This window comes from Nannobrachium achirus, assembly GCF_963921795.1.
Source record: "Nannobrachium achirus genome assembly, chromosome: 7".
In the NCBI taxonomy this organism is placed as follows: domain Eukaryota; kingdom Metazoa; phylum Chordata; class Actinopteri; order Myctophiformes; family Myctophidae; genus Nannobrachium; species Nannobrachium achirus.
In genome coordinates, this window is record NC_137816.1 from 57,251,656 (window position 1) to 57,312,603 (window position 60,948).

Genomic DNA, 60,948 nt, shown 5'->3' on the forward strand with positions numbered 1-60,948 from the left:
CTAACTAGACTGCACTTGCGCCTTTTGTTCTCTGGCCCATGTTTGCTGTAATTGTGCATCAGCACAGTTTCCTTTGAAAGTACTGTATGTGTGTGGGCAAGTTGGTACTTAATTGATCTGACAAAGTAGTTCATTGTGCAGTTGAGGCGAGCAGACTTTTCCGAGGTGCCAACTTGCCACAGATGAATCTTCGGTGGTGCCAATTTGCCACAGAGGACACGACGACAAAACTATGACATCAGATGACTCTTCTGAGGTGCCAATTTGCCGCAGAGGACCGACGACAAAACTATGACAAAACTATGACATCAGATGACTCTTCTGAGGTGCCAATTTGCCGCAGAGGACGCGACGATAAAACTATGACAAAACTATGACATCAGATGACTCTTCCGAGGTGCCAACCTGCCGCAGAGGACGCGACGACAAAACTGAAAACAGTACTTGCGCCTTACTTCACTGGCTGGCGCAAGTAATGAATGATAGAAAATGTAGGGACACAAAGCAAGAGATCACCGAGCAAGAAATTATCCCTTGCATGCATGCCACCACCGCGGAGGGTCGTGGGTTCAAATCCAACGTGCATCCAGCTTTGTGGAGTGTCTACTGCACCAGTGGTTCTCAACCTTTTCAGGCCGTGTCCCCCTAATGAGCACTACGAGTTGAGGCATTACATTTTGTATAACACGGTTCTATTGTGAAAACAGCTGATTGCGAGGCATTGTGAGCATGTAACTCCCCTACGTATAACATCGTGCTTCCGATTAAACTTTTTAGGATAGCTTCATAGTCTTGTTTGACAGCACTATCATGTTGGATTCATGTTAATGTGTTTTGTCAATTCTTAGTAAATTTGACTTTTCACTCATGTACTTATAGTCTACTCTTTTTTCCCTCACAACCAAACCTCTCAGCCGAACACACGGATTAACAACTCATTGATTGCGAGCTTGCAGATCTGCTATGCAAGGAGGTATGAGTAGCTGCCTTGTTTATTGATGTGTTGCAAGCATGTTTAATTTAGAGATTTCACATCTATGGGATATGTCTCTGGTATATTGAAATCTTCACCTCAATGTCTAATTGTTGTGGGCTTGCTGAAAGCGAGCACATGTATGTTATCTTCATTATTTATCTATCAAGTTCTCCTCAAAATGACATACAGTAAGATCTATCAGTCAAGTTCTCCTCAAAATTACGTAAGACACTGCCTTTGTACCGACAGTACAAAGGCAGGGCAATTAGCCAATGAGGTGCTGCCAAAGGGTAGATCTTTGTGCCCATACGATTACATGCGAGCCCACACTGTTTCGTAGGAACAATATTTCTAGTATTAATATAATACTCTGCCAGCTTCATGGATGACTATTCTGAACTACCGTGCATTATTTATTGTTTAAAACAATGAAATAATTGTTCATTAAAACAATAATGTATTTGCATAGTACTGTATTGTTGCGACCGTCAGGTCGCAGTTTAGTATCAAAACCTCCACCGGCCGTCCGTCGGTCGGTCGGTCGGTCACACGTCACACGTCACACCTTTGCCCTGCTCATATCTCCGCATCAGTATGACATCACACTGCTTGGTGTGTGCCGTCAGGGTCATTTGTGTACGGTGTGATGTCATACTGATGTCAGCAGTGTGATGTCATACTGATGTCAGCAGCTATGTCTCTATATATGGAGTTATATGTTGTTCGTGTCCAAATATGGGGCTTGTGAGGTCAGACTTAGTGAGATTTGTCGGTTATCTCCATATATGGAGGGAGAACCAGCTTATGAGCCGATGAGTTGTGTCAGAGTCGAGATCCTGCTTGCATCTAATCTGTCGGTAGATAATGCCGGTCTTATATAAGGGTCATTTGTGTACGGTGTGATGTCATACTGATGTCAGCAGTGTGATGTCATACTGATGTCAGCAGCTATGTCTCTATATATGGAGTTGTATGTTGTTCGTGTCCAAATATGGGGCTTGTGAGGTCAGACTTAGTGAGATTTGTCGGTTATCTCCATATATGGAGGGATGTGTTGGTTATCTCCATATCTGGAGATTCAACCTTCAACGATTTTCACATCTTGTTACTAATCTGTCGGTAGATAATGCCGGTCTTATATAAGGGTAATTTGTGTACGGTGTGATGTCATACTGATGTCAGCAGTGTGACAGGAGATAAGCGATCCCGATTAGGGAGTCTTACTGGTATGTTATTGTCTGCCATTAAATGTTTAGATGAAACAAGCCATAGTCTAGAGCTTTCTTGGGTTTAATCTTTTAGCATCCTTTAGTATAGAACTGAACTTTCTGTGCATTTGTTTTGCACACTGTTAATAAAGTATTCATTCAATCAATCAATCAATCAATCAATCAATCAATCTCCACTGACTTCCACCCTCTAGTGTTAACCGGTGACTTTAATATTCATATTAATTCCAATGACAATCATCAAGAAGTAGACAAATGAGAACTATGGGATGTACCTGCAGGCCCTGATTCAAAACCTCAGACAATAAAGTTGTACAACTGCAGTTCCCTGGCGTCTAGGTGTTACTTTCTCCTGAACATTGTGATCTATATCAGTGGTTCTCAAACGTTTTCATTTCTAGGAGCCCCAAGTTGACAATTACTGGCTCGTGGAACCCCATTTGAAAAGATATGCCAGGGACCCCCATAAGGGACAATTTTTATGGCTTTAGCAGGGATTCTCAACCATTTAAAATTCCAGGGCTCCCGGTGCCCAGTTTGACATGCATTAGGCTACGGACCCCCATTTAATGGCATTTCTATCTCTGGAACCCCAATTTAGATTGTAAAATCTATGTTAATTTAACTCAGTTACATACCCATAAAGGTACGGTCCACTTTGGTCATTTAGCTGGGGACCCCACTTTTGAGTCCCCCAATTATCATCTGGGGGGTCCACAGATGATTAACTTAATGTGCAACATTGTTTTCTCACAGTAAACAAACCAACATAACGTTGGTTGCACATTTCTAAAGTGACAATTTAAGGACTTTTTAATACCTCTAAAATGACAAATTGTCAAATTGTGAAAATAGCCAATCTACATGCTCACAACGTTGTCGTTCTCACAATAGAACCGTGTTATACAAAATGTAATTCCTCAACTCTAAGTGCTCGTCAGGGTGGGGGAGGGGGGGGTCCCCAGTTAAAATATGATTATTTTGGGGGTCGCTGCCTGAAAAGGTTGAGAACCAGTGATCTATATCACGCCACAGCCACGGAATCCTAGACATTGATGTGGAAGGTTGTTCCCCACTTGAAGTGGTAGGTGTATTCCTTCTTGCACAGCGGACACGCTTTGAACGTGTGTATGTAGGTCTTCTGCAGCCAGGAGCGGATGGCTGCCGTGCTGCTTTTCAGCCAATGGATGTTGGCCTGGATGGTCTCCAGGGTCCTCCTGACGAAGTGGAGGTGGCCCAACCTCTTCTCTGTCACAAAGAATGTATGAACCTAATGTACGAAATAGAAGACGTACGCACGCACATGCACGCACACACACACACGCGCACGCACGCACGCACAGGTATGCATGCACGAGCGCGCACACACGCACAGGCACATACACGCGCGTGCGCACGCACACACACACACACACACACACACACACACACACACACACACACACACACACACACACACACACACACACACACACACACACACACACACACACACACAGACACACACACACACACACACACACACACACACACACACACACACACACACATGAACACCTGCAGTCCAATTCTCTAAACCTTTAAATGAAGCAGTGGTGTAAAGTAACTAAGTATATTTACTTAAGTACTGTACATAAGTACTGTACTTAAGTACGATTTTGAGGTATTTGTACTTTACTTGAGTATTTCCAATTTCCAATAACTCTACTCCTACTCCACAACATCTTGGATCCAAATATTGTACTTTTACTCCACTAAATTTAGTTACTACCGGTAGTTACTTTGTGGATTTTGATTATTTTTTCAAAACATACACTAACCGCTTCAGCCCGTTATACATTTCGGCCATTAGAAAATAGACGATCTACAAGCTCACAATGCGTCGCGACATATTTGATGCCAATACTTTTGTACTTTTACTCAAGTACATTTTGAATTCCGGACTTCTACTTGTAATAGAGCATTGCAGTATTGATACTTTTACTTAAATAAAACATTTGAGTATGTTTTCCACCACTGAAATGAAGTGACTGTGAGTGGTTTTAGTGGTGTTATTAAAGTGATCAGTGTGCTGGTGTTGTTAAAGTGTCTGTCCACCAATCACCTCGTCATATTTCTCAGTACAAATGAAATGGGACGTGGTAGCGGTCACAATGCCAGACAGATAGGTTGAACCCAAGGGGAACCTAGAAACAAAAACAACACAAAGAGTCATGTCAGTGTTAACTTAAGTAAAAAGAAAAAGAGAAGAAAAAAAAACTTATGTCACAGAAAGATTAAGTTATGACCTGTTACTCATGGACATTTATGCATGCCAGGACAGCTAAAATAAAGCAATAGGCCACTAGGTTGCAGTTTACCCAGTATTTCATAATGGCCCAATTTTAAAACAGTTCTTAAAGGAGTAGTTCACCCCCAAAATGACCTTTTTTCCCTATTGATTACTCACTCCATGGAGACTTGAGTTCAATCATAATTTTTTGTACTTGTCGCATTCCTATGACAAAAATTTGATTATGATAAATGTACTCCCATTGTCAAGTCTCCATGGCGTGAGTAATCAATTGGGGTGAGCGCCGGTGCAAACACGACACACGTGCATATCTCCTTATATGGGCTGTTCTGTCCGTGAGTCAGTTACTTTATATGTATGAGCACAGATCTCCATACACAGAGACATTTCTTTTGGCTGATACACACAAAGTGAAACGCAGGGCGGTGCTATTTATACGTTCATTTCATCAAGCGTCCCGCTGGCCAATGAATCCCAGCGCGTCCTGCGAAACTTGGCCAATGGGACCCTGGGCGTACAACAAACTTTGAGCCTGGTTTGTGCCGGGATGTATAGTAGGCCATAGGCCAGATGTAGCTCACGCTTCAGAGCCAGGAATTATGTTTGGGACCGGACATTTTTTGGGAACTGAACATAGCCAGATCTTGGAGCTTAGCTCCTTCCAGGAGCACCGCTCAAAAATTAAAAAAAAAAATTAAGAAGAAAAAGAATGAGACGACGCCTACTTTGCTAGCAGCTGGTCCCAGTGTCTCTGCAGGAAGGTCCAGGCGACCTCGTTGGTCTTGGGTCGACGAGAGACAACGTCCACAATGATGGACAAGTCCTGTGTCTTGATCACATGGTCCTGGAGAGAGTTACTCAATAACCTGGAGGGAAAATAATGACGTCAAATATCAGCTGTTAGATCTGACCATGGATGGCCAGGAAAACACACAAATCTCCAGCTAAAAGAAAAAACAAAAAAACAATATGTTTATTGTTTTGTTTGTTTCAGTAACAAACTTATAAGACGTGGCAAAAAAAAACGCTCTCTTTCATAGCTGTCGAGCTGTAAGCATCCAGATCAGTGTCAAATGCTCAAACACAGAGCACGCAGATAACGTCACAGCATTGATTTTGTCGACTAAAAACTAAGATGAAAATGTTTCAGCGACTACCTTAACCTTTTTTCACTGACGAAAACTCAATAAAAACTGAGCTATGAAGCTATGATAAAAACTAGACTAAAATGTTAGGTGAGGGACTAGTGGAGAAGAGATCCAAAAGAACTAGGACGAGTATGTTTATGCTTGGTGTTGTACATGATATTTGATATTTGAAAACTGATATTTAGTCAACCAACTATTCTAGATCACCCCACACACACACACACACACACACACACACACACACACACACACACACACACACACACACACACACACACACACACACACACACACACACACACACTCTCTCTCTCTGTGCATTGTGCCAATCAATCAATCAATCAATCAATCAAAATATATGACTAAAACGAAATGCAATTTTATTCAAAAGACAAATGGCTGAAGCTAAATAAAACTGTGCTGGCGTCCACAGGTAATAATGTAAAAGCTATACGTGCCACAGTATCTTCTCCTGGTCAGGGCTACGGGCCAGGGCCGCCAGCATCAGGGTCCTGTCCTTACTGGATGGACAGCTCTGGTATCGGTCCAGCAGGAAGGTCCACTCCATGTCGTCCCCTCTCATCACCCCCACCTGGTAGACCAGCCCCCGCAGGCTGGAAGGTAGACTGTGGCACAACCAACAAGAAATGACAAAAAGTCATTATATATCAGGTCGCACTTGTCGTTTTCTTCGGAAAGTGACGCGAATGACCAAATATTACCACAGGAGAAAGTGACGTGGATGAACATATATGGCTATGGGGCCAGCCCATAGGGCCAGCCAATAAGGAGAAAGTAACGCAAAATGACTAGGCGATGACTAGATGACTATAGTCACTAGTCACCCCATATATGGGGCCATGGCACCAATGGCACATGCCACTGAAATGACAAAATGATGACTAGGTGACTAGGTGCCGGATGATTAATAGATCAGGTCTGGCAACCTGAAAGCAATGTTGATGGTTAAAACAGTCTGCATTCGGTCGCTCGAGTGGCGCAGTGGTAAAAGTTCCTGCCCAGTGGTTGTGAGTTCAAATCGATCCTGGTGCATCTGGGTTTGTGGAGTGTCTACACCAGGGGTCTTCAGCGTTTTCAGGCCAAGGACCCCGTAGTCGAGAGAGAGATGAAGCAGGGACCCCCCACAACCCATAGATACCATATAGTTTCATCGTTTGACAGGACAATCATCAGTGTATTTTGGATTCATGTCAATGTTTTTTTCCAGATATTTAACCACTTGAACCGTCAATACTTAATAAACTTGACCTTTCACTCTGTAGTTAGTCTGCTCTTTTTCCCCTTTACGCCAAACGTCTTTGCCGAAAATAGCCGATCTACAAGCTCACAACGCCTCGCAGCGAGCTTGTAGATCTGCTATTTTTGGCTAAAGTTCTCATAGAATTTGGACGCTGGATACAAGTGGTTAGTATAAAAAAGGAGAAAAAAGTTTCTATCACACAAAGATTTGGAGAACCTCCTGTAGTAGCTCTGAGGACCCCCTAGGGGTCCCAGACCCCCTGTTGAAGACCCTTGGTCTACACCAACACAGTTGGTGTGTGTTCGGGGGAGGGAAGCCAGGAAGGGAGGGTACGTATTGATTGAATGCTTTTCTAGTCAGAAATGTAAAACAGCACGAGTTACAGTCAGACATTAAGGCTAAAAGGATGACACAAAAAAGTCCTGGAGACCCTTTTCCATTGCGGTCCTGAATGTGTCTGAATCTAATTTTCGGTAACAGTTGCCTGAGGCTGATATTTAATTACATGAACTTTTAATTTAATTACTAATGCTTGTGGTTTGCTTCCAACCAACATTCAAAAAAGCAAGAAGTACCAACATACAGTACCAACATAAGTGCAGTTCTTAGTGTGAGCCAAGCTGTACTACTTACGGACAGGGGTCATCGTCATGCTGGCTTGTGGTGGTGGACATACAGTATATTGTCAAAGTTACATTTTTGCCACAGAAATACAAAATGAGTGGACAATATTATATTACCAGAAACACATAAAGAGCTAGCCTCAAATTACCATAACAGGTCTGTATAAATGGAACCAAATGGACCCGTCAGAGTTATGGTGATCCTTGAAAATGAAACGTCCAAGAACCGCTGTCCTGGTGGACTCCTAATGTGCCAAATATATTGTCGTAGTACATCAACGTCATACATATTCTGTAATTCTGACGAAAACCTCGAGACTTGACATTCAGTAATTGGGTCTTATGATCAAAATAAGAACATTACAGTGTTATTTAAAAAATAAATCCAAAAATTGCCACGAACAAGGTCAAGTCTTGCTACGGACAGTCGGACACATATTGATGAACCCTAGCTTACGGATAGTGTCCATCTCTGGCCATCCAGAAGTGGAAGAGTCGCAGGGCCTCCTGTTCGGAGGCCGGGGAGCGTCCCGCCATCACGGCCACCTCCAGCAGGGCCTTCCTCTTGTTCTGCTCAGCCAGAGACCCCAGCTGGTCCTCGTCCTCCCAGCGCTGGGTCAACGCCTGCCTCGCCAACATGGACCACAGGTGTTGCTGCAGAACACAGAATACTATGTCTCCATAAAGGGAATCCAATTCAAGGTCAATAAGGCCAAAGTAAATGTCATTGTCCACAAGGGAAATTTGTCTTGGGCTTTCACCCCTGCTATTGTCACTTTGATTAAGTCCTGAAAGCTTTGATTTGGAGTCCTGAAAGCTTTTGATTTTTATAACCCATTTCTTTTTTTTCACCCAATGTCAATTGTCGAATGTAATCCTGGGCACTACACTCCCTCTGCCAACCTGGGAACCTGACAACCGACTGAACTCATGCTTCTTTCTACTGTATGCATGAGGAGTCCAAGCCGCTTCTTTTCACCTGACAGGTAGGAGTTTCCCCAGCTGGACGTAACGCGTGGAAGGAACACGTTATTCCAACCAGTTCCTTTCCCCTCCATCAGGCTGGTCAGGGGGATGCAGTATATTAAGAGACCAGGATTACTGCATGTTTTTTTGAGAGGGTACCTACCTAATACCTATACACTCCTTGCATGAGCTTTTGCGGTAAAGAACATTTCATGTATGTTCACCATTGCTTTACCTTCAGAAGATGAGTGAAGCAAGGTTGTGTGTTCATACTTTACCTTCAGAAGGTGAGAGATGCAGGATTCCCTGGCGAAGGCCATCTTGGCGATGATGTTTCTCATGTTATTGATGAAGACAGCGATGGGCAGGTACTCCTCCTCCACTATGAGGAACATGCTGAGGGTGAAAGCATCAGCGTAGCGCAACGACCCTCGTCTGTGGATGAAACAAACAACACGCTCAAAGTTTTAGTCCCCGAGTGAACGGAAGCTCTGAAGAGTAAAACAAACAAATAAACAGAGGATTTTGTGGTTCACGGATTTTTTTGACCGTGCACCACCTGTTACCTCCCGACCTAGATGAAGGGAAAGGACATTTAAACACACACACACACACACACACACACACACACACACACACACACACACACACACACACACACACACACACACACACACACACACACACACACACACACACACACACACACACACACACACATACAGTCATTTTGGATTGTTGCTAACAAAATGATCAGATAGTGTACTCCATGATCAGTTTTGCTTGTGGTCAGTCTCAAGAAGGTAACAATATATGTTTGATACAATATTGATAGATTGTAATCTAATTCTTTGACCCATTCATAATGCTAGGTCTGTGTGACTTGACATCAATACCGTTATAAAACTTGAAATGAAATGAAATAACGGGTCTGGATTAGAAAGTGTAAAGTGTAAAGTTCGCCCAAAACCTCATTGAGATACTGTATACAGGTATTGAGACTATTAATTTCCAGCGAACAAGGCTAGCCCCTTGGTGTGTACCTGGCCAGATGAAAGGTGTCGTCCAGCAGTCCGGTGCGGTCAGCGGGGCTGAGGGCAGACTGACCCCCCTGCAGGAGGGTGACCAGGGCCCGCAGCGTTGCGTTGTCGTAGGACACTCTGTAGAAGCCTGACGAGTTCACGTTGGCCTTGATCCACGACACCTCTGACGGGAGCTGGATCACCTCTGAGACAGACAGACAGACAGACAGACAGACAGACAGACAGACAGACAGACAGACAGGCAGGCAGACAGACAGACAGACAGATAGACAGACAGATACAGACAGAGTGAGAGAGAACAATATCAGGTTAGAGTGTCTCTTACTGATTATTATGACAAAAAAAATCGTCGACTACCTTTTTTCAATGACCAAAATTAAATAAAAACTAAGCTATGATGACTACAATTAAGATGAAATATATTGACAATCTGTTCATATGTTCGTCAACAAATAAAAAGTAGACTAAAATGTTAGAAATATAATTGAGTACCTGAGACGAATAACAGTCTAAGTCATTTGATTTTTTTTGGAATATAGATATTTTTTGATTTACCAGACTGTAAACCACAAACTAGTAATTTTTAATCTGTTAAAGTGTTAATGCACTCTTTGCACTTTTTGTTCAATTGTCTGTTTTATTGTTATCTGCTTCCTTTGTCTGCTGAGTATTGCTTGTACGGACTGTTTTTTCCACAAACTGTTGGAGATATACAGTTTTTCCACTTTCCATAAGTATTATGTGATGTCTTATAATTCCTAATAGTATATGAGTTAAGTGAAAGATTCTAATTCAACAAAATGAGGGGGGAGTGCATTAAGAATTTAACTGATTAAAGACTTCTAGTTTGTGGTTTACAGTCTGGTAAATCCAAAAAATATTTATATCCAAAACGTTAAAATATGGACTGTTTTTTGTCTCAGGTACTCAATTGTTATGTTTGTTTGCTCTTGGGTGCTGTGCTCTGAATGTGTCACAGCGCTTATTGAAAACTGTAGTGAAAACACAGCTATGCATTTCCTCGATACGGTGGTGAGGTTTGGTGAGGTTTGGAGAGATTGCTAAATAGACTGCTATCATCATAAATTAACAAGTATTAGAATTATATATATTATATATATTTTACAACTAATTTTGAAGGGAGATTAAATGAGTTTTAGTGCAGTCCATGAGACTATCATATATCACCACCGTGACAATTTGTAACCATCACAGGAATGATATACAGAGTCAACTGTCTTTAATTTCAGTTCTGGAGAAGGACACTTCACAACAAGCACAGTGTTTTGTTTAAAAGTACCTTCTTTGCTCTTCATCAGATGGTCAAAGACAGCTGAGCTGCTGGTGTAGAAGGTCAACGGGATCTGCCACACAGTGCTACAGCAGCACAGAGACAATACTGTTATTCTCCATGTCAGAAAGACAGACAGACAGTTACTTTGTAGATTTTGATTATTATTACAAAAAGTGTCAGTAACCACTTCAGCCCTATATACAATGCGTTGCGATGCATTGTGAGCTTGTAGATCATCTATTTTCAAACCGATATGCGTAGATTATGAACTTAAATGTGACAAATTGGTTAAATGGGATAGAGAGAGACAGACAGACAGACAGACAGACAGACAGACAGACAGACAGACAGACAGACAGACAGACAGAGACACACTAAACTCGTTTCTATTCCGAATTTTAAACAGTGTCATCATGGTCATGGGCTATTTTGGACTTTTTTGAGAAAAAAATAAAACATTCCATATGGCCAAACCTTATTAAACAAAAAGATGAAATGATGAAACTACAAAATGAGGCTTTATTCCGAAAGTCTGAAGAGAACATAATGAACAGATTACTGTTCCAAAAAAATCAACGGCCAAATATTATAATGATATAATACTCAGCTGAAATTAGGCCATATCGCACTCTTGGAACAAACAATCTGTCTCAAAACAATTAATATAATATTTTGAAAACAAACATTCCTATCCTTTTTTTTAAAGCTCCCTGAGTGACACACAGGGCGAAGTGACCCAAACAGTGTGAAACAGATCGGCAAAAACATGACGATAGGAGTCTGGGAGAAGAAGAGAGAACGAGACAACCAGAGCGAGTGAGACATTTAGGCGCCGTCCAAACATTTACGACAGCTATCGTGTCCGTGTCGTTTGAGAATGAGGGGAGGAGGGTGGGTCAAATTCATTCTCAATGAAGGTCACGTGGTTTTTTGTCTCTTGCAAATCTCTTGGCCAAAAGACAGCCTTCGGTTGAGCAAGAGACACGGCAACGACATGAAGCCACGTGACTTACATAGAAAATGAATTGGACCCTCCCCTCCTGGCCTCCTCCCCTCATTCTCAAACGAAACGATGTCTCACACATATGTGTGATTGCGGCCTCAGACCACAAGAGAAGGAAGGTATTTTGTTGTGTTTTAGCCTTACTCTGTGTCGTTGTGTGGTAAGATGGTGAATGGAGTTTGTCGCAGGTAGACCCGAGCACCCCGGACAGACACTGTCACCAGTGGATAGCCTCTCTGGGTGATCCACGTGTCCATCAGCGCTTTCACATCCACCGCCATGTCTTTCCTCTGGGCGGCCTGCGATGGGAGGAGAGGGGTCAGCGTTGCCTGATTTTGTGAGAGAGAAACAAGGTGTACGAAAACAATCCCAACAGAAGCAATCAGTTATCCCACTAAATGAACCCCATATAGCACTGGTTCCCAAGCACTGGGACATTTGTGGGTCGCAGACACATTTCAATGGGTCCCTTAATTTTTTTGTTTCCTACATTTAGTTTTTCATTATTATTTCAAAAAACAAATGTAAATGATTTGTCTAAGTTATTTCATTAATTAAATGAAGCATCTAAGAAATTCCATAAATTAGACAACACATGTTTAAGAAGTAGTGAAAATAGTCGATCTGCAAGTTCTCAACGCAGTGCAAAGTGAGGCGTTGTGAGCTTGTAGATCTGCTGTATCACTAGTTTGGGTCCCGGGCTAATTTCTCTTTTGGGTCACGAGCTAAAAGGTTTGGGAACCACTGCTATATAGTATACTGTACAAAGACTAATTGAAAACAATCTACAAGCTCACGTGACCTTGTAGAATGTGGATTTTCGGCTGAAATGGCTACTGGATCTCTTCTTTATAGTCCCTCCCTAACATTTCAGTATAGTTTTTATTTGATGACGAAATTGTAAAAAAATCATTGTTATAGTTTTAGTCATCATAGCCTATTTTTTATTTCGTTTTTATGTGAGTTTTCTTCAATGAAAAAAGGTTGTCAAAAAAGAAAGAAAAATAAATGTATACCTGGCAGCACTAGGATTGCATTCAGGCACAGAAGTCCAGAAGTTAGCATCTACAACCTAGCACCACAACCACAACAATCTGACACAGGACTGAAGAACAGTACAGTGTCATACCTCTGTCATTGCTCTCCACAGATGGTCTGGCGTGGCGGTGCTGTAGCAGTGTTCTCTCAGGTAGTGGCGGATTCCACAGATGAACACAGGCTCTGAAAGGTAGGCGTTGAGCATGGTGATGATGCCAGCTCCCTGGAAACAAAGACATAGGACGGAACATGATGTGTGTTAGAGCAAGGCCTAGTTTTACTAACTTATCATTTTTGTTTACCTGGTATATAGTTTCAATGTAGAGATTGAAAGAAGAAAGTGAAAAAACTGCTGAGCTACGTCTGAACAGGTCTGCCCAAAAGGAGCGAATAATGAAAAAAACATTGACAGACTTTTTGTGAACCTGCTAATCTGTAAATTGTAAAAACAAATCATATCAATAACTTGACTGGTACAACTGTTATTGCAAGCAACGTTTATTTTTTACATATTGGCATTGGAACTGGATTTTTGATGAGCTTTTGAGAAGCAAAATGTTGTAGTCAGGGGAAGTGGGTACTCGGCTTCAGAAATCAGTATAAGGGGGTACTGCAGCCAAAAATGTTTGAGAAGCACTGCTGTAGTGTGATCAAGTAGGGCGTTAATTTAGGAAAAAACACACAAAAAGATAGAATATGGAGGTTTCTGCTTGACAGTAAGGATATATAGGACTAGTCAGAGAGAGAGAGAAACCTTGTAGTAGGAGATCAGGTCAAACATCTCTCTGATCTGGGTGGAGCTGCTTACAGAGAGGGATAAGGGGTGAGACGTCATCATGGAGTCTCTGTCCAGGGCCGTGAAGGTGTTCATCAGCAGATGCAGGTCGTCCTGCAGAAGAACATACATAACAGACAGACAAATAGATAGATATAGACCACAGAGTTACAGATAAGAGGGTGGACTGCCCCCCCCATTTCAATGTCGAAGCACCCGGAAGCACCATCTTTGTGTGTGTGTGTGTGTGTGTGTGTGTGTGTGTGTGTGTGTGTGTGTGTGTGTGTGCGTGCGTGCGTGCATCCGCGTGCGTGTGTGTGTTTTTTTTGTAGACCTGTCTGCTTGTTTCTCTAGCCAGAGTTCAGCACCATGGCCAGCGCAGTGCCCGATTGGAGCCACTAGAGGCGACATGGTTTCACAAATCCTACAAATGGTCTCCTAAGTGGGCGCCGCCATCAGACATCAAATCTCGCAAACGTCCGATGTTTGCTGCTAGATCCCGCAAGAGTGTGTTTCTGGGACAGAGAAAGGTCGATAATAACGTTCATTTTCACCTGATTTGTCTGTCTGAAAAAATCCATTTTAGTATGAAATCTTGGGAAGATTGTGTTGCTTGTGACGACCGGGTCCAATATTATTTAGTTCAGTAACCATGGGGCTAAAGAATGGTTCAGAAGCTGATGTGTTCACGTTCACTCTCCCATTGGAATTAATAGACTCCAAACTGCTTCCTGTCTGCTAATAAGGAATACCACTATCATTCCAGATACGGGAAGTAAACCGGAGATGGTGAGACTTGTTATTGTGGTTGCCCCGCAGGGCAACCAGACTATTGTTCTTGGGGTTTTTGAAGCGGTGAAAGCCGCTTCCAAGGAGTGGCTTTGTCTGTCCCGTACAGTCTGTCCCATAGACTTCCAAGGAGTCCCGTGTCCGTGTCATGTCCCGTGCATGCAGTATTGAGGATTGGCCAAGCTTCACATGACGATTTGGCCCTCCAGACAAAATCATTCATTCATTAAGAATTCATAAAAATATAGAACTAAAACACATGGAAAATATAGATCTAGAACACAAAATGTATAGATCTAGAACACAGATTTCATAGCTCTAGAACACATAGAATAAAAATTCACCGCTTCACTTCGAACCGAGGTTTGATTATTACTCATCATCTGATGTAACCCTTCAGCCAATCAGACATCACGATTTCCCCATATATATACCTTGATATTGTGATGTCACCCTTTTGGCCTTTTCACCCTCTTTGATTGGCTCCCCATTAGAGTCGACGGCAACCACATTTGTAATTTCCAATTGCATCTTTCTAGCTGTTTTTGGTCTTGGGTATGTGTGCCACTTTCTATAGCCTGATTGCGATGACAGCTGTGCTCTCCAGTAAAAGTAAAAGGTGGTTACAAAAGGTCAACTCACCACACACCAGTCCGGTTTGATGTGTCTTAGGGCCACGTGCTCCAGGTAGCTGGCCAAACCCTCGTTGAGCCACAGGTCCTTCCACCAGTGCATGGTCACCAGGTTGCCGAACCACTGGCAAAAGAACCAAGCGCAGGAATCAATGTGATTGATCACGGACCACTTTTATGGGTCAACTATATATATATATATATATATATATATATTGTTTAAACAAACAAACAAACAAACACATCTAAGAAAGTAGAACTGCATACATTAAAAATAAAAATAATAAATAATGAAGAAGTAGTGAAAATAGCCAATCTAGAACTTGAGGAGACTCTTTGTAGGCCCATTGATTCCCGGATGGAGACACAAATCCGGTATCAATGGGGGTACATTTATTATAAACAAATTATTGTCTCAGGAATGCAACAAAAACAACATTGTAGCGGCCCCTTTAACTGCGGCCGGGATGGCAGTGAAGCGTGAAGCGCGGGGGCGCACTTCTGTGTGGAGGGGGTAGTGTAACGACCCTGCAAGAGACGGGGCAGTAACTCACTATGCCAAGCGAGCTAGCTCTCTTGGCGTTGCGGGTTGCTTGCCTTGTCTGCTGAGTGGGGAGCTGGGGTTCGCCTCTCGGTTGGAGGCGAACTGTCTCACTCAGTCTGCTAAACGTTACAATATTATTGAACTCAAGTCTCCATTGGGGTGAGTAATCGATAGAAAAAAAGTAATTTTGGGGGTGAACTAAAAAAAATAACTCCTTTAACTCCATCAGAATGTGCTTGTCTAAAGTGACACTGGTACCTGGTGAGCCAGTTCATGAGCGGTGATCAGGCTGACCCAGAACTGTCCCCTCACGCCGTCCCCCTGGTCCTCATGGAACAGAGACCAGTCCCTGAACATCACCACACCCCAGTTCTCCATGGCCAGCGCCTCAAAGTCTGGGACGGCCACCAAGTCTACAATTCACAACAAAGTACACTGCAAAAACTGATTTTCAAGAAAGTAAAGAAATCCATGTTTGTAGCATATTAGTCTTATTACTTTGGTCTTCTCAGTTCTCATTTGTAGGAATCGGTTGCTAGTTTTAAGCAAGAAAAAAATGCTTACCCCATTGGCAGATTTATTTGCTTGATATGAGACAATTTAGGATAGATTTTTGAGCGGTGGTAAACCGCTCCTATAAGTGGCTGTGCGTATGTCTGTAGCCACTTTTCCTCAGCGTTTTGCCATAGCAAAGTGTTTTCCTCAGCATTTTGCCATAGCAATATGTGTGTGTGCGTAGCCATATTACATCATATTACATCACCAATTATCTGTAGCCACTATCTGTAGCCACTTTTCCTCTGCGTTTTGCCATAGCAATGTGTTTTCCTCAGCGTTTTGCCATAGCAATGTGCGTGTGTGTGTAGCCTGTATTACATCACCGTCGTCGTTGTCGGGTGAAAACCTTGTATGTCCAAAACCATTCGTTTGTATTTGTCATTTTAAAAATGATTTAAACTAGTGAAAATATCCGATCTACAAGCACACAACGCCTGGCATCGCGAGGCATTGTGTGCAAGAATCTGTACATCAAAGCTATACACACATAGCTTCGATGTACGATAGGATGCCAAGTCGAAAATGGCATGACATCAGTCTATACTCTGTGAAAATGCTATCTAAATTAGCCTACATGTATGGTAGTCGAGGGTGGGGGCAAGTGCTACGGTAAGTGCTATGGGCTATAATTAATCTGCAAATGGCAGCAAACCGCTCCCATTGAAAAACATTGGCAGAATCCGCTCTCAAAGATAGGCCATTTGGAAGAGGTACCTAGTTTGGGTACGGGGTAGGCCATGTGGAAGAGGTACCTAGTTTGGGTAGGGGGTAGGGCATCTGGAAGAGGTCCTCGTAGAAGTCCAGTAGTTCCACGGCAGTGTGGAGGGCATGTAGGGTGTGGTTCACTTGGTGGCTCGCTGTGAACACAGACACCTGCGAAAACCCAAAAGAAGGTGACATGATCCAAGGCGCTTTATTTGGATCTTTCATTCACCCATACATTCATACACCGATGGCAGAGGAGGTCTCCAGCCAATAGTGATATAATATAAATATTCATAATATATACAGGAGTAGTAGTATCACATTCTGGCACCAATGTTAGCCTCACCTTGACTCCTCTCTTGGTCTGTGCTGAGGTGACAGAGAGGTCTCCCACCACGAAGGCCAGCAGGTAGGTGCTCATCCTCACACTGGTCTGGTAGAAGTCCTCCTCCAGGCCGTCCTCGCTCACCTTGGTGTAGAGCTGAACAGGGACGTGCAGAGAATGTTAGAGAGGCAGGGGTTGAAACTTCTAAAAGGGCCTTTTGGTGAAAAGGGTTAGGTCGGCTATTTTCAATAATTCTTTCAACATGAGAAGCTGCTTTCCAGTTCAGGAGAGTTTGGACACGGTCATTTTCTTGAACGCTGCCTTCAGTTAAGGCATGGAAAGAGGGCATTTGCATTTCTTTCACCATAGTAAAAACTGCATTCATGGTCTGGAGAGGGCACTTTTTACAGACAGATAAAAGAGCAGGGGCTCAAGCCCCCTTTGATGTCTATGTGTGCATGTGCCTGGAGCTGAACAACCAGAGAAAGAGAACGTCATGATGTGTGTGAGAGGTGTGGGCCAGTGGTTCTCATGCAGAGTGGGGTCAGCCAAATGATTGATAGTTAGGAAATGGACCGTTGTGAGTCTCTGAGAGTGTATAAGTGGATCCAAATGTACCCTTACGTGTATGTTACTCTGAGAGTGTACAAAAGGAGCCAAATGGACCCTACTGTATATGTGACATGCTGTAAGCTTGTATCTGCTATTTTTGAATATTCAGCGTGGAGTTTTTTCTTATTCAGTTTACCTGAGACCACCTGTCGCTTTTGTAGGTGCGCAAGAGTCTTTTGTTTCACGAATATATAAAAAAAAGATTTCTGGGGACCCCCTGGAAGCCTGGAACCCCCTCAAGGACGCCCAGCAGACCTCACTTTGAGAACCACATATCTAGTCAAACAGTCTCTAGTTGACACCTGTGGCATGTTGGAGAGGGTTATGTGCTCTCTCTGTCGAACCACCGCCAGGGAAAACAGAGCCTTCATGCTGGGCTCATCGAAACAGGGGAAGGCCTTCCTGGCAGAGCTGGGCTGGAATTGGGTGGCTACGATGGATCTAGAGATTCAACCACAACAACAACAACAAAATGGTGGAAGAAAAACGGGTTAAAACATTAGAAACCTAGAAGCAGTGCTCTTCCGAGCACAGGTCTCCACCAGGCCACACAAATCGGCCTGTTATAGCGCCACCATGAGGCTGATTTAAAAAATGTGGGGCAGAGGTTCTGAATTAGCATCCAGGGAGTGTGTGTGCTCAGTTTGGCAGCGATCGGGCCAACGGCGCCGGAGATTAGCTGGTAACAACCAGGCCACACAAATCGGCCTGTTATAGCGCCACCATGAGGCTGATTTAAAAAATGTGGGGCAGAGGTTCTAGATTGGCATCCAGGGAGTGTGTGTGCTCAGTTTGGCAGCGATCGGGCCAACGGTGACTGAGATTAGCTGCTCACAAACTGCGAGGACGCACGCACGCACGGACGGACGGACGCACGGACGGACGCACGGACGGACGGACGGACGGACGGACGGAGGGGAAAACATACTCTCCCTCAGCCTTCGGCTGGTGGAGACAATAATTGAATTTTCAATTGCAGAGTTTCCAACTACAGCTTTATATTTTAATGAAATATGTTGTCACATACTAGGCTACCCCTACATCCAAATTTAGAACGCTCAAGGCGGGCAAGGCGAGGTCTTTATCACACAGACCTCAGGCCTTGTGGGAATGTGTGTGTAATGTTTCACTGCAAATGGCACGCTGCATTCATGATTTGAGGCATTCTGTTCAAAACTGAGCCTTCCTGCTAACTTTGGAAGTCAATAGCCAATCAGGATTAGAATATGAAAAATCAAACCTTGGTTCGAAGTGAAGCGGTGAACTTTTATTCTATGTGTTCTAGAGTTATGAACTCTGTGATCTATACATTCTCTATATATTCTGAATTCTACATTCTTTATATCTGAATGAATTAATGATTTTATCTGGAGGGCCGAATTGTCATGTGAAGCTTGACCAATCCTTACGGGACAGATAAAACCTGTTCATTCTGGACTGATATGACCATATATGGACATGGGACACACATTTTGTTTTTGAAAAACCCTATTCATTCTGGACTGATATTCTGGACGTACGGGACAGATAAAACCTGTTCATTCTGGACTGGAATGACCATATATGGACATGAGGTGACAGACATTTTGTTTTTGATAAAACCTGTTCATTCTGGACTGGGATGACCATATATGGACATGAAACACACATTTTGTTTTTGAAAAAACCTGTTCATTCTGGACTGAAATGACCATATATGGGCGTGGGACACACAAAGCCACTCATTGGAAGCGGCTTTCACCGCTTCAAAAACTGTATAGATCCGTCTTGATCACATGGATATAGATACTACCGGGATGTTTGGACAAAATATTTAATATATTTTATACTTTTTTATTTTAGAGGTTTAAAAGTGTCTTATTGAAAGTCCATAAATTGTCACTTTAGACATGTGCAGATACCCACTGGTCTATGTTATGGCATCTTCCTCACCTGGGCGTGGCGTCTGCAGGCGACCGGTAGGAGGCTTTGTAGATGCCAGAGTAATCTCCGGAGAATCTTCCAGAGTAGGAGAGGTACAGCTTGTATTTGCACCCGGGGACGAGGAGCACGTCTGACAGCAGAGCCAGCTGCTCGCTGTCCGGAGACTCCAACACGCGCAGAGCCCTCACAGGATGTCTCACCGGCTGCCTCTCCTGTTGGTGTACGCAGAGGTGTAAAGTAAGTACATTTACTGCATCACTAGCACAGCTGAAATACTAAAATATCTCAAAACACAGATTGAACACAACAAATAACTCAGTATTGTGTTGATTGTGTCCCAAACAACAATAAAATAAGATCTGGTTGTACCAGAGGTGAAGTGGCCCTTTAAAGTAGTTCACCCCCAAAATTACTTTTTTTCTATTGATTAGTCACACCTTGGAGATCAATAATATTTTCCAATTTTCAGTATTTCTTTTCCCCACTAAATCGCAGAGGAAAATATTGTACTTTTACGATTGCACGATTATTTGAAAACTTTAGTTAGGCCTACTAGTTACATTGTAGATTTAGATTATTATATTACAAAACATACATTCATCACTTTAGATCAATACATTCATCACTTTAGATCTCTAAACTTTTTGGCCATTTGAAAATAGCCGATGTGATTACAAGATCACAATGTGTCGCGAACTCGCGATGCGACACATTGTGAGCTTGTAGATCTGCTATTTTCAAAGAGTGTGTATACCTTTTATATGTTTGAAAACATTCTGCATAATGTACACTTTCTACTTTGACGCCAATACTTTTGTACTTTTACACAAATCCCAGACTTACTTGTAACAGAGAGTTTCTACATTGCAGTATTGATACTTAAGTGGTACTTTGTTCCCCCACCACTACCTGTTGTACGCCGAGGTCTCTCTGGAGCAGCGTCCCCCACACGGTGATGTCTTGCAGGCTGGCCTCCTCTATGGACAGGCCTACGCTGTAGGGCCAGGGGAGTACAGAGAACATTAGAGGGGCCTCCTCTATGGACAGGCCTACGCTGTAGGGCCAGGGGAGTACAGAGAACATTAGAGGGGCCTCCTCTATGGACAGGCCTACGCTGTAGGGCCAGGAGAGTACAGAGAACATTAGAGGGGCCTCCTCTATGGACAGCCCTACGCTGTAGGGCCAGGGGAGTACAGAGAACATTAGAGGGGCCTCCTATATGGACAGCCCTACGCTGTAGGGCCAGGGGAGTACAGAGAACATTAGAGGGGCCTCCTCTATGGACAGCCCTACGCTGTAGGACCAGGGGAGTACAGAGAACATTAGAGGGGCCTCCTCTATGGACAGGCCTACACTGTTAAGGACCAGGGGAGTACAGAGAACATTAGAGGCCACTGTTCAGGACCAGGGGAGTACAGAGAAGATTAGAGGCCACTGTTCAGGACCAGGGGAGTACAGAGAACATTATAGGGTCCTCCTCTATGGACAGACCTACACTGTTCAGGACCAGGGGAGTACAGAGAACATTATAGAGGCACCTCCTCTATGGACAGACATACACTGTAGGACCAGGGGCGCACAGAGGATGTTAGACTAAGGTTTTCAGGAAAAATTAAAAACTGATATGTTAAACATGCGGACATGTAATAGAACGTAATTTATGTTGAACAACTCATTTAAAATTATACCATCACTTGGGTGGCCAAAAAAGGGAATATTGACGGGTTTAAATGACAGCTGAGTCATTATGACCACTAGGTGAACTCAGATTAAGCAACAGGTAGCTACCGGCAGGGGCCTCTTTGTCCTAATATGGGCTTCCCAATTTCCACTTCCTCTTCATCCTGCATGTGACGTACAACCTACAGTATGTATTTCTGTTCTAGTCATGCTGACGATGTCTGAAAAGTTGAAAAGAGGAACTTCTTTGAGATCGGACCACCGTATATAAGGGCTCACACACGAGCATCTTTTAGACTTTTTGGGAGGATCTTTCGGGAGGTTTTTCCATTTGGGGTTTTTGGACACGGAGGGCTTCGGCCCTCCGTGGCCTCCGCGGGCTCCGTGGTCCTTGGGCCCTATGGTCTCTTTTTGGGGATTCTCTTGCACCTTGCTCAGATGTCGGGCAGTAATTGGTTCCACATGGAGGAAGGTAAAACTTACTTAAATCAAAAATGTTACATTTCTCCATTTTGAGATTAAGCCTATTTGGTGTTAAATAGATTTAGACTGGTCTGCAACGTAACCTCCTCCTTTTACATCTAAATTGGGAATTATTTTAGAACAAGCCTAAATTAAGGCATTGGTAAATCTTAATAGATTTCATTTTCATTCTTCTTGTATTTTAAGAAAAGGCTGATGCACACCTCAAAGGTTAGTTACCAGGTGCGTAGGACAAAGATACATAAATCAAGGAGGTTTCTCTGATGGTGAAATCAAAGTGGACCCGGCGACCCGCACACTGTTGAACTTTTGAAAAATATAGAAAAGTAGCTTTATTTTGACGTTTCGGTCATTTCGACCTTCATCAGAACAGACAATCGTGTCATTGTCTGTTCCAAATGACTTTAATAAAGTCAGTGAAAATATAATACATTATACACAAAAATATAAATTTCCTCAAAGAATTGCCCCTGTGCCCACTTCGCGTAGTACCAAACAGTAACACGAAACACGTGCATATCTCCTTGTATGGGCCGTTCTGTCCGTGACGCAACCGCAGTTTTCCCGGTGAACCTGAGCGCAACGGTGGTGGCTGACTATTGCCGATGATGGAGAGGGTACCGTATACAACTTAAGGCCTATGTATTGAGAGGCACTCTTGCCGATTTCGGAAGAGACTCGTCGACCAATTGCAAGATATGTAAAAGTTATTTGGGCCTTTGGGGCCATGATGATAACCTCTTCTTCCCACTACTAGAAATGTATATTGTCTGTGTTATTGTTTACAACCACAATTATTCACGTGTGGCAAGATCGCGGTTCCACTAGTTTTACTTGTAGGCTAGTGTAGTCTTAGAAGCCTACACGTTTGTAATGGCGGCGGTGGCATAGGCCTACTTTTTACCCGACTGATGTACCTGTTCAAGACGATGGTCCTGGTGTGGTTCAGCACCGTGAGGAGGATGTGGACGCGGCCGGTGAAGGAGTCCGTGGCAAGGTCGGGGTGGACGGACAGGAAGTAGTGGTCGGGTTGGACCACGGTGGGCAGCTGGGCTCCGCTCCACGGAAAGTTTGTCTCCTCTGGACGCTCCGCGGTCACTCCGCTGACCGCGTCCGCTTGTGCGTTTAAATCATCGGCCTGGGCTGATGTCGCTATGACACACATCAGCTGCAGGCACATCACTGCACGCAACATGGCTACAGCTGGATCTATAGGGTAAGGAAGACGGGAAAGTGAAAAGTGAATTATTCAGTGGTTCTCAACCTGTGGGTTGGGACGGGACCCCAGGGAGGTCATCCACATGATTTCGGGGGGTCCCTAGATGACAGTAAAGTGACAGGCATAGACAGCCCATTACTCTAACAATGGGCCCCCACTTCCTGGCGCTACGATTCACTATTATGCAGGGGGACACACATGCGTAAGTCCGAGTTGTTAGGCAACGGTTTATGTTGTCTGATATCAGTGCATGTTACATCTGTAATGGACATAAAAGGGACAAGGACAGATACAGAGATTTCCATATAAGGAGTGCGGTGCCCTTCATCAAGTAGTAGGTAGGATAGGCAACTTTATAGATCTGTCCAGAACCGTGACATGCCCATATATGGGCATATCAGCCATGCCCATATATGGGCATATCAGCCATGCCCATACTGATGACATTGGGGATCTCTGTACAGTAGGGGCATACAACGCACAAACAGACAGATACAGAGATTTCCATATACAGTCTGGGCATGAAAGGGACACAGACAGACAGACAGACAGACAGACAGACAGACAGACAGACAGACAGACAGACAGACAGACAGTAAGACAGAGAGACAGACAGACAGACAGGTAGGCAGGCAGACATTATCATACGGGCATAAAAGGGACAGACAGACAGACAGACAGACAGACAGACAGACAGACAGACAGACAGACAGACAGACAGACAGACAGACAGACAGGTATAACAGGTACAATGGGTACAGTTACACTCAACTTGTATCTTTCCTGACTTGCAACGGGCACCATGCAGTCAAGTTCTATAAATTATGCAAATCTCTGTGTGCGTGCCATGTCAATCTCTACTTGGCATATCTCTAGAACCGTCCAAAGGATGGACTTCAAAGTAAGCGTGCGTCTGGCCAAGGACCTGAGGGAATGATGTGCTGCATTATACACAGAGATCCCTGAAAATACACGGAATCTCTGTGTGAACTGACTGATGATGTCAGTACTATGAGGTCATATTGATGACATCAGGGATCTCCATTTGTGGGCATAAAGGGACACAGGCACACAGACAAATCATAGACCGTAGACAGACAGACAGATACAGAGATCTCCATATATGGGGCTATGTTGTGTTTGACATCACTGCATGTCACTTTAGACATGCCACCCTTTCCTATACAATCCCACTTTAACTTCACACTCCATTTTAACCATGTTCAATTGAATGAAAACACTCTTCTTCTGGTGAATGTTCTCCTTATAATGTTTGTGAATATTAGGGCCGGGGCCCCATGGGTCTACATGCACAAATCTGTTTCGTTAGGCAACAGTTACTATACTTGCGCTGTACTACTTTCGTTGCCATCTCTATCACTGTATCTGGTCGACAGTACAAAGGCAGGGCCATTAGCCAATGAGGGAGAACCTTAATTGGTAACATCATAAAAAACAATGCAACCTGATATAAATAACAAGGCACATAATAACAAGTTTGAACTCAACTGTATTTGGCAACAATCACCCTTGTCGATGTACTTTTAAATGTTACGTTTGTAATGGCGGCGGTTCGCCGAGTGGCCGGCGCAACCGCTCTTGGCATATGACGGGGCCCGATTATCAGGCGCCCATATATGCAGTACTGATTTGCTGATGTCATCAAATATGGAGTCGTCTGGCCTCGACTCCATATTTGGGCAGGGCTGACAAAGAAGAGGGATCGCCTATGGAAACAAGTAACTCCATATACGGGCACGGCTGGTGACATCACGCCACGTCACAGCTTATTGTCTTTATAAAGCGCTTCCAGACCTCACAGCTGGCAGAAGAGTTGTGCAGACCAGATATATAAAGGATACCTTAAGTGAAGTAAGGCTTGAGAAGGCACAGATAAGAAACAGTGCTTTTCTATTTTAAATATATACACGTGTTTACCAACCAGTCAGTTCTTCCATCACAATGGCGTATCAGTCGTACAGATATACGACACTGGGGATCACTCTTCAAGAGAGCTTGGACGAGCTCATTCAGACCCAGAAGATAACAAGGGATTTGGCCAAACAGGTTCAGCTTCAGTTTGACAAGGCCATCAACACGGCACTGGCCAATCGAGTCCTCAACAGGGTCAACTTCAAGGGGTCGCTGAACACCTACAGATTTGTTGAAAACGTGTGGACGTTTATCCTCAACGATGTGGAGTTCAAAGAGGTCACTGGCCACGTCAAGGTGGACAAAGTCAAAATCGTGGCATGCGACGGTGTGAACCAAAAGCAACTAAACCCAAGTTCAGTGTGATGATCGTTAAATGTCTGATGGTAATGAATTTAAATGCAGATGTCTTTTACATTGCTATTTGAGTATAAAAGTCATAACCTTCCTTCACTAAACTAAACTGATGCGCACGGAGCATATAGAGGGTATAATATAAACTAAAGGGCCGACTTACCCGCCCGCAGTTATTGAAGCACCTGCGTTTGAAGCACCTGCAGAAGTACCTCGGTCTCCCGGATGTACCTCACTGTGCAACCCAGTGTTGGCTTGGCACGGAGGCTGAGAATGCCATTGATCCACTTCATGAGACTAAATCCATTTCCCAGGTGGTTGGCCACAGACAGCCCACCATTATCTTCTTAACTCTGTCAACTCTGCAGCTTATTGGATGGAAACATCAGTCACAGACATGACAAGCACCGGAGATGCATCCCTGGCACGCAATCTATGAAGTATAGCCGGTGTTGCTACGCCCTTCAAGGGTAGCACAGGTTCTAAACGTGGCCTTGGTCCCGAGACCTGTTTGGAGGACTTGTTCTGGGTCATCTGCTACAAGAGGGCGTTGGTCGTGACCAAAGGTTACCGATGAGCATGATGTACTGCGGTGGTGACACGACCCAGCAACAGCTCATCAACTGGAACGTCGGAATAGCTTTGATCTCCAGATGTCAGCGCCTGAGATGATCACCAACTACCACCACCATCAGGAACGTGAAGAACGGGCTGATTCCATCCGGTGGGGAAGCTATCTTCCTGCCCAGCACCTGGAACAGGGTGCTGGTCAGGAGGTCCTTTGGTCAGCACATACCAGGTTGTCTCCTGTGTACTCCCAAGATATTCTTCATAGCAGGTTGTCTCCTGTGTACTCCCAAGGTATTCTTCATAGCAGGTTGTCTCCTGTGTACTCCCAAGATATTCTTCATAGCAGGTTGTCTCCTGTGTACTTCCAAGGTATTCGTCATGCCTTGGCCTGCTTGGAAGGTGTTGCCACAGTTGGGAGACCATTGTGTGGTCCAATGATATGCGAGACACATTCCATATAGTGTTCTCATCAACCAATCATCAAGGACGATGATACATGAAAGAAGATTGCATACATTATGAACAGCGTTAAGATGTGAGTTTGCATTAATATGAAGGAAAACATGCATGGTTTGCTCGTTGTCTTTTCTTTCTTTCTTTTTTTTTGTGGCCTACGTTTGTGTGGGATATGAAACCAACTGAATTAACTGCTTCTGCGACTTCTAATAAAAACAAATGAAACAAATGCAACCTTTTTTCTCTTTCCCTATTGTATCAGACCAACTTGCAAGCTCGTCAGAGAGGTGATTCCTCTCAATACACTATATTGTCATTTCCCTGTGCATGAATGTGCCTGCCATGAGTTTTGGATCCCATCCTCTCATGGAGAACATAATGTTTTGATCCCATAGCCCGAGGAGATGGTCATTTGAACATGTTATGCTGACTGAGTCAGTGGGTGGTATATGTCTTGGTTTTATCGGTTGTTGTTGGTTCGCTGTCGGGACGTCATCGTAACTGAATCAGAGATTTTGTTGCTAGGCGACACCAAGGGAACCACTGCTGGTCATTAAGTTAATGTGACAAAAGAATATCCATGAAATCAAGTCTCCAGTAATCAATGGAATAAAAGTTTCTTTGAGTGAACCCCTCCCTTCCTGGGAGTGTATCATTGTCCCACGTCAGGGTTTTTGGATAGGCCGTCCAAAATATGTTGGCTGCAGCCTATATCCAGCTCGTCCCACCCCACTTTCCACTAGCGCAATATATGCACACGGCTCAGCTTTAGAATGGATACCAGGCTTTCCCCGTGATGGTGGAAGGCCTGGTGACGCCAGGTTTAGTTCCTGACAGACCTTATTTGTCCCCAAGATAGACGGTGATGTCTTCCACTTCTCATTCGCTGGTGACGATTGTCATTGGTGGGCACTACCTGTTTACCAGAGTTCTATGAGGCCATCCTATGACATTTATGACATTTATCATCTGTGATGTCCGACCAACTATGGACACATATGTAATGCGGTAACAGTCATCAGAGCACTTGGCCAGTCTGGAGCTGTATTTGGGACACCCTTTGGTGATGTCAGGCATCTCCTTATTTGGGCATGGACAGATGGCCAACCTCTGATCCGACCAACTTCACCCTGGCATTGTGCTCCCTTTGGTCCTCAAAGATTCTTTTACTTATTTTTTTTTGTGTGTGTGTTTTTTTTTTTTGTGTAAAAGTATATATTATATACATGACAAAGCCTTCACAAAAGGGACACAGCAGCCAGATGGTCCTCTATTATACCACCCATCAATGCTTCTTAGCGTATGGGATCGAACGGCTCCACAATCTCCGCAAAAGTCTTCTTGTCCTTCACCCGAAACTCCTCCTGGTGGAGTCTCATATATTCATTCATGTCTCGGTCAAGTCTGGCGTAGGCGTAATTTTCATATTTCGTAATATGGTAGCCGACGAACCAACCGACGGTCGCCATCAGGACCTGGCGATGCGCCCCCGACTTGAGTGGCGGTCTGAGGTTGACGGCATTCTGGAACATGGCGGTGGCCCAGCCGGTCAGACCCAGCCACAAGGAGGTCCTGTTCACCAGGCCCGGCGGAGGCAGAGCCTTCCCCTCGTCTGGGATCAGCCCCATGATGACTGTCGCTTTGATTGATTCACTCGTTGACTGTCTTCTGGTGTCATCTCGCCTCATCTATTTACAAAGGACGTCCCTGTGATGTCGGTACTATGATGTCAGAACAGCACCTGGATGCCAACCTCTGACATCATGTCATCGATGACATCACTACAAGTAATACTTGGTTGGCCAGAGTTGCTTGGGTTATCAAATAGGGCATAGTAGTGGTGGTTATTTTGTGGTTCCACTGACGTCCTCAAGTCCATTCTTTTTTTTCCCCATAGAGATTTTCAAAAATATTTATATAAATGTTAAGCCTGGAATCAAGCCATACTGGATCCTGGTGAATCATATGACCATAAAACAATTTGATGCTTTTCACAGAATCAAATGTTATTCTATCGCAAAGGTGAAATAGGCACGGAGTAATTGAAGAGGTCACTTTTGATGTCAGGGTACCCTACCCGTTGTCAGGGTACTTGAACAGTAGTCTCCCCTACATTAGCCCTGTTGTCAGGGTATAGTTGGAGGCAAGTCTATGACATCAGTACAGCACCCAGCTGTACAGCAGTCATGCATCAACGTATGGGGAGAGTTCAGGGATCACATCGTAACTTCACCTTCATAGAATAGATTGACTGATTCAATGTGTAGAACCTTGACCCTCAGTACTGGACGTGCTGCCTTTTTCGTTCCATTCGGGCTTACCGCGGGCCTGTGGCTGCACCAGATAGGCCCATCACTGGTTGGTGAACCAACCAATGACTGTCATCATTAACCAAGGTCAAAGATGCCTGTCTGTCAAGCTCACGTGCCCTATAAAATCGGACAAAGACAGATTGAGGGCCTGTCTGAGGGAGACGTGATAATTACCTCCCCCTTTGGCCTCCTGATAGGTGAACTTTCAGGGCTGTTGTAAAGGATGCCAATGAACTACATACATGATGGTCATAATAAGTTCTAAAGGGTGAAATTTTGGGAAATTGCAAGTGTGGTTGCACTGACGCGAGTCACGAGGACAGTCGGTCCTTGTCCGGGGGGTGTGCAGTCTGTGCACAGTATGAGGAATTGAATGTAGGAGTCTCATATAATAATATTATAGAACCCAGACCTATCACTATCAGTGATGTCAGTAATCTCCAAATTTGGGCATTGTTTCAGCATACGGCTGTTACCATGGCAGCGGTATCGGTCAATATGTCCATATATGGGCATTCTCCATATATACCACACGAGACTGACATATTATGTCCATACTGTATATGGGCTTTCCTAGATGATGCCCTGTTACGGCAACCACAATAATACAATCCATTTTATGCCCATATATGGACATATTGTGTCAGTCTCATGTGGTCTATGACGTCAGACATCTATGATGTCAGACGTCAGTCATCTCCATATATGGCCCTGTCTGTCTGGCTCTCTTTTATGCCCATATATGGTGTTCCATGTCCAGGCCAGTCTGTGACGTACTATGACGTCATAGTAGACGGACATCAGACGGACAGACAGCCATTCAGTAAATTACAGTTTACAGTTTAGTCCTTTTAATCCAAAGCGACTTACAATAAGCAAATAAACATCACAATAATAAATTAGATTAAGTGTCAGTACATCAATAGCAATATAATAATGTAAATTAATATCTATCTAGAAAACAAACTATATAATCCGTAAAAAAAAGGGTTTCTAAAAACCTAAAAACAAATGCTAACTAGCTTCTTGTATGGTCATTGATCTTTCAGTAGTGCTAAGGGTTTAGGTGGAGTCTGAAAAGGTGAGTCTTCAGTCCTCGGCGAAAGCTAGCGAGTGAGTCCGTTGTTCTAAGTGCGACAGGGAGTTTATTCCACAACTTGGGGGCCAGGAGGGCAAACTGTCTCGGACGAGTGGATTTTTGCCCTGGGGTTTTTAGCGAGGGTTCTGTCAACATCCCTGTGATCTAAGTGCACGGGTGGGGGTGTAGGGGTTGATCAGGTTTTGGAGGTATGGAGGAGCCATACCTTTGGCTGCTTTGAAGGTCAGCATCAGAGTTTTGTATTCCGTGCGGGCCGCAACCGGAAGCCAGTGGAGGCTGCGGAGAAGGGGAGAGACATGTGAGAACTTAGGCTGGTTGAAGACCAGTCGTGCCGCGGCATTTTGGATCAGTTGGAGAGGTTTAAGTGCACATGCCGGGAGACCAGTGAGGAGAGAGTTACAGTAGTCAAGTTTTGATATGACAGATGTCTGGACGAGGAGCTGGGCTGCCTCCTGGGTGAGGAAAGGTCTGATTTTACGGATGTTATAGAGTGTGAACCTACAGGACCGTGTGACTGATGCAATGTGTGCCTTGAATGAAAGCTGGCTGTCCAGGACCACCCCAAGGTTTCTATTAATAGATATTGTGATGTCAATGACCAAAAGCTTCATTACCCACCCTCTCTCTTTGCAGTGATGGTGGAGGAGTCAAACTGGGGACTCACTGGTATGCTACCTAACCACTTGACTTTCCCCACTCACTGATGTCTGTGATGGTAAATAGTTCACATTCTGTCTGGTGCACTTCTCCAGGGTGGGCTAAGACTTTCACACCAATAGGCTCTATGCAAAACAGCCATGTTGGAAGGAAAAAGGCCTCTTACTTACTTCCTTCACAGGCATTACCAATATATACAAGATTCTTTCTGGCCACTACACGGCCCTCACACCTACGTGGCACCGCTGATCTGACTGATATGCCCATATATGGAGATATCTGTATCTGTCAGTCCTTGTCCTTTTATGCCCATACATGGAGAGCTCTATATAACCATATATGGAGATCCCTGATGTCATCATTATAATTATGCCGAATTGCCCATATATGGTCATGCTGATATAACCATTCATAGGGGTATGTATGTGTTGTGTCAAAAAGCAGACTCCACAAAAGAGGTTAAAGTCCAGTTAGCAGCCATAAAAACTGTAAAAGAATAAATAATAATCAAACCTTGGTTCGAAGTGAAGCTGTGAATTTTTATTCTATGTGTCTATCTATACATTCTGTGTTCTAGATCTATACTTTCTATGTGCTTTAGTTCTATATTTTTATGAATTCTGAATGAATGAATGATTTTATCTGGAGGGCCAAATTGTCATGTGAAGCTTGACCAATCCTCAATTCTGCATGCACGGGACATGTACGGGACAGACAAAGCCTGTTCATTCTGGACTGGAATGACCATATATGGACATGTACGGGACACACAAAGCCACTCCTTGGAAGCGGCTTTCACCGCTTCAAAAATAAATAAAGATATGCACCTTCCATAAGGAAGGCACTGCGCACTCCGGAGAACACTACTGCAAAGTGATTTATTAGCTAAGTTTGTTGTCCATCTCTGTATGGTTATGTCTGAGATCCCAACCACCGTGCACAGGCACCTGCTGCTACCGTTACTTCCTTACCAATGTGTTATCAATGATACTATTGAAGGCTCTGTTCCATTTACATTATCTATTTCAGCCCTATATACATTTTGGCCATTTGAGTACTTTTACTTTTGTTACTTTAAGTACATTTTATACCAGTAAGACTCCCTAATCGGGAGATAAGCGACCGTTGGTCGCTTAATATCAGTGTTGCACTTTTACTCAAGGAAATTCTGAATTCCAGACTTTCACTTGTTAGGGCACGGTCACACCGCACATTTATTCTACCTATGAGGGGGGATTCTGCCACTGCCATTTCAATGGGAATGTTTTTCTTTTGTTTGTTTTTAATCCGCAACTGGCAGCAAACCGCTCCATTCCCATTGAAATGCATTGGCACCATCCACCCTCATAGGTAGAATAAAAGTGCGGTGTGACCGTGCCCTAACAGTGTATTTCTACACTGCAGTATTGCTACTTTTACTTAAGTAAAACATTTGAGTACTTTTTCCACCACAGCCAAAAGTATAGAATAGTGTAGCTGTGTACTAGCTTACCTGTGCGGTGCTTGATCCAGTAAGAGAGGTGACAGCCAGGCATGGAGGTGCTCATACAAAACAGCAGTGAGAGATACTGTGAGTTCCTGTCCTGGGCTGGCAGAGGACAAAATTATCTCCCTGTCCACACACTGATAAAGTGCCATTCACATTGAGTGCTGCTTGACGGTTAGTTTACAGCTATACATTTATTGAGTGGTGCTCCTGGCAGGAGCTAAGTGTGGCCTACATCTTGCCTAAATCTTGAAACAAAGCGCTCAAAGTTTGTTGTATTCGCCCAGGGTCACTTTTCTATTTCACCTATAGTAAACACTGGGGTGGAGAGGACAATCGGCTGACAGTTTCCAATATAATTATTCAACGTATCATTGCTGTGAGGAAGAATCTCCATTTCCTTTTTTTTTTATGCCCTACTTGATCTCACTACAGGTCACACAAAAGCATCAAAAGTAGCAGATCTACAAGCTCGAAACGAGACGATATACTGACTATATACTAATCTACTATAACATATAATAGTGTTTTGGGGAAATATTCTCTGGAAATTGTAATGTACACACAAATATATGTTGGCAACACTGAAAAATGGCTTAGAGTTTAACTTTTACTTTTACATATAGCTTTGAATTAAAATGTTTTATTTTTTTCTTTAATTTAAGGAGATCCAATTCCAAGCATTCCCAAAACATGTATATACTGTATGCTGTATTGCTACCTTTGGGTGTTGTCTGTTTCAGAGTTGTAATGTATGCGTTATGGGTATATCTACTGAACAGTTTCATCACTTTTTACAATGAAAGTGATAAAGATGCAAATATAATATTTGTAATTCAAATTCCAGCTTTCACCATAGCTACTGTACACTGTCTCTGCAGTGCAGAGCGTCCTATCAAACACATGACGTCTGATATCAGTGCATGTTCTCCTATCCACCGTCCACCAGTCTCCATATATGGGCATGTTGACGCGTGTTTGTGGAAGAGTACTCACATGTCTTACTTACCTGTGAGCGGTGCTGACTTCGCATGGTATCAAACACAACAGACGTGCATATCTCCTTGTATGGGCGGTTCTGTACATGACATCAGCTGTGGTGATGTCGGTCTCTGCGTTCCTTCTATGACGTTACTGTAGTCTCGTGTGTTGTTAGTCTTGTGTGACGTTAGTCTCGTGCTCATACAGACACTCATACTGTAGTGTACAGACACTCACGCGGACACTCACACGCAAAGCCAGACATAGGAGTGGTTAGTGCCGCTTCAAAATGCTTTGAAAATAGCAGATCTACAAGCTCACAACCCATCGCCAAGTGACGGGTTGTGAGCTATTTTCAAATGGCTGAAGTACAGTATATATAGGACTGTAGTGGTTAATGTATGTTTCGGAATAATAATCAAAATCTATAAGTAACTGTCAGTAACATCAGGTGCAAACAAACCAGTCAGCTCCATATATGGGCACGAAAGGGGGCATACCCATATATGGGCATATACTGATGGCACCAGGGATCTCCATATATGGGCATAAAAGGCCTGTCCCTTTTATGCCCATATATGGAGATCCCTGGATCCCTGGGGGCAGTGGAGGCATAACCATAAATGGGCAAATACTGACAGATACAGAGCTCTTCATTTATGAGCATAAAAGGGACAAGGAACGACCGATTCATATACATGTACTGTATGGGCATATCAGCATGCCCAAATACAGTATGGGCATATTTGATTACGTCAGAACTACCAACCAACCGATATGCCCATATGGGCATGTGCATACTGTATATGGGCATATGTATAGACACTGTACTGATGACATCAGAGATCTTTATATTTAAGTTGTTTTTTTGTCCTCTCCCTGGCCCCAGCACACATGTAAAGCATCTTTGAGTACTCAGAAAAGTGCTAAATGCCAGATATGTTTAATAATAACTAGAACTGCACTCTGCCAAGGTGCCAATTTGCTCATTGTGCACTAGTAGGCCATGTATGGCCTACTTGTACACCAGCAGAGCGCGCCATGAGGTGCGCTCACCACTGGCATCACCAGGAATGCTGGTCCCTCATTGGCTGTTAATGATGATGTTGCCAGAAATGCTGGTCTCTGATTGGGCTGAGGGCTTAAACACACATAGCTACCTACCTAAAGTACTTGCGCGCTCTGCTGGCGCAAGTAATAACTAGAATAGGTGCAATTGGAAATTGCAAGTGTGGTTGCCTATTTTGTCTAAAAGGCCAGAACATCATGTGAAGCTCGACTTACTGGTTATTATTATACGGCTATATGGGAATAAAAGGCACAATGACTGTAGATCTCCATATATGGGCATAAAAGGGACACAGTTAGACACAGATACAGAAATCTCCATATATGGGCACAAAAGGGATACAGACAATTAGATGTGTGTTGATGATGTTAGTCAGCTATGATGTCAGTATTGTGAGTCATGTCCATTGTCCATTTATAGGGTATAATGCAGGCACCGACACATTAGACACCATAGAGCAGTGATGGCTGAGTGGTTAGTGTCCATACCTAGGACTCCGGAGACCCCAGAGGTCGCAGGTACGATCCCCCGCTCCAGCTATCACTGCTCCCCCCCTTGCGCTCCTTGTGGGCTGCCTCATAAGGGTTCGGCTGGGTTAAGCTGAAAAAAAGCAGCTGGGTTGGGCTGCGACACCCGAATTTCCCCTGCGGGAGGAGTAGGTAACTATTATTGCGACCGTAAGGTCGCAGTTTAGTATAAAAACCTCCACCGGCCGTCCGTCACGTCACACGTCACACCTTTGCCCTGCTCATATCTCCGCATCAGTATGACATCACACTGCTGACATCAGTATGACATCACACCGTACACAAATACCCTAGCAACCAACTGTTTAGCCCCATATTTGGACACGAACAACATATAACTCCATATGATAAACAGTTGGTTGCTAGGGTAAAAAACATGGTTGCTATGGTAAACAGCTGGTTGTTAGGGTAAACAGTTGGTTGCACCGCCAACGTCTGGGACTGGTTTCTAGGATTAGGACCCGCCGCAGTGGTGTCCGGTAAGAACTTAACCGAGATGCCTTGAATCGTTTGGAAGGCCCTGAAGTCTTGCTGGGAGAACTACCTGAAGATCTTGAGATGGTTGGATGTGATGATAAGCTATAGGGCCTTCGGTGTTCCTGGCTGTATGGTCTGAGTCGAGGAATGCTTCTCTCTTCTCCGGTGTCAAAGGCTCCTATTTATAGGGCTTGTTTGTGTATGAAGGTGACATCAGCATGATGTCATCTTGATGAGGTCACTAACTAGACATCTCCATATATGGGCCGCTCATTTGTGTACGATGTGATATTAGCGTGATGTCACCCTGATGAGGTCAGCAGCTAGATATCTCCATATATGGAGATATCGAATGTGAGGTGAGATACGTCAGTCATCTCCATATATGGAGATTAGGGAGTCTTACTGGTATCATATCATTATCATCATATCATTATCATTATCATATCATTATCACATTGCCATGGGAACACAGCAGTGACATCACAGCATGTCATAGGTTATATAAGACCCGGTGTTGCCATGGGAACTCATAACTCCACAATGGGCACAGCTGTGACATCACAGCATGTCATAGGTTATATAAGACCCTGTGCGCATAAGACCAAGTGAACATTTAAAGCAGGACCCCGACAAGTGAAGTACGGCTCTGAAGGTGTGATTCAGGTCTGATCGTTTCTCATCTATCTCCGTGTGGTTCCTTACTACTATGGCAAGCTTAAACTCAAACCTGGTGCATAAACTGTACATGGATGTGATTGAGGACGTAATCAAAGAGGTCCATGGGCTGTTCATGGAAGAGGGTCTGGACGAGCACGCGCTGAAGGAGCTGAAAACGCTGTGGCAGAATAAGCTGATACTGTCCAAGGCCGTAGAGGGCTTCAACTCTGATGAAACAACTCCTGGCTGGGGGAACAAGCTGATGCAGCCCAGAGCTATGGAGGGCTTCCGTTCGGAAAGACTCCCCACCGCGTGGGAGAACAACCTTTTAACGCAGCCCAGCAGGGGCTTCGATAGCGAAATGCAGGCGGCCCTTCAGCATCAGCAGCAGATGCGCCAGTTCCAGCGGAACCAGCAGACTGCACAGCCAGCGGCGGCAGCCCAGCAAGGTCTTCTGCCACCACATCAGCAACAAGCTCCCCAGGCGTGGAGGTATGGAATGACTCCACACACACAGCTCATCAACAGACAAGGCCAGGTGGTGCAGGTGGTGAGCGGGCTAAACGGGGCTCTCTATATCGTCCAGCAGCAGCAGCAGCCCATGCTGCTTCAGCAGCCCATGCCGCCCGGAACCGCCCAGCAGTGCCCCGTCATGCAGCAGCATGGAGGCCTTCCTCAGCAGCCGGGAGTCATCTTTCAGCCTCAACCGTACGTCCTTGTCCCTAGCCAGGGCAACATCCAGGCGATGATGCAGGTGCCAACGATGACACCTCAGCCTGGGCATTGGGCCCAGCAGGTTCAACAGGCCCACGGTGCAGCTGCACCACAGGCCTCTGGCTCTGGTCCAAAGGCAGCTGCTTGGGCCCACGGTGCAGCAGCTGTACCACAGGCCTCTGGTCCGACAGCAGCTGCTTGGGCCCAGGGTGCAGCTGCACCACAGGCCTCTGGTCCGACAGCAGCTGCTTGGGCCCAGGGTGCAGCTGCGTCACAGGCCTCTGGTCAGACAGCAGCTGCTTGGGCCCAGTATGTTCAACAGGGTGCAGCTTCACCACTGGCTCCGAGACAGCCACAAGCCCAGCAGACAGCGCCTGTGATGTTGCAGGTGGACGGGGCAGGCGACATGTCCTCCTCCTCAGAGGAGGACGAGGACATCAAAGATGAAGAAGAGGAGGAAAACATTGACGTAAAAGTGAAGAAGGAGGAGGAGGAGGAGGAGGAGCCACTGAACAGCGGGGACGATTGTGGCGACGATGACGAGGAAGAGGCCTTCGACTGTGAATATGTGGTGGTGTGTCAGTTCGAGAAGATCCACAGGTCCAAGAACAGATGGAGGTTCCACCTGAAGGATGGGATCATGAACCTGAATGGGAAAGACTACCTCTTCTCCAAGGCCATCGGGGAGGCCCAATGGTGAAACAAACGCCTGCTGTGCTGAGAGTACATCTTCGTGGCCATTGGGGATGCCCAATGGTGAAAGACCAGCCGTGTTGAGGATAAATTAACCCCAGGAAAACAAATAACTGATGATGCGGGCGTCTCTAAATGTGGTGATGCCCAAATATGGAGTTGACTGCCTGATGTCCTTGTAGTGTCATGGATGATGACATCACGGTTGGCCTTCCCAACTGCTGCACCTGTACAACGCTGATTGATGAACCCAAAAGTCACAAGAGACAGGAACCATGCCTTTGTCAATGAACATACCTACGGTCGGCGTGATGAAGGGCGGAGGAAGGTGGCTAGAGACGCTAAAAGCCACAGATGATGCCCAGCGCCTACTAAGTACTGTTCCTGAAGAAACTGTAATCCTCTCCATTGACTTCCAATATAAGATCAATGTTAACTAGAAAGATGCAATTAGCCAGTAGCTATGCCCCTCCCAAAAAGCTTTTGTCCAATGCTAGCTTAGAATAACTTCCTGCTTGCCAAGGTTTGCCTTGGCAACAGCCTTGGCAAGATGCCGGTTGCTAAGCTAGCATTGGACAAAAGCTTTTAGGGGAGGGGCATAGCTACTGGATAATTGGAAATTGCAATGGTGGTTGCCTTTGACTCTAATGGGGAGCCAATCAGATAGGGGGAAAAGGATGACATCACGATAACAAGGTATCGTGATGTCTGATTGGGTGAAGGGTTACATCAGATGATTAGAAAAATAGATGAGAACAAGTCTGGATGTCCTGCGGGGCAACCACACTAATTCAATATTTTCTCCACATAGTCTGGAAGTTGCAAGTGGACACCACTTTCCCCCTTTATGATTGGCTCCCCATTAGAGTCAATGGGAGAAAAGGTTACTCCATAAATGCTATACAGAATGCCTTGATATTTTTATCTCACTCTCTGATTGGCAACCACAGCCAATCAAATAGGGCGACGGCACGATATCGAGGTATCGTGGTGTCTGATTGGGTGAAGGGTTACATCAGTTGATGAGTAAAATAGACAAGAACAATAGTCTGGTTGCCCTGTGGGGCAATCACACTAGTAATCCTATATATAAATGTGTTTGTGTTTGTCTGTCCGTCTGTAATTCACGTATCCGTTCGTTCCGACCGACCGACATCAAACGCGCTGTGTGAGTGACGAGTGACGACACAAGCGAGTTCCGTGCCCGCCGCCGATTCGGTCAGGGTAGGCAGTCGTCCAGAACCGCCATCCGACTGCTATATGGGTATGCCTATATAAGGGAGTGTCAGTTCATATGGCCGCAACCATCTTCAAACTGAGGACCAGACGGAGTGAAGCGTCAAGTGGGAAGTCGGACGGATCAGCGGATCGCCAGAAACTACAGATAAAACCACAAATATCATAGAATGCATTAAATGTAAAAAAAAAAACGCACCTGTCTTATCAAACACGACACACGTGCATATCTCCTTGTATGGGCCGTTCTGTCCGTGACGTCAGCTGTGGTGATGTCGGTCTCTGTGTACTTTCTATGACGTTAGTCTAGTGGAACGTTAGACTTGTAGCTTCGATAGCGAAATGCAGGCGGCTCTTCAGCATCAGCAGCAGATGCGCCAGTTCCAGCGGAACCAGCAGACTGCACAGCCAGCGGTGGCAGCCCAGCAAGGTCTGCTGCCACCACTTCAGCAACAAGCTCCCCAGGCGTGGAGGTATGGAATGACTCCACACCCACAACTCATCAACAGACAAGGCCAGGTGGTGCAGGTGGTGAGCGGGCTAAACGGGGCTCTCTATATCGTCCAGCAGCAGCAGCAGCCCATGCTGCTTCAGCAGCCCATGCCGCCTGGAACCGCCCAGCAGGGCCCCGTCATGCAGCAGCATGGAGGCCTTCCTCAGCAGCCGGGAGTCATCTTTCAGACTCAACCGTACGTCCTTGTCCCTAGCCAGGGCAACATCCAGGGGATGATGCAGGTGCCAACGATGACACCTCAGCCTGGGCATTGGGGCCCACGGTGCATTGGGACCCACGGTGGGCATTGGGACCCACGGTGGGCATTGGGGCCCACGGTGCAGCTGCACCACAGGCCTCTGGCTCTGGTCCGAAGGCAGCTGCTTGGGCCCACGGTGCAGCAGCTGCACCACAGGCCTCTGGTCCGACATCAGCTTGGGCCCAGGGTGCAGCTGCGTCACAGGCCTCTGGTCAGACAGCAGCTGCTTAGGCCCAGGGTGCAGCTGCGTCACAGGCCTCTGGTCAGACAGCAGCTGCTTGGGGCCAGTATGTTCAACAGGCCCAGGGTGCAGCTTCACCACTGGCTCCGAGACAGCCACAAGCCCAGCAGACAGCGCCTGTGATGTTGCAGGTGGACGGGGCAGGCGACATGTCCTCCTCCTCAGAGGAGGAGGATGAGGACGAGGACATCAAAGATGAAGAAGAGGAGGAAAACATTGACGTAAAAGTGAAGGAGGAGGAGGAGCCACTGAACAGCGGGGACGAGGAAGAGGCCTTCGACTGTGAATATGTGGTGGTGTGTCAGTTCGAGAAGATCCACAGGTCCAAGAACAGATGGAGGTTCCACCTGAAGGATGGGATCATGAACCTGAATGGGAAAGACTACCTCTTCTCCAAGGCCATCGGGGAGGCCCAATGGTGAAACAAATGCCAGCTGTGCTGAGAGTACATCTTCGTGGCCATTGGGGATGCCCAATGGTGAAAGACCAGCCGTGTTGAGGATAAATTAACCCCAGGAAAACAAATAACTGATGATGCGGGCGTCTCTAAATTTGGTGATGCCCAAATATGGAGTTGACTGCCTGATGTCATATCGTGCATATCTCCTTGTATGGGCCGTTCTGTCCGTGACGTCAGCTGTGGTGATGTCGGTCTCTGTGTACTTTCTATGACGTTAGTCTAGTGGAACGTTAGACTTGTACTGCATGCACTGCATACATAGGGACACACACACAAAGCCAGACGTAGAAGCGGTTAGCACCACTCAGAATATACCTGCAACAATATACATGGAGTACCCTGATGTCATCAGTCTGACATCATAATGCTGATGTCATGTCATAGATTCCTGACTCCATATTTGGGCAATGGGCTTGCTTGACACCGCTCCATATAAGGGCATAGATGGGACACAGAGACAGGTGAAGCCAGAACATATTAAAGCCCATATTGTTGTTTTATAACCTTGTATAAAGAAGTGACGGGGTGGCAACTCTATGTTTCAGAGGAGTCTTTTAAAATGTAAAAAAATCACACCTAGTGTAAAGTGAGCGGTGCTATTCATTTGAGCCGTTCGTTCATGACTGACACACCATTGAAGCACCGCTCAAAAATGAAAACTCTGGCTATAGGCCAGAGGTTCTCAAAATAAGGGGTCATACTCGGGACCTCCAGGGGGGGTCCTCAAGTAATTTTGGGGGTTCCCCAGATGATTAGCTTAATGTGCAACGTTGTTTTCTCACTCAACATACAGTAAACAATCAAGCATACAGTATAAATATAAATATATACAGGGTAATTGTCACATAAGTGACAATTTAAGGACTTTTTAATACCTATAAAATTAAATAAATAATAATAATAATGAGACGATTATTACGTCAAAAGTAACCAAATATAGGCCAACTATTAAAAATGGTCAAGCATTGGCCAAATCGTCAAATCTTACCAAAGAAAGAGGCAAACATTTTGAAAATTGCCAATCTGCAAGCTTACACCACTTGGCGTGCTTGTCAGGCCGTGACCCCCAAAAATAATCATCAATTTGAACTGGGACCCCTCCAAATGGATGATTATTTGTGGGGGTCATGGCCTGAAATGTTTGGGACCCTTTGCTGTAGGCTAAAATGAAATGAAATAAAAACTAGAAAGATGACATTCTGGGAAATTGCAAGTGTTGTTGCCGTGGCGCGAGTCACACTTGCAAATTAATTCCGTCTTACATTTTGAATTTTCCCCATTCAAGTCAGTGGGGAAAATGTATTCACTAATAAATCAATGGTCATATATGGAGATCCCCTTGTCAGTCCTCGTCCCTTTTATGCCCATATATGGAGATCCTTGATGTCATCGATATTAAGCCCATATTAAGCCCATATCATATATTGATAATAGGCTATATATCAACATAGCCTATGTGTTAATCTCATGTGGTCTGTGACGTCATTTCCATATTTGGGGAAAAGTTAAATTTTTGGGTTAGGGTTAGGGTTTTCCCATTCAAGTATAAATGGAGAAAATGTATTCACGAAGAAATTAATATAGCCTAAACTATTAAACTATTCATGGGTTGCATTTGTAGTCCGCCATGTTGAGGACCAACACAGGTGTTCTGATTGGCGAAGAACATTAGTTCTGTGCCAATCAGACAAATTAAAAAACCTGTGTTGGTCCTCAACATGGCTGTTTAGGACTACAAATGCAATCCATGAATATTACTATAACGTCTCTTTTAGCAAAATGCAGGTAAAGGTCTAAAGTGGTTCATGTATGTTTTAATAATATTATAATATTATGATTTATATCTGCAAACAAAGTAACTAGTTACTAAAGTTTCCAAATAAATGTAGTGGAGTAAAAATAAAAGTACAATATTTGGATCCGAGATGTAGGCTAGCTCCTTTCGGAACCACTCGCTCCGCGGCTAGTGGTTCCGAAAGGAGCTAGATGTAGGCCTAGATGTAGGCCGCCTAGTGGAGTAGAAGTCAAAGTACTGGCAATGGGAAATACTCAAGTAAAGTACAAATACCTCACTCAATATTGTACTTTAAGTACACTACTTAAAACGACTTAGTTACACAACTATTGACACTCACAATATATCATACGCCAACAATCCCACATGACATGAGTGTCCAGTCGGAACTCATAAGGTGAGGTGACCGACCGCTGTTTGAGGTCGGACCGCTGCGAGCGGAGGCACAGACAACACATCCACATCCGGCAGCTTGTCGACAGTCAACAACAACATTGACGCTGCTGCTAATGCTAATAACGCAACATAATCTATTGTAAAACGTCAGCGTCAAGATGATTAAAGCCATTCTGATATTCAACAACCACGGGAAACCGCGCCTAATCAGGTTCTATCAGTATTTTGTAAGTATTGTTTTTTTAGAGCTGTTTCTTCATAACCTTACAGAGAATGGGGAACTATATAATTCCAGTAGCTTTTTGGCTAATAATAATCAATGTCATCTGAGATCAAACGTCTATACTAAACATTTGTTCAAGAAATACTAATTATAAAGCTCAATTAAATCTAATTGACTTGAAATGTGTTTTCTAGCCATTTCTGCTTACAGCCATTGCTGATAATATGAATATTATTTTGTCCCTTTCCGATCTGATCTGATATGAGGAGAAATTTGAGGGGACATTTTGACTCTTTATTAATAATTGTCACTATACACTGTACTTAATGTGTACTGTGGCTGCGTCCCATTACTTTTGAGATATGTTTTTACTTTACTTGAGTATTTCCAATACTTTTGCTTCTACTAGACTACATCTCAGAGGCAAATATTGTACTTTTTACTCCACTACAATTATGTGACAACGGTTACCAGTTAGTTTGCAGATTTAGATTATTATTACCAGTAAGACTCCCTAATCGGGAGATAAGCGACCGTTGGTCGCTTATCTCCACAAATAGGCCAAAAGTTTGTTTTACCAATTATTACACTCTATGTGAACATTTACATCAACAAATCCCAAGTACTATGCAGAACGACCCATTTCAAGTTTTTAATGTACAACAATATTTAGAAAATAGGTCTACAAGCTGACAGTCCTCGTCCCTTATATTCCCATAGGTTATATGGAGATCTCAGTGTTTGTCAGTCCTTGTTCATTTATGCCCATATATGGACATCTCTATATCTACTGTAACAGTCCTTGTCCCTTTATGCCCATATATGGACATCTCTATATCTACTGTAACAGTCCTTGTCCCTTTTATGCCCATATATGGATATTCCTGATGTCATCAGTATATGAACATATATGGGCTTTCTGATATGCCCATATATGGAGATCTCTTAACTGTAAGCCCTTGTCCCTTTTATGCCCATATATGGATATCCCTGATGTCATCCGTATATGCCCATATATGGGCTTTCTAATATGCCCATATATGGAGATCTCTGTATCTCCATATATGGGTATAAAAGGATACTTCAGGTCTGACATCAGGTTTGTTTATATTGGGTTGCTAGGTTTGACATCACAAACTCTATGGGCCATCTGACCTAGAAATCTATATTTGGGCATAGATGACTCATCGTGACCTCATCACACGTCGACCGCACGTGTGACGTGCGGTCGACCGCACGTGTGACCGACGGACGGCCGGTGGAGGTTTTCATACTAAACTGCGACCTTACGGTCGCAATAAAACATGCATTAACCACTTCAGCCCTATATATGTTTTGGCCACTGTGAGTTTGTAGATCTGCTATTTTCAAATGATTCTTATACATTTGAAAACATGTTTCTTTTTAGCGGTGGTCACACCGTCTCCATAGTGTGTCCGTGTGTGTCTGTATGTAGCCTGAGCCAGGCCTGCAATAGCGTTGAGTGACCAGAGAGTTGATGTTGAGCAGCCTTGAAATGTACATGCATGCATGCATGCACGCACGCATGTACGCACACACACACACACACACACACACACACACACACACACACACACACACACACACACACACACACACACAGCCTTGAAATTAATGGACACTACCGCACTGGTGTGATTTTTGGTACTTGCCTTTGATTACATTTTGATACCAATACTTTTGTATGTTTACTCAACTAAATGTTGAATTCCTGACTTTTACTTGTAACAGATTTGATTTGATAATGGCCTGTACCTGACCTGTGCAAGTAAACCCACATATTAGACTGCACTTCATGAAGAGAGAGTTTAACTATGTTTTCATCCAGTAGAACTAAAGGGTACACTGAGCACTATAACAAAAAAATATATTCAAGTGGATGGCATTTTTCACACTATAACGGAAAAACATTTCATGGATGCACCTGGGACGTGTCCTCAGTGATGTTGCCCAAGGTCCTCCTAAACATCATACCCCTCGCTCAGGTGATCAAGTCCCGACTTACGTCCCAGTAGCTACCCAAGATCACTCCCATTAGGGAAAGACAGGACCACATTCCAATTATGCTCCGGAACTAGTCTGCCGAGACTGGGAAAGGCAAGGCAATCTGGCAAGTGGAAGGACCAGGCTCGGTGGTTTGACTCTTGGCCGGGCTCCTCCTACGTCTCACCAGGTCCAGGACCTGTGCGTTGCACCAGACTCCCAGTACCAAACATTTCATTCAGGAGCAGTGGGCTCCTGACTGGCCCTCCTAAAGACCTTGGGTGTTGTGCTCTGAAAATAGCAGATCTACAAGCTCACAACATGTTGCATTGTAGGTTGGCTATTTTAAGCATGCAACCAAGTGTAAAAATCAGCCATTACGACCCCATCATCAAGGCCCTCCAAAATACATTTTTATCCACAAAATCAACTGTAGATTTAGACGACTAACGTCTTGTGATATTTAGTCGACTAAAACTCTGCTGTGAAAACTAACTGTGGTTCATTGTTGTGTGTGGGTTGTGTGTGGTGGCAGGCTGAGGACCTGCAGCAGCAGATCATCAGGGAGACGTTTCATCTGGTGTCCAAGAGAGACGACAACGTCTGCAACTTCCTGGAGGGAGGGAGGTAGTGTTCACCGCCTTTCAAACCTTTTTCATGACAAAACACCCCCAGATTGATGACAACAGGGTTCTATTGTGCTAATTGGAACTGGCAGTATATACTTAGAACAACAGGATTGATGTTACTAAAACATCCTCATTTTACATGTGTAAAATGTGTGTGTTATAGGGTGCAACCAGGGTCATATTGGTCAAACTGTGGGATGCTTAATGAAATTAAATAGCACCCCGCTCACTTCACATTGTTTTTTTTTTTAGGAATCAGCAGCACAAGTGTGGGATCTCCTTTCACAGTGTTTTAAAAATCTCACATTTGGACCAAACATCTCTCAGTTAGGCCTGTTACAATTATTACATAATCATACTAATCGCAGTTATTTGACATAAACGCAATTATTTTGTCATATCGTCATAATCGTTTCCATTTTCAAACGCTTTCAAAAATAGTGGAAAAAGCAGATGCGATGCGACGCGTCTTGTGAGCTCGTAGATCGGCTATTTCCATTTTCAATGTTCTTTTTTAAGTATAAAGTTGTCAAATATGTCAGTCATTTTGTTGTTGTATATAGGTTACGTGTCAAATCTGCCATCTGCAACTTCAAAGCCCACAATCCAAACAGAAATATAATTAAATCATCAACGACCAAAACACAATTAAGTTGTTAATCTCAATTATTTGAGTGACAATTAATCGTCATGTAAAATATCATAATCGTGCCAGCCCTAGTTTCAGTTGTGAAATTGCGTTTGGCTTTGATCCGTGCAGAGGTGATTGTTCACAGTTTCCCTGTCCTTTTGCTTCCAGTCTGATCGGTGGCTCTGACTACAAGCTGATCTACCGCCACTACGCCACGCTCTACTTTGTCTTCTGCGTGGACTCCTCTGAGAGCGAGCTGGGGATCCTGGACCTCATTCAGGTGAGCTGCTCCTAGTTACTCTGGAAATGGTTTGTCTTTGTTGTTTTTTTTAGTGGATATTCTGTGTTCATTTTGTCGACTGAAGCTATGACGAAATGATGAAATGTTCGTAGATCTACAAGCTGCGACGTGTTGTGAGCTTGTAGATCTTGTAGATCAGGGGTTCTCAAACCTTTTTAGGCCGTGACCCCCAAAATAAACATATATGAACTGGGGACCCCCACCCTGACAAGCATTTGGAATTGTAGGTATTACATTTAATGTGACTCGGTTCAACTGATAAATATTGTGAAAATAGCAGATCTACATGCTCACAACGGCGTTGTGAACATGTAGATCTGCTATTTTCACAATGTTCGCCTCTTGCTTACTTAATATTTGACAGTTTGGCCATTAAAACGGTCTTGAAAAACCTTAATTGTCACTATATAAATGTGCAGATACCCTGTATGAATTTCTTCCTTGGGATAATAAAGGTATCTATCTAAACACTTATGTTGGTTTGTTATCATTGAGTGAGACATTTCTTTACATTAAGCTAATCAACTGGGAACCCCACATGGGGTCCTGACCCCAAGTTTGAGAACTACAGATTTAGAAGGCATTTTGTGGCATCGGCCTCAGGTCTTAAAGGAGTAGTTCACCCCCAAAATTACGTTTCTTTTCCTATTGATTACTCAAGTCTATTGAATTCTTTCTATTGAATTCAAGTCTCCATAGAGACTTGCATTCATGGATATTAAAATTATTGTCTTAGGAATGTCACAAATACAAAAAAAATATCCATGAATTCAAGTCTCTATGGGGTGAGTAATCAATAGAAAAAAAGTCATTTTGGGGTGAACTAATCCTTTAAAGGGTTAAGAACAAGTCTAAGCATTTTAAAAGTGCCTACACAGGCAGTGCTGCTCCTTAGATCCATCTGGAATTAAAATATTGGGGCAAAGGACCATGGGTCAGTGAAATCTGTAGGCTGGCACTAGAAGGAAGGGCCAGGAGGTCACCAATATCAATAGGATTCATCCTTGTGGAGTGCATTATGTTTTATGAAGACAATCCATGTTCATGAAATATTGTCTGTGCAGTTTGATATTTTGGCCAGAGGATGGTGCTAGAGCGAAGGCCAAATTAAATATGGGCCATTATACTCCAGGGAACATGAGTTATAAATAAAGCAGTGTTGATTTTGACAGCAAACTTTGATGTCGTTTTAGTCAGTCTTTTGAATAAAATTCCATTGAGTTTTAGTCATCTGAAATGTTTTAGTGTTAATCTTATGTAGTTTTCCTCAGTGAAAAAGGGCAGTCGACCAACATTTTAGTCAACCTAATCAACACTGCGATAAAGATCTTATAACCTAGATCTAAGGCAGTGGTTCTCAACCTGTGGGTCGGGACCCCCCTGGGTCCCCAAATTATTTTTGGGGGTCCCCAGATGATTAGCTTAATGTGAAACATTGTTTTCTCACTCAACAGTCAACAAACCAACATACAGTTTAAGTGTATAGAGGGTATCTGCACGTTTCTAAAGTGACAATTTAAGGACTTTTTAATACATCTGAAATGACAAATTAAACATTGGCCAAATTGTGATTGTGATATTAGATGCAGAAATTGTGAAAATAGCAGATCTACATGCTCACAACGCCTCGCGTTGCAAGGCGTTGTGAGCACACTGTCATCACTAACCCTTGAACTCACCTGAGCTGCTGTTGTGAAAACACTAGTGCTGATATGTGTCCGTTATCAGGGAGGAGGTTCCCAATCTAATCTAATCTCACACACCTAGTCATTGTAGGAAGGAGAACGCGTGCAAAGGTTTACCATTTACATCATTTTTTTCCCAATGATGAACTTGCTCGCTTTTGGGCAGAAACCTTGTATTTTCTAAACATTTTGAAAACATTTCAGGATATGGGAAAAAAAAAAAAATAACGTTCCAATACTGTTGATCCAATTAAGTTATTATTTAGTAACAAGCTCTTGTTGATCTCTTTCATTGGTCAACCCCATTTAAAGAAAACCATATTTGTAATCATGGGTAATTATCAGCTCCATTTGTCACAGGTGTCTCATATTTCACTATAATTGTTCGGACCCCTGTTCTGTGTGTACTTGTATTGTATTGTATTGTATATGTCTTTGTGTGGATAGTTTTATCACCACTTATTTACAGCCTGCTCAGGGACTACAAATAAAAATGAGCTTCTGGCTAACTCTGGTCCATTTACACTGATGTGAAAACTGACGTGTTGATTAATGAGCAATTGTCCCTGATAAATAAATAAATAAATAAATAGAAATAAAAAAATGGGGGCAATTTTCATTCTAGTTGAAATGTAAAAAAAAGAAGCCTGCGTTTTTTACTAAATTGACATACTACAGTGAGTCTGTGTCACACAAAAGTATCTGATCTACCAGCTCGAAACATGGAGCTTGTATATATGATACTTTGGCTATTTTTTTAACCTGAATCCTAAAAAGTGACAGTTTTGGACATATGTGGTATCCTGCTCCCTCGATATACAGCAACATGTATGTAGGGCTGTCACGATATGACATTTTACATGACGATTAATTGTCATTCAAACAATTGTCGATTAACGATTTAATTGTGTTTTTGTCGTTGATAATTACATTTCTGTTTGGCTTTTAGGCTTTGAAGTTGCACATGGCAGATATGATGCACAACCTAAACACACAAATACATTACTGACATATTTGACAACTTAATACTTAAAAAATAACATTGATAGTGGAAATAGCCGATCTACAAGCTCACAACGCGTCGCGATGCGACGCGTTGTGAGCTTGTAGATCTGCTATTTCCACTATTTCTGACATTTTTCAACATTCACGATTATGACGATTATGACAAAATAATTGCGATAATGTCAAATAATCACGATTAGGCGATTATGTAATAATTGTGACAGCCCTACATGTATGGTCAGGATTTAGAAGGTGTTTTTAGGACCTGCCTCAGGTCTAAATGGGATGTGCTGTAGGGATGGCACGAATGTCATGTCACGATTATTGTGACCAAAGAAATTACGATTTACGATATTATCGCCATAATCAAAATATCCCCAACATCCATTATCCTGGGGTGGGACATTTTGCCAACAAATAGCAGATCTACAAGCGCTGCGACACGTTGTGAGCTTGTGGATCGGCTATTTTTTGGCAAAGAGATTTGGTAGAGAGTGGAAAAAAAGACTGTATCAAGTATGTTATTTCCAAGTCTGTTTTACCAATTATAGAGGGTATAAATGGTACCGGATATGCTGCTCGGCAAATAAAAGGTGAATTGATCCCAGTGCATGACTGAGGATAATTACACGATAAATGTAAATCTCCACGATACAATTATTGTGAGTTTTTTTTTAATCACGATAAACGATAAAGATTATAGTCCCACCACTAATGGCATATGGGGAATCTGAGTGTAATTCTACAACGGCGAAGCCAAAAGGTGAATGTCCTTGTGTTTATTAGTGCACGTCCTGATGATGAGTTATGTTATCATTCTCTTCCAGGTGTTTGTGGAAACTCTGGATAAATGCTTTGAAAACGTCTGCGAGCTGGACCTAATCTTCCACATGGACAAGGTGAGAGGGAACTGACGTTTTTGGGATGGTTTTCTTATGGGATAGCTGTCACGAGCTAGCATCAAACTACTTAAGCCTTTTAGAGGCTTAAAGTTTGTCCTTAGCCGTCCATATGAAGGCTACTGTACTTCCACCTCAGATGTGGTCGGGGTCAAATGTCCCTTTTAAACGTTGACAACGTGAAATGGAAGCACCACATCATTGCTGTCGGGCAGAAACCTCTTATCTCCGTACGTTTTTGTGTTCTTTTTCATAAATCAGCGTTCTACTTGATGACACTACAGCATCACACGGAAGCTTCAAAAGTAGCAGATCTGCAACAGCTTGTAGATCTGCTACTTTTGACGTGTTTTGAATTTGAATCCTGAAAATAAACCGTTTTGAACGTATGAGGTTTCCACCCGACATTCAAAAGTGTCATGCTTCCCCCGCCCATCTCGCTACGATAGAGGGTATGCATGTTCACTGGGCCCCGCCCCCCAAATCTAGACTGAGTGGCAAAACATTGAGCAGCATGGAGCAGTGGAGTTTGGAAGCGCTCGTTGCAAATCACTCAACAGTCCTGCATACCACCTGTTTCTAATTGCACATAATGCAGGAGGCAGCAGGATGTTGTGTTGTTGAAAACGAGTGCTTCCAAACTCTGACACTTGGAAAAATAAAAACCTGCACAGAATGTCTTGACAGAAAGTAGCTCATAACATGCCTATGGTGGATTTATATGAAACAAAAACTTTGCAGATAGAAAGAGGATAATTCAAGCTATCAGTACAGCCGCAATGTTTGTGAGTTTAACTTTGTTTAATACAATCAGATAGGACTTTTCTGTTCGGATGTATGGCTGTCAATGGCAGAAATTATTTTTTTGCCACTCAGTAGGCGTGTTCCCACATAACTTCCAGCAACAGTGATGTCACGTGCATACCCTCTATACTGTGACCTAGATGTGTTTTTGGGAGGGGCTGAGTAGGACACACACACACACACACACACACACACACACACACACACACACACACACACACACACACACATGCACGCGCCATCTTGATTCAATTTCCCCGGCAGGAAATTGTTCTCACATGGCACGGGGAGGATTAGAGAGAGCGGTGCAGTGTTGACATTCACAGAGAGAGGACAGATAGCCTGTGCTTCCTCTTCCACACACACACACACACACACACACACACACACACACACACACACACACACACACACACACACACACACACACGGTTTTAACAAAAAGCTTCTCTACCACATCATGGACAAAGTCCACCTTTACCCCTACTGTATGTACAGTATGTGTGTGTTTGGCATAGCAGACAGACAGGAGAGAACCAACTATGTATTACAGCTAATCTTTAAGGGACCATAAGTCTTCTCCTGTTGGCCACTGAGAAATGCATGCTATAACCTCAGTCCTCCGCTGCAAGTGGTTCTCACCCTGTGGGTCGGGACCCCCAGGGGGTTCCCCACATCGTTTTGTATTTGGGGATCGGTTTCGGGAGGGAATATGAAAGAATGAATGAATGTTTTATTTTCGTGTCATGCCACCATTTTGGCCATTTTCCCCATATGGGATTATAAATGGTGCATTTATAATATCGCTTTTTATCCAAAGCGCTTTACATAGATTGTGCATTATTTGAATTCACCATTCACATGCATTCAGACACTGATGGCAGAGGAAACTATGCAAGGCACCAACATGCCCCCCGGGAGCAACTAGGGGTTCAGTGTTCTTGCTCAAGGACACTTCGACACTAACTCTGGGGGAGCCCGGGATCGAACTGGGAAACTTGTGTTTCTCCATCCGGCCTCTGTACCGGCAACTCTACCCCTGACACATTATACAACAAGAAAACAACTGACATTAACAATCCTTCATGTTGCAATGACCTTATAACATACATAAACGTGCGTACATTTCTAATCTGTACATACATGAACAAAATAAGAATCCATAAGACAATGCCATTTTACATGTAAATGGCCCTCCTCCTCATTGAATAAATGATGTGGGTCAGGGGACATCACCATGTTGGCTTGTGGTGGCCATTTCTTTCCACAGACATTAGCGGACAATAATATTGCCAGGTCTGTAACAGGTCTGTAACTCTGAGAGTGTACACATGTACACTAGTTATGGTTATTTATTTGTACAATAATTATGGTTATTTATACTGTACACTAGTTATGGGGAGTTATGGGTGTCCTTGCAAATAAAACGTTATAGAACCACTAGCACTAGTGGACTGATAGTATGCCATAGTGATAGTAAATCAGTGTCATACATATTCTGAAGAAAACCTGGAGACTTGACGTTTAGTAATTGGGTCTTATGATCAAAATAAGAACATTATAATGGTGTTTAAACAGAAAACCTCAAATTTGCTACGGACAAGGCCAAGTCTTTGCCATGGACACATTTGTACTTTGCATCTCTGATCCCATCTGTCCATGTCTTCAGGTCCATTACATCCTCCAGGAGGTGGTGATGGGAGGCATGGTCCTGGAGACCAACATGAATGAGATCGTGGCCCAGGTGGAGCTGCAGAACCGCATGGAGAAGTCTGAGGTAGGACTCATTGCACGGACACAACGCCATAGACCAGGGGTTCTCAACCTGTGGGTCTGGACTCCCAGGGGGGTTCCCAAATTATTTTGGGGGGTCCCCAGATGATTAACTTAAAGTTATACTGTGTAAGTTGCTCAACTAGTGGTCAGTAGCGTTATAGCAAACCGCGGTCGCGTCTGCTTTTTTCGGCCGTTTTTCGCCGCGGACCGGGCCTTCAGACCACCGCGTCCGCCTCGCCGGCTCGCCCGCCTTGCCACGCATCCGTGGAGGTGTCTCGTGTCCCTCTGCGGACCGGTGTTGGGGAGTTACAGGCTAGACTTCTAGACCAGCGTAAACAAAGCTGTTGAAGCAAGCTATTTCCTGAAGAGACGTGATTGGCCGGTAGTGTATCATGTGTGTATGATCTGCAATGTGATTGGCCAACGTATACACAACGTATACGGATGATGCAGATGACGTCATTTTGCCGCGAAATCCCGCCCCTGTCACGGCTAAGTAGAAAACATATAGAAAAGGCTTTTGGGGCTGAAATTAACGGAGTGGGGGTTCTAAAACTTTAGCGATTTAATAGTTAGGACAATTTTAAGATATGTTTTATAAAAAAAGTTACATAGTATAACTTTAATGTGCAACATTGTTTTCTCACTCAACAGTAAACAAACCAACATAAAGTTTATAGAGGGTATCTACACATTTCTAAAGTGACAATTTAAGGAGTTTTTAATATCGCTAAAATGACAAATTAATCATTGGCCGAATTGTCAAATATTAGAGGCAGAACACAATACATTAAGTTACAACATACAATAAGGATACAAATCACACTTGTGTGAACTGAGCGGTGGAGGCTGCGTGTGTGTGTATGTGTGTGTGTGAATGTGAGTGTGAGTGTGCCTGGCCCTATGGCCTGGCCTGAACAACAGCGCCCCTACCTTAACGTGTGGTCAGAAAAGGTATTGCAGGCTACAGACAGACAGAGGAAGACAGACAGACACGCACGCATACCCACACACATTGCCCCAGACTGCACAGCAATAGTTTATGTGACTGTAAATTAGGCTATGGGGTATAACTTTCAAAGTGTCCTTAGATAGAAGCCCTGCAATTCGTAGAACCATTCCTGACGTTTTCAACAATTTCTTTGAGAGATCTGTGGTATGAGCTGTCCACAAAAGACTATTCTGTATTTTAACACCCAATAACTTGACTTCTTGACTTCATCAATTTGAACCCCACCATATGTGATAGACTCCATGGCCCCAACCTCTTTCTCTAATAACTATGACAACATATATCGACGATTGCGTCAACAAATAAAAAACTAAATGTTAGTGGAGAAGAGATCCTGTAGAACTAAAAGACAAGTAATTTCATGTTTGGTTGCGCTCAAGTGTCATGCTCCAAACTTCTTCGCTTGTTGATCGTCTATTTTCTGTAAAAAATCATTACGATGCCATCAAGGCCTGCCAACATACATTGTCATCTTAATCAACTGCAGATTTAGGTGACTTAAATTAGTGTTTTAGTCAGCTAAAACATTTATAACATTAAAATGTTTTAGATGACTAAAAATATTACTAAAACTTTTAGTTTTATCAAGGCTATGTCTAAAACTACATCAAAATGTACTGTCAGAACACTGTGCCATACTTACAATGAAATAAAGTGCCTTTAAAACAAAATTGTGCAAGAGTGACACTAGAGGTCATGGAGACACCCAAAATCATCTGTTTAAATCCTGGCTGATAGATTTTCACACATTAAGTTTATATTTTGGCCTGAGTGTGGCACTAGAGGAAACGTGCGTGCGTGTGTGCGTGCGTGCTGGGGTGTCCTTTCATGCTGTTCCACAAATCCCATAAAAGGACACATTTTTTCAGTCTTGAGATTTTATTTTGCTTTAATCCATGACAAGGCTAAAGGTGCCATCAAACATCAAACGATTCAACAAAATATGTTTGGACAAAAGAGCTTCAAACTGCTGATGGTTGAGTCAGTCCCCTGTGACTGTCAAACATGCATCATTCAGCACACAAATAGATAAGAACACACTGAGCTGACATGACTCATGATGGCGCTTAATATAGATGACAAATTACTTCACTTTGTCTTGTATTTATTTATTTATTTATTTATTTTTGGGGGACTTTTATGCCTTTTATTCATAGCAGATAGTGTAGATGGACAGGAAACATTGAGAGAGATAACATTGTTGACTATCATGCAAATTCGGTCCGATATACATCACTGGCTAGATGGCCAAGAATTGGCGCGACCTCGCCCTGAGGCAACTTACTAGTATATATAAGTAGGACGGAAGGGGCTCATTGTCGGTATCAGCCGGTAACACGCCGGAATCTGTCCCTGTTACAATGCGCTAGACCCCTGGGAGATGGATTGCTGAGATGGAGCGCCACACCTACCATCAGCTCCCAGTACTTGCGTACAACTTGCTGCACCCTTGTGGGTCCATCTGGTTTTATTTTATGCTTTTTTATGGTTTTAAATTATTGTTAACACCTTGACGTCCGAAATAGAATGGTGGTTGGTAGATTAGCCGTGAAATTTCTATTATTGTATTGTGATCTGAGACATAATATTATGTTTATAAACATGAGCCCGCAGCCCCTCCATCTTGAACAGCGCCGCTGTTTTTTCTTTTTTTTTTTTCCCAGGCCAGTAACTCACCATGATTTTCTCGATTTCCGTTGGGATAGAATGGGGGTTTTGGCCGATCGTCGATGTCCCCGTGCGTTTCGCGTGCGCGATCCTTTCACGTAAATGTCCCCGCAAATAGTCCATGTGTGACTGAAGAACAGAACTGAAAAGTTTCGCTAGCATAGCCCCAAGCATGGCTGCTGTAGGAGCTCGAGTGTGCAGACAGCAAACGGATGGCTGGGAGTAGCCTTGGAGAAGGAGAGGCGCTGACGTCACCTCTGCTTCATGCACGGTCTGCATGAGCTATCAGTGCACGAGTGGTGACTAGGGAAGGTTAGACGATCGCCGATTTTCGGATCAAAAGCTTTTATTCCGGTTTTAAAGACAAAGTCCGGGAATGTACGGCGTGGCTGAGAGTCCCTGGGGGATGTGCGATATAGTACGGTTTTAACATTAAGGGGCTCCCCGTGGCTTAGAAGGTGTTAAACATCTGCATTACTTAATTAAAGAATTGATATTTTGATCAAGGTTTGCCTGTTATCTCTCCTAATGGCACCACATCAATACAGCATGGAATTGTGGACAAAATCTTATCCAACCATAACAAAATAGTATTGGCGTCTGAGAGGATAAATGTCATCAAATGGTGGTCCGTGGCTCAAATGCAGTGTTGGGTGTAACGGGCGGCGTTATAACTAACGGCGTTATGTACTTTTGCAATATAGCAGGATCGTTACCAGTTACATTTCTCAAAAAATAACAGCGTCAATTAGGTATTTAAGACCTATAATTCCCTGTTCTTTCTGTTGCCACAAAGGCGGTCCGCCCCCTGATGCAACGTAATTCTCCCGTCACTTCATTCACAAAACGTTACTCCCATTCACAACTCCAGTCAGCCAATCGCATTCTTTTCATCTCCGCAGCTCCGCAACGCACGTCATCTTGAAACCAGGAAATCACTCCCTGTTCTGGTGCTCACTGTGTCTCATGAAACAAACACAGAAGCGGCTGCGTCCGTCTGTAATTATATACGAGTTGATCTTTCCTCACAACAGGGAGATAGTAGTAGCGTCCGTACCTTTAGTTGACCGCGTGTTAAAGTCCGCGTCGGCAGGGTATTTAAAGTGGAGCTACATCAGCAGGATCGGTTGGAGACCACCCTCAGTATCTGGACGTTGGCGGACAACGGTGGGTTCGGACCCGGCCATTTAACTCCGGTAGAGCCGCCATAACAACGCCACGGCACCGAGGTACTGTACAGTTTAACGCTGGGGAGCGTCTGTCTTTTGAAGAGGACGCATGAGCTAAAAGGAGGCTGCACTCTTTTTTTATGTTTACCAAACTTCCACGCAGGTGGGTTTTAATGGTCGGTAACGGAAAAAGTAACTTGTTAAGTTACTTTCCTCATTGGGTAACGGAGTAACGTAACAGCTTAGTTTTCAAGTCAGTAACGAAAGTAACCTAACACCCAACACTGCTCAAACGCAGAATAAATAATGGACCTTGGGTTGAAAACTCCTGATCTACAATATCCGCTATAAATAAAGGCATAATAGCCTCCCAAAATATCTTACTAAAAGACAAAGTGAAGTAAATTGCCGTCTTTATTAACTCATTCGCTGCATTTTAAAAATGGCTGCCAAAGTTCCAGGATGCCACAAGTCTCCATAGACTTCCATGTAATTCATAGTGCACGGATCATGCACGCCCTGCCAAGATTATTCACCATGCATGCTGTTCACAGCTTTCAAACACAAAAATCCACTTGGAAACCCGTTCAGGTATTCATGAGATAGCAGCCATTATGTTTTCATCAAATGTAAACAAACATGGCTGCCATGTTTGAAAGATGGGGTTGGTATGGGGGTCAAACATGCAGTTTCGCGATCGCAATCATGCCTACTATATAGAAGGAGGTCTGAAAAAACGACCCAAAACTCAGGCGTGGCGGCCTGAACATATGAGATAACTCAGGAAACTCATGATAGAGCAGTCAATGAGTTAAGCGCCATCATGAGTCATGTCAGCTCAGTGTGTTCTTATCTATTTGAGTGCTGAATTATTCATGTTTGACAGTCACAGGGGACTGACTCAACCATCAGCAGTTTGAACGCTCTTTTGTCCAAACATATTTTGATGAATCATTCGATGTTTGATGGTATTTAATCATATACGTATATAAATAAGCTGACAAAGACGATCAATAAAACGGTTATTGCTCTCCTCTTCCTCCGGTGTCTACAGGGCGGTCTGTCTGCCGCCCCGGCGCGGGCCGTCTCAGCCGTCAAGAACATGAACCTGCCAGAGATGCCTCGCAACATCAACATAGGAGACCTCAACATCAAAGTGCCCAGCCTCTCCCCTTTCTGACCAGCAGGGGGAGCCAGGGTGTGTCTGTCTGTCTGTCTGTCTGTCTGGGGGCCAACTGCAGGGTGCATACAGGAGAGGAGGAAATGATAACGGGAGCCAATTAGAGGCGGAGGTTCTTCTTGCTGTATATATTAGTGCTGGAAGGCTGAAATGCTACTGAGGTTCTGTCCTTTAAATACACACTGCAGTAACAACGTTGTTTTGTTTTTTTTGTTGTTGAATTGCTATTCTTTTAGTCTCGCGTAGTCAGACAACTACTCGACAATCTCCGAATGCTATTATAGAGTCTGGAACTACACCTCCCGAAATATGAGTTACAGATGTTGGCATTTCTGTTCTCTAAAGAATATTTTAAAATAATTTCTGATAAGCAGCAATATGGAACACACACACTATATATATATATATATATATATATATATATATATATACACACACACACACACACACACACACACACACACACACACACATATACATACGTATACACACACACACACACTTACTACCAAATTGAACCAAGTCGTCTGAGAACTGTTTCTTGGTTTTGCTTCCTCTTGTCGTTACTGCTCTTTAGCATCTGGGGGCGGAGACTAGCCCAGGTGTGCTAATTATAAACATGAGGTCCAGTGTAATGTTTTTAAGTTTTTATTTAGTGTATGTACTGTATACCTCTGAACCACAGCAGCTTATTTCTCTCAGTCATGCATTCCGTCCCTTGCTGCCATGTTTCGTGTGTTTGTTTTTTTGTCATTTATTCCTATGAGAGATGAGCTGTGTGTATGTCAATTTTGAGTTCTGCTGTATGAAAGTTACAGGATTACTCCAGTTTTGGGATTTGCACAATGTTGTTTAAAGTTTATGCTGTAGCAGCATAAACAAAAGAGTAATAATTATGTGTATTCCTTTATTTTGATGATGTGTTTGCGTTTTCTGTTAGCATTTACTGTAAGTGTTGGTGTTTGGGTATTTATGGCGGTTCATCATTATTTGATGATGATGACTTCATATCTCTAGGGATGTATAGAGCATAGCAGTCCATAGAGATTTCCAAATGTATTTATTCGTAATTATTTTAAGCCTGGAACTAAGCCTGATAAATCATGACCATAACACATTAGATTCTGTTTAAAAGAGAAATTTTAAACTGCAAAAAACCAAAGGCAAAGTTACATGTTCTAACTTTGCCTTTTTTGGCAGCTACTATTCTCTATAACAGGGGTTCCCAAACTTTTTAATCCGAGGCACCCTTACATTATAATTTTCACTCCCAGCACCTTATATTTATAGCATATCGTCGTTGTCGGGTGGAAACGTAGTATGTCCAAAACCGTTCATTTTGTATTTATCATATATAAATAATAGCCATTTTGGTTAGAACTGACTGAAAATGTGTTTGTACTTCAACTTTAAAATGATACTAAATATTTCTTCAAGTGTCCAAATAAATTCCAAATATTATCAAATGATCTCGCGGCTTTTCTCAACCTTTCCAGGCTGCGACCCCTAAAATAATCATATTTGAACTGGCAACCCCCCCTCCTCCGACAAGCACTTGGCACTTGGACATTACATTTACAATATGTTTGCCAATTCTGCCTGTTCTCCAGTCTTCTAGTATAGTTTGTTGATTAGCCTGCTTTTGATGCAGTAAAGGTCCTTTTTCTTTTTTTTTGCATTAAAAAGTTCTCAAAAGTCCATAAATTGTGAATTCACTGTCACCCCCCCTCCCCATAAAAGAAAGTGTCACGATTATTCGCTGATCAAAAAAGTAATCGATAGATCGCTCGATAGCCATAAATTAGATGATTAAAAATGTTTTGATTTGAAATCAAAATGCATTATGACCACGTGTGTAATAAAACGAATTGTAGCAACAAACAAAAACATTCTTGTTGTGTGATCAGCTGAAAACCCAGAATGAATAAAAACTGTTCATCCGGCTTATGAGAGAAATGCTCCTTAAAAAAAAAAAAAAACTGTGACGTTGGCTCTGTTTTGTTTTTCCAGCATCAATGTTCTGCTTATCTCTGAAACTTCGTTTCTGTTATCAGCTGTCTTAACATTCCCTCCCGTTGTCGCTGGAACGATTCCATGGAATTTAAATCAATTACACAGGGCAAAGCATCTGTGTCATTTTAGATTTTAAACACTAACCATTATTTTATACGTTGGCTATTTGTAGATCTGCTATTTTTGACAAAATAATGAACATTTGTGCAAGTCTTTGAATATGTACCTTTTTAAAGCAAACCTTAGCAACTCAAATCTTTCTTCCTCTGGGTCCCTGGAAACACATATTTTGAGATGGGGGTCCCTGGAAACACATATCATTCTAGGGGTCCATGACAGAACCGCTGATCATAGAAACATGGGTGTTTCAGAAAACCATGGGTATTTAGAAGACATTTATAGAATCACTCTCAGGTCTTACTGGGCCACTTATTTTATGCTTTAACTTAAGAAAAATAGCAGATATACAAGCTCACAGCGCGGCACCGAGTGCCGCGCTGCGAGCTTGTAGATCTGCTATTTTTATAAAATCGTTTCAAGTCTTTGAACATCTTTGACCCGATCTTTGACCCGACTTCTAAATCCTTCTTCTAAATCATGCTGTTCTCAAACTTTTTCATGTCAAGGACCCTTGGCACTCGGTGCCGCGCTGTGAGCTTGTATATCTGCTATTTTTCAATAGTTAAAGCAGTCAATAATCCTAGGCCTAAATGGGTTAAGGATTCATCCTGATAAGTTTCCTGGCAGACACTGGTTTCATTATAGTCCTTATGCTGTGCTGTGCTATTGTTCTCTCTTCAACTCTTAGCAATCTGCCTGTTTAAGAACATTAAGACATTGTGTAGACTATTTGATTTCAGTTGAAAGGAGTTTTATTGAAAACAAGAAATTACATTGCCAAAGTAAGTGTCAAAACATAATAAAAACAAATCTAAGAAGAAAGTATGTACATTTGGAAGCATTGTGTTAAACGGCTACTGTATGTCACCACACACACACACACACACACACACACACACACACACACACACACACACACACACACACACACACACACACACACACACACACACACTCTATATACGTATAAAAATATGCATCACTTGTAAGAACATTACATAGACTTCCATTCATTTTTATGCAATTCCTGTGGCCTTACCCTAACCTCTACCCCTAAACCTAACCCCTAACCATTGTGGGGACCTACTATTTTGTCCCCACACTGTCAGAGGTCCCCTGTAGGTGACTGTGTGAACATGCGTTTAGTCCCCATAAGTATAGCTAGACAAACTCACACACAGTATGTTGGTAGGGTGTGAATAGCAATCTTTCAAGATTTTACAGTAAATTTTGTTAAGTTTTATTTTGGAAAAACGTAAAGGTCAGCCCCGAAATTATAATAGTATGATTGCGACCGAAGGTCGCATATACTCTGAAGAACCGTGTCGCTTGAGTGTCCTTCCGTAACCTCTGTGATGTCAGTGTGATGTCAGCGAGTTGTGACATCACTTCCTGTACGGGGCTGCTACACAAAATGTGGATAACACTATATATGGAGATAGTCCAGTCCATCATGTCATATGGGACTACCGTCATAGACAGTAGCCAAAAGAGAAGGCTACACAAGACTAAGAAAGACAAAAAAAGGAGGAGGAGGATAAAGATACCAAAAGGAGAGAGAAGAAAGGGTGGATGAGGTACAATGTGTCTCAGAAAAGAAAAGGAGGTGGCAACGGGGGCGGCTAGATAAAGTTATTAGGCCTGGATCCGACTTTAAGTCGACGTACAGGATTCCAGAAGTGTAGCGCTTATTCGCTCTTGTATCAAACTGGTACTCGAAACGTTCTTAGAATTTAATATATATTTTCTAAAGTAAATATGGGGGCGGCTGTGAAAAAAAGAGAAGAATAAAAAAGAAAAAAAGGAGGAGGAGGATAAAGATACCAAAAGGAGAGAGAAGAAA

General features: G+C 43.4%; 5 protein-coding genes across 5 annotated transcripts; 3 read left to right on the top strand and 2 right to left on the bottom strand.

Annotated features, from left to right (window-relative positions):
* Positions 1–3,250: 3,250 nt before the first annotated feature.
* On the bottom strand, positions 3,251–23,095 carry LOC308288867 (endoplasmic reticulum aminopeptidase 1-like; the record flags this gene model as incomplete). The annotated part of the gene is made up of 19 exons (XM_080730342.1): positions 3,251–3,453; positions 4,303–4,391; positions 5,224–5,364; positions 6,105–6,272; positions 7,988–8,184; positions 8,775–8,931; positions 9,540–9,723; positions 10,840–10,916; positions 11,981–12,165; positions 12,966–13,097; positions 13,629–13,763; positions 15,081–15,194; positions 15,873–16,027; positions 16,925–17,045; positions 17,224–17,358; positions 18,075–18,255; positions 19,747–19,949; positions 20,647–20,911; positions 22,818–23,095. 19 exons carry the CDS (start codon positions 23,093–23,095, stop codon positions 3,251–3,253), a joined length of 3,120 nt encoding a protein of 1,039 aa, XP_080586468.1.
* Positions 23,096–25,081: 1,986 nt separating this feature from the next.
* Positions 25,082–25,417, top strand: LOC308288868 (transcription initiation factor IIA subunit 2-like; the record flags this gene model as incomplete). Its single annotated transcript, XM_080730343.1, has 1 exon — positions 25,082–25,417. One exon carries the CDS (start codon positions 25,082–25,084, stop codon positions 25,415–25,417), a length of 336 nt encoding a protein of 111 aa, XP_080586469.1.
* A 2,309-nt stretch (positions 25,418–27,726) lies between these two features.
* Positions 27,727–28,059, bottom strand: LOC308289073 (NADH dehydrogenase [ubiquinone] 1 subunit C2-like; the record flags this gene model as incomplete). The annotated part of the gene is made up of 1 exon (XM_080730624.1): positions 27,727–28,059. The coding sequence occupies one exon, from the start codon at positions 28,057–28,059 to the stop codon at positions 27,727–27,729; it is 333 nt and encodes a 110-aa protein (XP_080586750.1).
* A 7,728-nt stretch (positions 28,060–35,787) lies between these two features.
* LOC308288869 (transcription initiation factor IIA subunit 1-like) lies at positions 35,788–37,113 on the top strand (the record flags this gene model as incomplete). The annotated part of the gene is made up of 1 exon (XM_080730344.1): positions 35,788–37,113. The coding sequence occupies one exon, from the start codon at positions 35,788–35,790 to the stop codon at positions 37,111–37,113; it is 1,326 nt and encodes a 441-aa protein (XP_080586470.1).
* Positions 37,114–42,067: 4,954 nt separating this feature from the next.
* ap3s2 (adaptor related protein complex 3 subunit sigma 2) lies at positions 42,068–59,247 on the top strand. The gene is made up of 6 exons (XM_080729562.1): positions 42,068–42,213; positions 44,749–44,840; positions 45,642–45,753; positions 49,292–49,363; positions 51,837–51,944; positions 56,847–59,247. The coding sequence occupies exons 1-6, from the start codon at positions 42,145–42,147 to the stop codon at positions 56,970–56,972; spliced, it is 579 nt and encodes a 192-aa protein (XP_080585688.1). The 5' UTR covers positions 42,068–42,144; the 3' UTR covers positions 56,973–59,247.
* Positions 59,248–60,948: the final 1,701 nt, after the last annotated feature.

Bases quoted from the DNA above. Each gene is read 5' to 3' on its own strand.
- ap3s2 (XM_080729562.1), top strand. From the start codon at position 42,145: ATGATTAAAGCCATTCTGATATTCAACAACCACGGGAAACCGCGCCTA. The intron at 44,841-45,641 runs GTAGTGTTCACC...TTTTGCTTCCAG, and splicing joins AACTTCCTGGAGGGAGGGAG to TCTGATCGGTGGCTCTGACT. The intron at 45,754-49,291 runs GTGAGCTGCTCC...ATTCTCTTCCAG, and splicing joins GGATCCTGGACCTCATTCAG to GTGTTTGTGGAAACTCTGGA.